The 72,089-nt window shown below is 33.1% G+C and overlaps 2 protein-coding genes across 2 annotated transcripts; both read left to right on the top strand.

Moving 5' to 3' along the window:
- Nucleotides 1-38,283: 38,283 nt before the first annotated feature.
- On the top strand, nucleotides 38,284-67,019 carry LOC149576239 (F-box/kelch-repeat protein At1g80440-like). Its single transcript, XM_089794097.1, has 2 exons — nucleotides 38,284-39,063; nucleotides 66,648-67,019. The coding sequence occupies exons 1-2, from the start codon at nucleotides 38,284-38,286 to the stop codon at nucleotides 67,017-67,019; spliced, it is 1,152 nt and encodes a 383-aa protein (XP_089650223.1).
- A 3,145-nt stretch (nucleotides 67,020-70,164) lies between these two features.
- On the top strand, nucleotides 70,165-71,097 carry LOC149576238 (putative F-box/kelch-repeat protein At1g27420). The gene is made up of 2 exons (XM_089794094.1): nucleotides 70,165-70,774; nucleotides 70,871-71,097. Exons 1-2 carry the CDS (start codon nucleotides 70,165-70,167, stop codon nucleotides 71,095-71,097), a joined length of 837 nt encoding a protein of 278 aa, XP_089650220.1.
- Nucleotides 71,098-72,089: the final 992 nt, after the last annotated feature.

Raw genomic sequence — 72,089 nt, 5'->3', positions numbered from 1 at the left:
GCAGAACTCCGACAACCTCCTAATTTCTCCTGCTGATATTCCCCACTGCTATCTCCATGCTAACACTGCGCCCTTGCTAACACTGCAAGACTGTTTGCTAACACTGCAAACATTTCTCCAAAAACTTCTTATCCAAATGACCCAATGACCCCTTTTTATACTACTCCTGTTGGTAAACCAATGACCGAGATTAAATCAAACCAACGGGTATGATTAAGAGAGGTCGACAGCCAATAATAGAATTGGTTGCAAGGTGTCCAAAAGGGAATCTCTAAAATTAGTAAATAATAACCATTTACTAATTCTTGGCAAGTGGACAAACAGCTATCCAAACCACCCATAAATACAACTGCTATTCATAGATAAGGATGAACAGCTATCCAAACTACCCATAAATACTACTGCTATTTCTGGGTCAGAAATAACAGTTGTCCAACTAACAATAATTAAAACTCCCTCTTAGCGAGGAAGCTATTCTGCATGAAACCCATCTTATCTCTGAAGAAGATAAATTTGGCCTTTCCCAAAGCCTTCATTAGAATGTCTGCTACCTGCTCATCTGTAGGTATGTATTATAGTTGAACATCTCCCCTTTATACACAATCTCTGATGAAGTGATATCTGATATCTATATGTTTAGACCTATCATGAAACACTGGATTCTCAGACAACTTGATGCAACTCTAATTGTCACAATGTATCACAGTAGTCTCAACCTTCTGACCAAACAAGGCTACTAACAACTTCCAAAGCCATATAGCTTCACATGTTGCCATGCTAGCTGCTATGTATTCAGCTTCTGCTAAACTTAGAGCCACAGACTTCTGCTTCCTGTTGAACCAAGATACAACTCCTGATCCCAAGCTGAAACAATACCCTGAAGTGCTCCTTTTGTCTGTTGTACTTCCTGCCCAATCTACATCAGTATAACCTATCAACCTGATACCTTCACCTCGAACATATCTGATCCCATACTCGAGTGTACCATGCAAGTAATGTAGCACATGCTTAGCCGCTATCCAATGCATTCTCTTTGGTTCAACCATGAACTGACTAAGAGAGTTAACTGCAAATGCTATATCTGGTCTAGTGTTGACCAAATACATAAGCGAACCAATCAATTGTCTATATAAAGTGGGATCTACATCTTTCTCCTTAGATGTATCTACCTTCCTCCAATTCATGATCATGGGTGTAGACATGGCTTTGCAATCCTCCATCCCAAATTTCTTCAAGATTTCAATGCAATATTTCCCTTGACCAAGGAAAATCTCCCCATCTATCTACCACACTTCCATGCCTAGAAAGTAGTGCATAAGTCCTAAATCCTTCATCTCGAACTCTTCTGCAAGGTTCCTCTTGCAATCCACTATGAGCCCTAGTGAACCTGTAAGAAATAGGTCATCCACATAAAGAACAAGAATGAGAATCTCACCCCTAACCATCAAGTAGTAGAGGTTAGCATCTGCTTCACTCTTCACAAAGCCCATTTTCTGCAAGTATGTATCAATGCACTCATACCACGCTCTAGGAGCCTACTTGAGTACGTATAATGCTTTCTTCAATCTGCACACGTGGGTCTCTTTGATGCGTGCTACAAAGCCTTCTAGTTGTTCTATGTATACCTCCTCCTTCAACTCACCATTGAGGAATGCTATCTTAACATTCATTTGATGGATTTTCCATCCCATATATGTGTTGCAAGTGAGATTACAGCTCGTATAGAAGTATACCTGGCAACTGGAGCAAATGTCTCCTCATAGTCTATTCCCTCCTTATGAGAGAACCCCTTTTCCACAAACCTAGCCTTGTATTTCTCGATGCTACCATCTACACCGTGCTTTATCTTATAGATCCAGCGTGATCCAACTACAGCCCTATCTGTTGGTCTAGGTACTACCTCCCACACATCATTCTACATTATTGAAGACTATTCCTCAACCATAGCATCTCGCCATACCTGATGTTCTGCAGCTTCTTGATAGCTAGAAGGCTCACTATCTACCAACTGACTAACTAATGCCACATAGTCATTGAACTTGGCTGGTTGTCTTCGTTGTCTAGTACTCTTCCTAAGAGCTCCCACAAACTTCTGAGTATCCCTTTGTGTATCTAGAACCACATGATTCCTGCTGCCAACTAATGAAATGTCAGCCTCTAAGTCTTCTAGATGCATTTCCTATTGCACCTATTGCTCCATACTCTGTGAATCTTCACTAACTAAGTCTACATTTGTACTGGTAACTGTACTTGAGCTTTGCTACCCTTGACTTGGTCTTGGAGCTTCTGTTGGCTGCTCACTCTGATCATTTGCTGGCAAATCTCTGGATCTCCTGAATGCCTTGTCCTCCATGAACTTGACATCCCATCTGACAATAATTCTTTTAGTCCCTGGAATGAAAATCCTATATGCCTTTGAGGTCTCATTGTACCCAAAAAAGTACCCCCTCTCTGTAGTCTGATCTAACTTTGTACGTGTATCTCCAGGAATATGACAATATGCCAAACTCCCGAATATCCTAAAGTGACTAACATTTGGCTTCTTCCCTGTGAAAGCCTCCTTTGGTGTCATCTTCCCTAGCACGTTGTGTGGAACTCTATTCTGAATGTAGACTGTTGTATTACATGCCTCTGCCCATAAGGAATGGGGCATGTCCTGGTCATGTAGCATAGCTCTTGCTGCCTCCGATATAGAACGGTTCTTCCTCTCAGCAACTCCATTCTGCTGTGGATTGTAAGGAACAATCCATTCTCTCTTGATTCATTATCTGGTGCAGAACTCCTAGAAGACATTTCCTTTGTACTCGCCTCCATTGTCTGACCGAAGAACCTTTATCTTCTTTCCTGTCGAGTTCTCCACAAGAGCCTTGAACTCTTGGAATCGACTGAAAACATCATCCTTAGTCTTCAAGAAGTATATCTAGGTCTTTCTAGAGAAATCATCAATAAATGTAACATAGTACTCATATCCTCTGAGAGATTTCATCGACATTGGTCCACAAACATCTAAATGTACTAGATCAAGAACACCCTTAGATCTGGTGTCACTCCTTGGAAAAGATGCTTTCACAAACTTCCCCAATACACATCCCTTACATACATCATCATGCTCTGTGCTCACCTTTGGAACACCTGTCACGGTCTCATGAAGCAATCTAAGTGCTCCATGATGAATATGGCCCATCCTCCTATGCCATAGCTCTCCAAGATCTCTAGGATTACTGTTGCTCATAAGTTCCTTAGGAGCATCAAACTGCAATCTATAAAGGTGACCACTCCTAACTCCAATAGTTATGGGTGATTTCCAATCCTTGTGCTTAATCAACACATGCATCCCTCTAAAGAGTACATTATACCCCGTATCCTGAAGAACAGATACAGAAATCAAATTCATACCTAAGCCTAGAAAATATAACACATCATGAAGTGGAATTATCTTTCCATTCTCCCTCTGAAACTGAATAGTCCCTTTCCCAACAGGGTTGAGTTTGGACAAGTTTCCCATAGAAATCTAGATGTTAGTGTCCTCCTCCTTGTAACTGGACAAGTACTCTCTAACTCCTGTCATATGAAATGACGCCCCATTATCTATATACCAAACACACTATGAGGTTGAGCTAACCATACAAGCTATGAGTGCAAACTCATCTTCCATTCTACTGGAGAGTTCTTCTGCACTTGCTGAAGCTACCACCTACTTCTTACCCTTCTTCCTCTCTGGGAAATTGCTGACACAGTGGCCAAACTCATGACATCCAAAGCACTTTACCTTATAAAGGTCCTTCTTCTTCTTTTCACTTTGTGAATTTGATCCTTTGCTACATCCCTTCTTTGCTTTCCCTTTACCCACTAGGGCAACGTTCTCTTGTTCCACCTCATTTTTCTGACTCTTGTTGGCCCAATTGACAAGACTTAGTCTAAACTCCTCCTGAGTGAAATCAGTCCATAGTTGATCTCAACTCGGTAAAGTATCTTGTCCACTGACAACTTGAACAAAGACACTCCATTGTTTAGTAAACCCATCTAGGGCTATTCTCACTAGCTCATCATCACTAGGGCTATCTCCAATAGCTACTAACTCATCCTTGACAAGTCTAAGCCTGGTGAGGTAACTTGTGACGTCTTCTCCCTGATTCATCCGGGTATTCTTTAGCTTCTCTCTGAGAATCAACTTCCTATTGGTGGTAGCATTCTGGTACAGATTTAGAATGGCATCCCACATCTTCTTTGTTGTATCTAGCTCTGAGATATATGGAACAATATGATCCTTGACACCATCAAGGATAATCCTCCTCGCTTTGGTATTGTCCTTCCTATATGCTGCAAGCTGTGTTACATCCATTGGTACAGGTACACCATTGGTAGCATAATCCTTGATACCATTCTCTTCCAACAATAAAGAAATTTTGGCCTTCCAGACACCAAAATTTGAGGCACCATCCAATCTATCCTGATCTCTCAAACCAGCTGAAGCCATCTCAAGGGTTTAAAGCAATAATAAATCTAAAGAGATCAAAATTTCTTTCCTAGGGAAAAACTCTTCTACCCTTAACAATGCTCTGATACCATGTGAAAAATCAAACTATCGTAGTCACTGATTATTAATCTCCTATCATAAATGATTATTAAACTGCAAAAAAAAAAATTCTAGCTAATATTGAAAAATAACACAACTGCAATTTCACTTATAATATGGAAAGAAATGAACAACACAATGAACACAATATTTTTGGACAAATTGTCCCTGGAAAAACCCCTAAGGGAAAACCAGTTCTACAAATGAGGAATTATATTAAACTTCAAAAAATCAAGAGATACAAAATTCCTTGCCTCTCACTGGTAGAACTCCGACAACCTCCTAATTTCTTCCACTAATATTCCCCACTGCTATCTCCTCGCTAACATTGCGCCCTTGCTAACACTGCAAGACTGTTTGCTAACACTGCAAATGTTTCTCCAAAAACTTCTTATCCAAATGACCCAATGACCCCTTTTTATACCACTCCCATTGGAAAACAAACGACCGAGATTAAATCAAACCAATGGTTGAGATTAAGAAAACTTGACAGCCAATAATAGAATTGGTTGCAAGGTGTCCAAAAGGGAATCTCTAAAATTAGTAAATAATAACCATTTACTAATTCTTGGCAAGTTGACAAACAGCTGTCCAAACCACCCATAAATACAACTACTATTCATAGATAAGGACGAACAGTTGTACAAGCTACCCATAAATACTACTGCTATTTTTGGGTCATAAATAGCAGTTGTCCAACTAACAATAATTAACGAGGAAGAGAATGTATTTGGTATAGTACGAGCCAAGCTGCAGTTTACAATGTGGAGAGAGATGAGTGGAGGCTTCTTCCCGACGTGCTTCAAGAGCAATCTTTATGCCAGGATCTTTTTATAAAAGGAATACTCTATGTTTTCAGCTTGTTTGCTCAGGAGTTTGGTCCACTCTACCCAACGTCTGGTTTATTGAAGATTGTGAGCATCCCATTGTGGCCACATCTGAGTGTCTATATTGCTTCTAGAGGGATGCTCTGACTGAATATGACTCTGCACAGAATTTGTGGGAGGAAGTTGATGGTCTTCCTCGGCCTCTTGATTGTGTTGATGCCACTGTGTTTGGGGATGATGGGATTTTCTTGAATAGGATTGAGCCAGATACCAAAGATAAAGTGTCGTACATGTATTACCCTCCATTGGAAACTGGGGTGAACACAGGGAGATGCATTTCTGTTGAGATGCCTCAATACTTGTCTCACAGCATTATCGAACCTGTGGCCACTACTACTATTTGATTGGTTTTCTTTTTCTTCTTCCTTCAAATTGACTATTATACTGGTTTTCTTTCTTCTTCCTTCTTGCTTTAATATATTAATTTGTGGGACATAAAATTATGATTGTCACAATCTCTGAATTAAATCATTTCAATAGATTATCTATATTTTATTTATTCTAATTATTATATTTAAGCTTATATTTTTCTAAATAATTTAATATAATATTCTATTTAAATTACTTGTATTAATAATATTTTAATTATTTTAGTATTAAATTTAAAAAGTATATTATTTTTTTTATGTTTTCTATTTAAATTATTTTGTATATTATTTAAATAAATCATACTAGAACTAATACAAATATTTGAAGAAAAAAAAGAAAATAGAAAAATTAAATTAAAATCAATAGTGAAATTTTAAATGAAAGATAATCATTCATACACTATTTATATTAATAAATAATAATCAAATTAATCAATCTTAATAAGTCATAGAGTGAATTTAAATGTGATGGACATAGCAAGAAAATATTTAAATGTGCAATTTACTTTGAACATAAATACCTCAAATTAATGTACTCTTTCAAAATTTAAACTAAAATCAATCAAATGAAATTGTAAAAAAGAAAATATTAGGTATGAACGAAAAAGTCTATTTTAATATAGAAAGTACCTATGAGTTAGAAAGTAAGAAATTTATTGAGTCATAGAATCTAAATGAAATTGCATGAAAAAAAAAATTCTATTTGATTTAAATTAAATTACAGCTATATCTATTTAAAAAGTATTGCTAGTTTCTTTATTGATTAATAAAGCTGAATTTCATAGTTTTAAATGAAAAAATATTAAACATTGAAAACCATAAATCAAGAAAATTATAAAAATTAAGATAATTATGTTTTCAATGAAATGATTACTATGACCTTTAGGATTAAAAATTGGCATAATTTTATTGTATTCAATGTTGAACTACATGCAAAAATCATAAGGGAGTATACACTAGGAACTGTAGAAAGATGAAAATTTAAAAATTGAATTTGTGAATTTTTAGTGTCTCAAATTGAAATATTGGCCAATCCTAATCTACATTGCCTAGCCGTATTCTCAGCTTTAAAAGAGCCTCATATATTTCTCAATATATATTTTGTCCAGAAGCTTATGTGTGGGGTGATGCAGAAGTTTTTTGTGGTGTGAGGTGGAAGATTGTTGGCAAAGCTTCGGTGAACCTTTCAAGCAATAGAGGAGCATTGTTGTTCAACCCTCCTCAAATGCTTTGTCAAAACTTCCATCCAATCGTTGAATTTAAAATCTTGTACCTATATATGAAAGGAATGACGACTATTGAAATAGATAATAAATGTAAATGAAATTAATGATGTCTATTCAAACTTTTTGGGGGGCTTATATTTAAAATAAGAAAATAATATAAACCCCAACAGTAATGCAATCTCTAATTTCAGAGAATTTTAAAAGATGCTAGGTAAAATATACAAAATGTGCATTTATCACTATGCTATAAAGTTGAGTGGAGTAAAACTCAATTTATCTAAAGTGATAGGAATGTTCATAAAACTTTAGAAGAAAAGTGATATTTACATCGATAAAGAAAAATAAAAATAGGTTTTGATTGTTAGTTTGTCAAATTGGACAATATCAAAAAACATTATTAATGATAAGAAATTCAAATCCCTAACTCTACCCTTGCATCAACACTTTTTCTTTGCACCAAGTAACAAGTCACATAGTTCAGGTTACTCTAGATCAATATTTTCTTGATGCATCAAAAGTGATGTCACATTGGTAAAGCATTGAAGAGATGAATATTACTTTTGTAATAACTTGAGATAGATGTTGGCTTTACTCTACTCAGAATTATGGCTTCAAAGGGGAAATAAGGACTCCTGGAAGTGGCCAATATGACTTTGATAAATTTAGGAAATCATTGAAATTCTATGTCATAAAAGAAAATGAATCGGGTGAAATGAATAGGCATTCTGCATGGGGTGTTTAGCCCTCCTAAGCTAATGATCTGGGAGCTTTTCCTCTTAATTTACCATTTGCATAACTATCTCATTCTCCATCGTAATAGCAAGTATTTTCCATATTTCTAAGACCTACTCCATGCACATTACCTAATTAAAACTCAATTAAAAAATAGAGATCAAGTCTAGATATAGAACTTAAAAGAAAACCATATATGAAAATTTTGCCCATGAAGAAAGAAAAGAATAGAAAGATATACACAAACCTTTACCACAACCATTCAATCAAAACAAAGAGACTATAAATCATGAAACTTACAATATTAGGGTTCCAATAATCAGAGACATCCCATTTCAAAATAAAGGACAATCTAAGGGTTCCACAAAAGTCATGCCCAAATGTCATTGTCATCATCTACAACCATGAAAGAAAAGAATGGAAGAGCAAAACATATTCAAAGAAATGCAAGGAAGAATTTTTTACCTCACTAAAATGTGAGTACGATGGACTAAGATGAAATCAGAAGAAGGGAAGCCCCAACATTAAATTGATCTCTAAAGTGCACAAAAGACACCATAAAAGATGAACACTTGTTAAATACATATGCTAAATTTTAATACAATCTATGACATGCAAGAAGTTGCGTTTCTGAGCATGTAGCTTCATGCAACAAGCCATGTTTCTGAGTAGTTATTTCTTATTTTTCTAATTTTTCAACTTAAAAAGAAAAATACTACCAGGAATAATGCTTTGAGCAAATCAAAAAAGGAAAGTAAAAATAATAAAATTTACTTTAATAGAAAAAAATCCTTCAAACCATAGAATAAATGAAACAAGCACAATCTACGAAAAAAAAACTAATTCAAAAGAGTGATTCAAAAACTATAGTCTCCAGCCTTACAGCTCGTATCGGGTACCTAAAACTTTCATGCCCAAACTACGGGGGCAAAACACACACACACACACACATTTTTTAAAGTTAATAATTAAACTTTATTAAGTAGATAAGTTTGCGATCACAGTCAAAGTAAAGGTTCTCTACATTTCATCTCAAATAAGGTTAAAATAATAAAAAGAAATTTTAATCAAGTTCAACTAGATCAAATTCAATTACAATTCTCTTAGACAATTATCAATTGACAATCTAATTGATATTGAAAAGTCACTTAAGAAAAATGATCAACTAGAAAACTTACTTGATTGGTTTGAGTCTTACTATGGAGTCTTAAAGGGTTGGTGTTCTAATGATTAATAATATTAACTAATCATCTATTATACAACATACTCAAAAAAACAACTATTGCAAGATCATCAAAATCTACTTAAACCTCTTATGAGTTCCTGGTTAATAATTGTCATGAACCCCAAATGCTATGCATTTCAATGATACCCACATTACAATGAACAATCATCTACATATTCATTTAACCATCTATTATAACTAATGGAGCACAAATTGAATAACATAGTGACTAAACTAATCTTAAGGCAACTGAGAAAACAAGGAGATTAGAATGATGATGTTCTATTCATTTGAAGGGAGTATCTAACACAGAAATTTCTTGCAAATTTACTTCCAACACAATCAATCATGAACTAAATCATATTAAACTCAAAGGAGATACCATACATTTTCAAATTGAAAACTTGCATAATTGAACATCCTCATTTCATCTTATCTTAAATATACATTCATATGACGAAATAAAATACAAAAACTCCAAGAGAAGCAAAAATTACTCGATAACTTATTTTATTAACTACCTGATTCAAGGGTTCAGCTGGGAAAGAATCAGGAAGAAAACCCGGCTTCGTTGCCAATCCAAAAAAGTTTGAAATACAAATTACATAGGATTTCAATCCTAAATTACAACAATTTTAATTGGATTTTCTTCATGACCCTCATCAAGGTATTCATAACAATTTTTGCATCATATTTCTAGTACCTTGGAGGGAACAGAATCTGATCGGGTGACAACCAAGCATACCCAAGAGAAAATCAAACATACATATTCATACATGGTTTACACAAAGGGATTCACAAAAACATCTTTGTGGATGATCTCCATCAAAAATAAAAATAGTGAGACCGATTAAAAATAATCAGAACATCAAAAGTATTCTATATTTAGAACTATTTTATAAAAAGTGAGCAAATATAGAAAAAAAAATTAGGTATCAAGGCACCATTTTCTTAGTAGATATAACATGGCAACCGTACCATGTGATGACAAACTATCAAATAATAGCAAGCATATATGCTTTTTCAGGTCTCAGCTAGAACATTACTATTATTAACCCCTGCAACCTCTATCATACTGACATCATTATTGGCCTAGGAAATATCTATTATAACTCTCATACCTTTTCTTGTATTATTCTCTGTTGTAGCTCTCCCTACATGCTGACGAGTAAGGGTGCCTATATACTCTACTATTCTTTTCAATTTCACAGCCAACCAGACAATTTGACCAGCGTCCAATGACTCCGCATTAGAAATAGTCCTAGGTTTCCCTTCTTCCATGACCACCACGACCAAATCTTTCGTCAGACCTATTCTCTCCAATGCTACTTCACCTCTTCGGCCATTTTCATCATTCATCTTTGGTTTCTTTAAAGTTTTTATCAAGTCAAGAGAACCCAATCAAATTATTTTCATCCATCGGGCCCTCAAAGTTAACAGACACTTCACGATTGGCACTTAAAACCTTTTGTAACTTCTCACAGGCAGTCAATAAATGCTGACTGGCATGTACATTACTAGGCACATCAATTTGATACTGACTTTTGAAAAAACATGCAAAATACCTAAAAAATACATAACCAAAATCTTTTTGAACTATGGCATCACCGAAATCCTCTCCAATTTCAATGCCCAAATTTCCAGCAATGAATTGGGGTTGTGGTTGAAACATACACATTTGGCCTTTTGTGGGATCAATGCCCAACATAGAAGGACCGTAGACTTTATTTGTGGAGTTTGGCAGGTGCACAAAGCTATTACGTGGCATCAATGTGCAGTGGCCGAGAAGACCAGTAAACATAGGACTGTTGGCAAGAGGTAAAGTCTACGATGTACCATCTCCAACCACCGTCAATGCTGAGGTTTGCATATCAAGCAAAGCATCATGCTCATTACCACTATGACTCATTTCATCATAGGAACCACACTTAACTCCATTCAGCTCCATTTTTCTGTCAAACTCACCATTTCCAATATCTAAAGATGAATCTAACTCACTGTTAGATCTCACACTTCATTCTCCTTGGCCTCCTCTATCTCTAAAATGGGCCTCACCATTTTCAGGATGAGAAACAACTTGGGCCTCTTGACAGTCTTCCATTGCAGTCAATGCATCCCACTCTACTTCTACTTCAACAATCTACAACAACAAATCATCAAGGACCCCATTCTCTGACATGCCAAGGGCTTCTAGATCATGTGCAGTCTTGAGCCCCTACATCTTTTTGGCCTACTTGAGCTCTATAATCTCTGCACTCCTTAGATCTTTAGTTGCCAGGCACCTAGAATCCTCTTGTGATTTCTTTCCACCAATAGGAAACATCTCTATCAATGAGACATACATTTTTGTGAGAAAAGAGTCCTTTGTCAAGATCACATCATTTTCCTCTTCTTGAAATAGAGACTGTTCAAAAAACTCCCACTCTTTGTCAAAGTTATCTTTCTCAACATTCAACATACAACACAAAACCTCCAATTTCTGGACCAAGCAAAATAGCTGGTCTGTGAGTAAGAAGTTCTCCTCCTTCAATCTCATAAAGGTTTCCTTTTCATAATCCTCCTCACTGTTGGCCTCAACTTCATCCTCACTCTCTTCAGCATCCTCCTCTTCAACCGAGTCCAGATTTTCAAGAAACTCATCAATAACAAAATCAATATCATCTTCTTCTTCCTCCATCTCTGCTCAAGCCAAAATTGGCTCTGATACCAATTGTAGACTCAAAACAAGCAGAGAAAACACAATGAAAGCAACTAAACTTTAAAAATATACAAAACAAGAAGAAGAATAAACAAAGACACAATAAATTATAGTGGTTCACCACAACTTGTGGCTACATCCACTCTCAACAAGGAAGCTACTTTATTATTCATTAAGCGATATTCAATACATGACTATGCAGATGTATATATACAACCACATTTAGCTAGAAGACAAAAAGAAGGGAATCTAAAGTGTCATGTAACTGTTAGGCTACACATTCCCAACATCTGTGTCCACTGTGATTGTGATTGTTTGATTGGAGTTTTTCCCAAATTGATTGTGGTTTTTCATTTGCTGTAAAAATTTGAACTTTTCATTGATTTTGAGAAGACTACCACATAGTTGTTTTGGTTCGCCTTGTTTGTTTTAAAACAAATTTCTTTGATCAGGTTTTTTTTTTTCAAATTGATTGTTATTTTATTGGGCTCTTCAAATTCATTGTTGTATTGTGGTTTTTCGTTGGCTATGAAGAGCTAATCTTTCCATTTATTTTGAGAAGAAAAAGCAGATTTATTTTGGTTTGCCTTCATTTTCTATAAAACATTTTTTCCTCATGGGCTTTCGTAGCACTTCTTTCCTTGCAAATTCTGCCATTTTCTTTCCTTGGTTTTTAATGTTTCAAGTTGAGGATTGTTTCATGATTAACCAGTTTTCTTGACTTTCACAGCCTTGATAAAAAGATTATAAATAAAAAAACATTGGCCAAATCCCAGCATTTAAATGTCGTTCCTTCACGCCAGCATGCATAAAAATGGAAAAACAAAAGCTATGGGGATTTATGCATGGAGCGTTGAACTCCGGTGAACGAGAGTTGAGTTGCAAGGGTCAAGAAACAATATGATTTAATGGAAGATATTCAATTTGAAAAAGAATAATGTTTAACTTTTTTTTTCTTGGTACATTTTGTCTAGAGATTAACTAGCCTCATTCTTCTTAGCCTATTCCAACCTTCTTTCAGTATTTTGGTTAAAAGTTTAAGAATCAACTTTATAAAATACCATTTTTTTTCAAATTGATTGTTTCATTGGGATGCTGGACTGAAATTTGAAATTGAACCAAAAATTACTTTTTCTTTGAACTTGTCTACTTCTTTAGACAAAACAAAAATTGGTGTATAGAAAGATCTCTGTTCCAGAATGGGAAATCCGTTATCAAAGGTGTGTCTAGATTGGTATCCTAGATGATCATTTAGGCATTGAATCTACTTCAACGCACATTATGTCATTCTTGTCAGTATGGAATTTAGTTTCATGTAACGCCTGAATGATCATTAAATCTGCTTAACTAAGGGAATGTAGCACTTGGTTGGGCGATTAATTTGTTGGTGATAAATAATTAAATATGAATTTTCTACCAAAACTTTTTTTCAAAAAAAAATTCCTGTGTCTGACCACCCTAACTAATAGAAAATTTTACCAAATTTAATTTGTTTTTCTTATACTAGGCGAAGTATAGAATGTGATCCAACTTTTAGATTTAAAAAATGTTATATCGTTTGAAAGTTATAGCTATTTTTCAATTAGTATGTCAATCAGCACTTTACAATAACTTTCATTGATAATTAACTAATAAATACTTATCAAACTCAAAATTTGATAGAAATTATATTGATGAAATCTAGAGGGCAATATTAAAAAATCTTTTTGTTTCATTCAATTTCGATCAAAATAACATTGTTAGATAGCTACCCAAAGTCTAAGTATCACTAAAACCCTCTTTAAACATGTCTTTTGGGTTGACCGGGTAGGCTTGGTAAATACCAAGCCTAATTGGATATCCGATCTCAAATCGGATATTCGATTTCAAATCGGATATCTGATATGCTTCGGTTGGGAAATTTCAAACCCCAACCCATTTTGGAGGGAAAATTAGGTTTAAACGTTATAACTTATGATTTATAATTTATTTCACTTATATTACTATGTAAAGATGTATTTTAATATATTATATATATAATAACGTAATGTAAAGATATAAGATATAATTTAGTAATATATATATATATATATATATATATATATATATATATATATATATATTATATATTATATATTATTATATTAATATGAATTTTATTAATATATATATAATAAAGTAATATTTTAATTAAATATAATAACGTAATACACACACACACACACACATATATATAATAATGTAATATTTTTAATAAATATAATAACTTAATATATATATAAGTTTCTAATTACAACATAAAATGACGACATATGTTCCTAGGGGTCCTAAGACCCCTAAGGACATATTACAATGGTTAATATGGGTCAAAGGGGGTCATAGGGTGACCTATGAGCCATTTTGACTCATATATATTAATAATATACATATATATTAATAACATTAATATTAATATATACATATATATATTAAGTTATTATATTTAATAAAAATATTACATTATTATATATATTAATAACATATATATATTTGTATTATGTTATTATATTTAATGAAAATATTACGCTATGAGTTTTGAAGCATCTTCTATCATTCTGTTTATCCAAGCTTTGATCATCATACTATATGACTTATGTTTGTTTACTATTTCAATAATAACATGATCAACAATACCATTAGGGCCTGCTAAAGCTAGTGAAATAACTATTACCTTCGCATTAGAGGAATCACTAATCAAATTGATGTAAGACACTAGCATTTTGGACTTGCTCATTGAGTTGCTCCTTTGATCTTTTCTCTTTCTTCATTCTTTGTATCATTTGGGCAGCAATCACTTCAAAATTCTAAAAGTCTCTTTTTGCAGTAGATGGACCAAGAACAACCTTATCTAGAATGAAATTTGACTCAGATGCTTCATCAAGATTCTTTTAAATTATGGGCTTGGCTATTTCTATGCACAGATTGCCTGAAGTTTTATCAACAACCAACTTGGAAATCACTTTAGTCTTTTTCACTTTAGGAGGCTTTTGAAGGAAACTAGAGATTACATCAAATGGAGGTAGGATTATCTGAACAACTTTCTTCTTCTTTTGGAGACTAGTTTGGAAACATGAATGTGTAGTATCTAGAAGTGAAACTTGCATGTCACCTATTATATTTTCAGCAATCATAGTTAAATCTTCTGAATTAGATAATTGTTTATCCAATTGTGTGATGTCTATTAATGATATCTTAGGAGGAGAGAGGCTCGAATGAGGAATTACTACATCATGAGAGGATGTAACTAGGATGTGTGGTTCAATAGTTTGAGGAGTTTTTTGATTCTTCTCATTAGGCTCATTTCCTTTCTGATTCACTCTAGTAGATTTACCTTTCATTTTTGTCCTTCTTCTTTTGACTATAAACTTAGCTGGCTAATTTAGGTCTTCATCTTGATCTAAAGTACTCATATGCACTTGTTGTATTTTCTCACTAGAAGTTACCTCTAATGCCATTCGATAAGATTCTCCTTGATTATCTCTTCTCTCTTTACTTTGAAATTCACTGGTCACTTTTTCTACTCTGATTTTACTAACCCAATCTCTTATTCTTTTAAGGACATAGGTGGTTCTTTCTTTTAAGCTTTTAAACTCTTAAATTGAACAATGAATAGGAGGAAGATCTAGTAATTCAATTTTCTCATAGTAGAAGGGCTCAACTGAGGAAACTTCATCATCATTTAAACCTATCACATTAATATCCACCTTAAAGTCTATCACATGCCTTATAGTAAGCCGCATCCAATCTTTCTTCCATACTTTGAAATCATTTTCACAATCCTCCCAAAAGTCATCTAGAGTCAAAAAGTGACCGAGGCTGGGGTTTAGCTTTAACTAATTAACTGCATAGCCTTTGCTATCATAAGGAAAACACAGAGTATAAGGATGCAAATTAATTGTGGCAATGGATCTCTCCATGTTCCTTGCATCTGATGTAGTCTCATAGCTATAATATCCAATGCCGATAGGGAAAGGTATTTCATCTATTTTCCTATTCTTGTAAAATTTATTGATTTGACTAATCTACTTTCACATTTCAATCAAGAGCAATTTATCATCAACAAACCTAGGTAACATTAGGGGATACCCATCATAGGTAGCTAATCTGATATAAGTGAACTTCGAGAACTATATGAAAACACTTCCATATTTTTGTACTTCCATTTTTGCTTCTGATATTGAAATTTTGAGTCCCATGTTTTCTTGAATTTCTCTTATAGTCAACATTGTGAATGCATCATTCACCCTTCAAAAATGATGTAGGCTATTGTTATACTATATCTAAGGGAGATGGTTGTAAATAATAGCCATATCATCATATATACCTTGCTGGTTAAGCCCTAGCCAACATTTGGTGCTTGCAATAGCATAGAAAAGGTAAAAAGTCATGTAGAAATAATCATTTTCTTGGAGTTCTATGGGCTCCCTATGTAGTGAGTCGCGAATAATTTTAGCTCAATCAATGCACTGCTTCCCTTCACAGACCATGTTAACAAATAGGAACATCCAACCTTCAAACACTTGTGAATCCCGAAGTCCTATTATTCTACTTAATAGAGTTACCATGTTCACTACATCTTCCTTTAACAATGATCTATGGATGGACTTGGATAGTTCAGATTTCCCTTTCCTTGGTTGCAAGAGCCATGACCTAGCAACAATGTTGAAACACTAAGTTTGATTCATCATTTAGTACTCCTTGGCATTTCTTAAATTAATTTTGGCATATTGCACTTTGGAAGGTAATCAAAAGGAAATGGAAATAGAAATAGGATCTAGATGGACAATCACTTTATTATTTGATGAAATGTCTTCCCTAGTATTTGTATGATAGGCCTTCGTGCATTCCAACACTAGATCAAGGAACTGCACTAAGATGGGGTTCTATCCTACTCGAATCATGCCACTTTCTAATATCTTTCTAGCTAAAGGGGTCATGTCCTTACTCTCAAGAGATGACCAAAAATATTGAAGGAAAACACTTCCTAAATGGTATCACCAATGTCAAGAAGTGTACTTTTTAAAATCGGAGCTAATCTAACCTTTGATATTTGTATTTCATGGTTTGGCTGGTGATCTTCCTATTGATTTATTTACATGTTTTCAATTTCCTCAATGTACTTCACAAATTAGAGACTTCAAAAAACTTATTTAGAGATGCTCAAATATCTACTCCATTTGGAAACTCATCCATCAATTCCCATATTCTACTTTGTAAAAGTGCTAGAGCTAGCTCCCAATATCTGGTTTTAGTACTTTTAATAACTATACATGTATTTAATTAATGCGTCAATTGAAGAAACATATATATAGAACTCTATCTTGATACTTATCTAATTGCCAAGTTAATTCACAAAACCACAATTTGAGGGAAGCCTGCCATTTGCTTGAATAGTTTGATCACATTCTAACTGCTCATTCCATCAAACCAATCAAATCTAGTCCAATGGATATGACGTCTGCTAGAGGTTTTTGTTAAATGAATCAATGTTCATTCTTGATGTATTCGCATTGAGTGTTGTGGATTGGGAGATGTAGGGAAAACTACAACCGAGAGTATCCATGTTTCTCCAAATAGCTCACGTGCTTTGACATGTATATACCTTCTAATCATGTGTGGTTACATATAGAGGGACACAAATAATTTTCTGCATCCATCTCTATTTTGAATACTTTGGCCTTGACCATGTGGGCTATCCAATCGGTATTGAAAGTTGTTACTAGCTTGTTCACCTCTTCATGTCAATCCAAGACTCAAGAAAAATGTGCTTGGATGATCATATATTTCATTCAAATCTGAAAACTTTTATCACATACAACTTGAACTATCTAGCTAAACCCTATTTGAAGGAAATGGCAGAGCTAAGACATTATGTAAAACAATTTAGAGGTTTTGCATTTGTTAATTACCAATGCTGCTATCTCCTGCATAGAAGTGGATGAAGGCAATTTTTGCAATCAATGTTTCTAGAGCATTTGATCAAACACTTGTGTTTTCGTCCATGAAGCTTTGCCTTTTCACTATGATCATGTACATGGGAACCTTGCAAGCTCTCAAACTAGAAGCACTCTATATTTAATCTTTATTTGATCACTAATATTGCTCTTTATTTTAAAAGCATAAATCCAATCAAAAATGTATCGAACTCCCTAACTTTCATCCTTCTAAGGAATGTTATTATTTATCACCTCTATTCGTGTGGAATGTCCAATCACGCTAGGGAGTGTATGACATGTTCTCTGAAACTTTAGATTTTCTATTCTAGGTGCTAAGACTATTATGTCAGATAAATTACACACTTAAATTACCAGTTATTACGTCTATATTTGAATGCCCTTCAATTCTTGGAAACCCAAACACAATTTTCATTGCTTCTACCTTTTATTTCCTTCACATTTATCATTTGAAAGGTTAATAACTATCTTAAAAACATATATTTTGGACTTGAATATTAACCTCTTTTTAAAAGGTTAATGGTTAATGGTTTGTTTGGGAATACATGTTTTGACCCCCAAACCTTGACCTTCTTAAAAGATTAATTTTACAAACTTGTCTTAACCTTTTGATAGAGAGGTTAATGGTTAAGATTTTGAAGTGAAATATGTATTTTGGCAATTGATCTTAACCTTTTTTTAGAGGTTAATGGTTAATGATGCAATTGAAAATATGTATTTGGTGTTCCTTCATTAACCTACAACAACTTTGGACTTAGAAGTTGGATTTTGAAAATTTGAAGTGCTATATAGAGCTAGGAACGAGCTAGAGATATTGAAGAGAAAAATTTCTCAAAAACTCGAAGAGGAAATGACTATTTTAATGCTTAAAATGAGGCATATTTTTAAAATAACCATAGCATCAAAAAGGTAGGAATTAAGGAAATTTTGATATCTAGGTAATAGCTGGCTCTATTTGGGGGCAAGGACTAACAATGATGAAACTCGAATCCAGAACAACTAGAACGATGCTTTAACCATTAGTTTGTAGAGTCACTTGAGGAACCACTTTGCAAAAGAGGGAACAAACACCAAAAATGGGACAACAAAAGGAGAAACCAAACGCAAGACAAACTAATAGGAGCACCGCAAAAACAAGACAACTTATATACAAAAAGGTGCCACACTACACCTTTTACTAATGATAATGCTTCAAGTGTTGACCATTGTAAGGTAAGGGCAACTAGGTACCACTTAGGTATGATAAAATAAAGGAATTTTTCCTTCATACCTGTTTGATTTGAGATGGACCTCTCCATAAGGAGTCAAATTTTACATGTAAACCCTTTGGCTCTCTACACTTATCCTAAAGTAGGATGAATCACCTTCCTGGAACACCCTCTGTTATCTTTTTTATCAAATAACTTCTTTATGTGGGATTGATGTTGTTGTATTCTATCTACAACCACATCTCTCTCCTCTTCCAGTTTGGCCAAATATAATATTCGCTTTTCAAGAGCATCTTTGAATTCATAGTTTTCAATAGCATCTTGTAAGTTCAAAATGGATAATTCCAAAGAAAGAGGGAAAACTAGTTCAGTACCATATAGGATTTCAAAGGGAGATAGTCTTGTTTCTCTCTTCTTTGTGGTATGATCTACCCATAGTGCATCATAAAAGTGTTTGTGCCAAGACCTCTGATTAACATCTATCAATTTTCACACAAGGGACATAATATTTTTATTGCTTGATTCTTCTTGACCATTTCCTTGTGTGAAATAATCTAAGGAGTGAGAGAGAATGATTCCATATTGATAGTAGAAGGTTGATATCTCCTAGGAGGAAAATTTTGTAGCATTATCAGTAACAATCTAGTTAGGAACCCCAAACCTAACCAAAATATTTTCCTTGATGAAACTGCACACCACTTCTAAAGTCATTTTCTTGACTGGAATGGCCTCTACACACTTGGTAAAATAACTTTTTGCCATTAAAATGTGAGTATGTTCGATAGTGAATGAAGGATGGATAGGACCAATTAACTCCAAACCCCATTGTCGAAAGGGTTTTTCGATCACTATTGGTTTCAAGGGTAGTGCTGCTAATTGGACTCTTCCTTTGAAATATTGACATGATTCAAACTTCTTGACCCATTCTTTTGCATCTTTGAACATCCTAGGCTAGTAAAAATAGTTTCTCAAAATTTTATAGGCTATGATCAATGTTGAGTAATGAACTCTACATGTTTCATTATGAAACAATTGAAGCAACTCCTTCCTTTGCTTAGAATCTACACATCTCAAGAACATACCATCTATTCCCTTCTTTTACAAAGTGTCACCTGAGATAATGTACTTCACAGATTTAAATTTTAGGGTCCTCTTCTCTTTGGGTGATAGATGAATTGGGCATTCCTCATATGCCAAAAAATAGGTGATATTGGGAAACAAATTATTGACATTTCTAATGAATAGAACTAATGGAATTTCTTCATCAGTCTCTTCCTCATTCTTGGGAGATCCTTCTGCGATAGCTTTAGAAAAACCTTTTCCTTTGACAAGCTTTGTAGGTTTCATATCGAGATCATATTCTTGTACTTTAGCTATCGAAGAAGCTCTTTTGTTCACACTGATCTCTTGCTATGTTAGAAGAGTCTTCACTGTCGAATTGGGAACAAATACCTTGGAGTGAGTTTTCAGGATGTAAAACCTAAATTTTTTCGCTACTATGACTAGAGCATATGTATTCTTCTCAATCAGAGAATACTTTAATTCATGCTTCTTAAGAGGGACACTCATGAATGGTACTGGGGCCTTAGCATTGTCTTTGCTAGGTTGAGTGAGTATAGCAAATAAGGTGTTCTTAGATGCATAGCAATACAAATGAAAAAATTTAGAAAAAATTGGATAAGAAAGGGTAGGGGCATTAGAAATCACAGCCTTGATTTGTTCAAAAGAAGCCCTACCTTCTTTTTTCCATTTAAAATTTATATTCGCATTCATCATATCCACAATCAACTTCGTAATTTCAAAGAAGTCTAGTACAAAACTCCTTATGAAGTTTATCTACCCAAAGAAAGACCTTACCCCTAGTTTACTCATGGGTAGTGATAATTTTTGTATAACTTTCACTCTCTTGGGTCTATCTGAATACCCTCTTTGGAAATAATGTGTCCAAGTAATTCTCCTTCTATCACTCCAAATATAGACTTCTTAGGATTTAGCAAGATGTCAAGGGTTTGACTTCAATGCAAGCTAGATTCCAAATGATGCACATGGTCTCTTCTATGTTTCAAAAATATTGTAAGATCATCAAGGTACATGACAATGATCTTATTCTTGAGATTTGCAAATGAATGATCCATTGCCCATTGAAAGGTGGGTCCAACATTTATCAAACCAAAAGGCATACGATTGTAGGAAAATGTACCCCATGGAGTGGCAAAAGTTGTTTTATGATCTTCAGGTGCAACAGTAATCTAATTATAACTAGAGAAACCATCTAACATTGACATGAGCTCAAAACCAGATACCATCTACAAAATATGATTAATGATAGGGAGCCCATAATTATAAATAAGTGATGCCTAATTCAAAATCAAAAAATTTGACACATATTCTTGCCTCACCATTCTTCTTCCTAACTAGGATGATATTGGCTACCCACGTTGAATGGTGAATAGGGTAGATAATCTTTTCTTTAAACATTTTATCAACTTCATTAAATATAGCATCAATGACCTTCGAATTGAATTGCCTTTTTGTTTGCCAAAAGGGAGTTGAACTAGGTTTCAAAGGAATCTAATGTTTAAATTTTATTTTCATGAATTCTTTGAAACCTTCATAACCCCAAGCAAAAACATCTTGGTACGATTTCAACAGATTTGTGAACTCTACTTTCTCTTCTGATGACAAATCTTTCCCTATAAGGACCATCTTTGGAATTTTTTTATAACCAAAGTTTACCTTCTTATAACCCAAAGAATTAGAAGATTTAGTATCTTCAACTTTCTCTTTCCTTTTATCTTCCTTATCTAAAAGAATTTCAAGGGTGACTAACCCTCTTGGAATAACATTACCTTGCAATTGAATGATCTCAGGATTATCTCCTCATGATCCTTCAAAATTCAAATCTGAAAATGGAGGATGTCCCTCAAGAAATGTAATAATTTTCCCATCATCATCGAAGACTTGCAGGTGTCGATCATTATTCAGCACACTAGGTCTATGAATCATCTTTACTATGTAGATATCTTTGTTGAACTCAAGATGAGGAATAGGAAGAGAGGAAGAGACTATGAGACACTCAACTTCAGAATTTTTTTCATGAGGGATAACAAATAAAGAAAAAGCATCAAAATGCTCAATCTCATCCCACACTCTATTTCTATATGCCTTCAGTCTTGCATCCTTTGTTTGATATTACTTTCACACCTAGTTAACAACTAATTCTACATCTCCCAATACCTTGAGTTGTTTGATCCCTTTTTCTCTTGCATACTCAAGGTCGAGTAGAAGAGCTTCATATTTTTTGATATTATTAGTGGTTTCAAAAACCAGTTTATAAGCTTTTGAGAACTTTTCTCCTTTTCATGATATCAAAACTATCCTAACACCTGAACTAGATGAAGAAGAACTTTCATCAAATTACATGGACCATAATTCATTGGTTACATTGGGCATAAGGGGCTCAGTTACATCCTCTTCAATAGATGTCATCATATATATTCCATGTTCGTTATCAACATACAATATTTTGGCCCTTGGATCATATAATTTCAAGATTGTATAGTTAGATTTAGGTTCAAGATTGAGTTTAACCCTTTTATCTCGAATCAGATAAGGGCATGAGACATGTCCATCTTGATTTCACCGCTGAGATCTTTGTAAAAAATTCTGCTTAATAGCATCCCATAACTAGTTGGGAAGATATTCAATTTTGACTTCTTTGTATGATGTGCTGCAAGGGCTACTTGAGCATCTTTTGACTAGCCAACTAGAGGGAATTGTTTCACCTCCATAGAAGAAACCTTTTTTTATGGTTTGTTTAAGAGAGTCCTAGGGCATGGGCCATGTTTGAAGGCATAACATTATCAGATGCACCAGAATCAGTGATACAATTACTTAAATTACATCCGGCTATATAGAGGGAAACATAGAATGGATTAGGTTTATTTGACAAAGAAGCTGAAATAAATTATTCTTTCTCAATCATGAGCCCTTCTAGATTATTTTCCTCTTCTATAGAAACTCCTAACTCATGGTTGATAGTAATCTTAGGTGAACCTTTTCCTTTACCAATGCATTGAATCAACCTTTCTAACTAATGTGGATTGGCTTTCGGGTAGTCTAACTGAGAAATTTGTACTTTAGTCTTCTTAAAATGATCAATAAAATCAAAAGAGTCTTCAAAAATGCAAGAAGATTTGACTTTATCTACTTCCTTTGCTTGCGAAGGCTCTTCTAGAGTATGCTTCTGAGATAGAATTTTCTTAGCAATCTCATCAAAGGCTTTATGCTTTGCTTCTTTTCCCCACTTCTCTTCTCTTCTAATCTTTCAGGGCCACATATTCTTCTATTTTCTCTATTATCAAATGTATTTGCATGAATCTGCCCATCTCAGGACAACTTGCACCATCATGATCTATCATTAGGTGAAAATCAAACATAGCAACTTGATTATTGGATGATGCGGGATACTCGATAGCTAATCTTGGTGTTGGCTGGGGTAGCCATTTAGATTGTTTACATTGTTGATATGGCATATAATTACTCCTTGAAATATCTTGATACAAAGGTGGAGGATTGTGGGGTAATAGGTTCTTGATTTGTAACACATCATTAGCCAATTTTTGATATAAAGGGTTAGTCATAGTGACAAGAGCTTGCTGACCCTTTCCATTTTGTCGATCATGACTCCATTTTCTTGAACTAAGCAAGTCATCCTCCACCTCGATAGCCAAATTTTGCACGACTTCTAGATTAGGAGCTTTTTCCCTTTGTATTTGAAAACTTACATCAAAAGGTTGAGCATTGATGAAGAAAGTCATTTGATTTTCTTCAATGGGTCTTTTGTTGATAGGAACTTGATTTACTATCTAATCAAAATGAGCAATGAATTCTCTCATTGGTTAATGAATTTCCTTCTTCATTTGAGTTAATTGGGAGAGAAGAAAATTTTAATCTTTGGTAGTTTTAAATCTCTTGAAAGCTTGAATCAAGGTTTCCCATGAAGTCACTGATTCAGTTGGCAGCTGACCAAACCATTCAGCCGCATCTTCTATGAGTATCTTAACAAAGAGACAAACATAAACATCTTAATGTTGAATTGAAAGAATCCCACTTGCTATAAAATAATGAGCTGATGTGTTGATCAGTGGTGACTTTTCCATTACCAGAAAACTTAGGAAGAATTTTTCAAGAGCCAATGGGCATGTCATGTAATTGATTCCCTAAACGTAAGGTATCAATAGCAGCTCCCCATGGGACTGTAGTTGTGGTTAAAAACTAACTGAGAAATACATAATTTTTGAGAGGTTAATTAACATCATTAAAATTAACCTATACAATGAAAACTTCCAAAAAAAAAACTTTAGCTAGAATTACTAAGAATGTATACATATCCAATCACTGGTCTTCTAGCTATGAACTTTATCAATTTAGACATGATTGACTTATCCTAGAAAGTTCTATAAGCATCAAGGATGATTATCATTGAATCATAATTGGGAATGAACATTTTCTCCATCTTGAGTTTGGTTGTAAAGTATTTCTCCCCGATCTCTTCTAACTCTTGTTGATGGGCTGAAATGTTGCAATCCTCTAGAGTGACTATGACCAGACTGAGCTTCATCATATTTTTGGCATCCGATACTCGAGTCTCTATTTCTAAATGAATTTGGATACTAAAAGAATCAATAAGAAATTGGCAATCAATATGTTGAATATCATGTACTGCCACCCCACCTATGATAGTAGAGACTAGTTCATCTGCAACCTTTGTTTTCAACTTTTCCCATGAAGCTGTTAACTTTTCAAACTCAGTGATCCCTTTGTTGATATTTATCACCTTCCAATTAATAGTTTTACTCCATATATGTGTCTAATTCTTACTAGCATCAAAAATAATTTTCTTTAGAACCAGGGTGTTTGTATCTAACTTGTCCATTTCTTGTAATTCATCAACTACCTTTTTCCAGGTGACTTTATGCTCTTTGCTTCTTTCTAGCTCTCTAGACATTTCTTGTACCTGTTTGATGGCTTTTCCATATATTTCTTTCACTCTAATTATGAGCTTGAATCATCTTCTATCATTTTGTTTATCCAAGCTTCAATCATCATACTATGTGACTTGTGTTTGTTTACTCTTTCAACAAGAACATGATCAAGAATACCGTCAGGGCCCGCTAAAACTGGTGATGTAACTACTGCCTTTGTATTAGAAGAATCACTAATTGAATTGATTTAAGACACAATCATTTAAACTTGCTCTTTGAGTTGCTCCTTGGATCTTTTATCTTTCTTTTCTCTTTGTAACATTTGGGCAATAGTCACTTTAAAATTCTGAAAGTCTTTTTCGGCAGTAGATGGACCAAGATCAACCTTATCCAGAATGAAATTTGACTTGGATACTTCATCAACATTCTTTTCAATTATGGGCTTGGCTATTTCTATGCATACATTTCCTAAAGTTTTATCAACGGCCAAGCTGGACATCACTTTAGTCATTTTGAATTTAGGAGGCTTCTGAAGGTAACTAGAGATTACATCAAATGGAGGTGGGATCATCTGAATCACTTTCTTCTTCTTTTGGAGACTAGTTTGGAACCATGAATGTGTAGTATCTGGAAGTGAAACTTGCATGTCACCTGTTATATTTTCAGCAATCATCATTAAATCTTCTGAATTAGATAATTGATTATGCAACTATGTGATGTCTATTAATGATATCTTAGGAGAAGTGAGGCTTGAATGAGGAATTACTATGTCATGAGAGGATGTAACTAGGATGTGTTGTTCAGAAATTTAAAGAGTTCTTTCATCCTTCTCATTAAGTTCATTTCCTTTCTGATTCACTCTAGTAGATTTATCTTTCATTTTTGTCCTTCTTCTTTTGACTGTAAACTTAGCTGGCTGATTTAGATCTTCATCTTGATCTAGAGCACTCCTATCCAATTGTTGTATTTTCTCACCAGAAGTTGCCTCTAATGCCATTCAAGATGATGCTCCTTGATTATCTCTTCTCTCTTTACTTTGAAACTCATATTATGGACATGAAACTATGAGATATACAAAATCCAAAAATCAATCGGCCCAAGGTCAGAGCTGACCTCTAGGAGAGGTGTTAATCTAGGATAGGGTCAATCTAGAGGGGTGGGGATGTAATTTATCCCTGACCTTTTATGTCATATCATGAGACCAATTTTGGATGTTTAAAGTTATACAAAAATTTATTTGAATCTACACCTCGTTTTGTCTTTTGAGGTCCATAACCTACAAGAAAAGGATTTTTTTTGTTGATTGGGGGGTTTCCCTTGATCAAACCCTAGTTTAGGAATTAACCTTGAAATTAAAATTAAAATAGAGAATGCTAACAAGTAGTAGAAGTAGATATGATATGAAGCAATGTAAAATTGATGAATATGCTCTTGAATTTTGAATGTAATCAAATATGTTGATGCAATAGCCTTGAGTACTCAACCTCAAAAACAACAGGAAATTAAATCAAAACAAATCAAAACCTTTGTGAATGAATGTACTTGATATTCTCCTTAAGAGTGAATATAGATCTCAGGAGGGATGAATGTAGAAGATGCAACAAATGATCTTTGAATGTATGACAATAGATCTTGAATGTTGAAAATGTTATAAAAAGTTCTTGATGGTTGAATCCTTGATCTTCAATGAAGGACTTTCTTGAACACCCAAAATAGTTGAAGAATACTTGAAGACTTGAATGCTTGGGAGCTTGTTGCACACATAGATGGAGAGTTCACAGGTGCATGTGAATGATGAATGCAAAATGGAGAAAATAAGGTTCTTACAAAAGGATTCAAAATAAAATTTATCCTATCCATCGATTGTGTAAGGGAAATAGTACCTCGAATCAACCCTAAATTAAGGGTCAAGAAGGGGACCTAAAATAGGTCCAGGTTTAGGGACACATTGTATCCCTTACTTAGATAGGGATGCACTACATCCATTTATGGGGTAGGGGAACATTGAATCCTTGACCTCAAGACCCAAAAAAATCCAAGATTTCCCAAGGTCACAAAATAGGCATTAGTCTCACGAAATTCCCTATGGGTTTAGTGAAAAGCTCCATTTTAGTGTAGAAAATAGATTTCGGTGATTGGGATATAAAAATAAATAACACCAAAAGAATAGGTCCTACCTCATTATTTGCATCATAGATTAGGAATACCAAGAGGATCCATTAGATCCCACTCTAATTCCATCTAAGAGGAATAAAAGGAAATAAGGAGGAAGGGAAGACTAAAAATTAAATGAAATTTATGATAAAATCATATTAAATGGGTGCTAAACTATCACTAAATTAATGGGTATGTGCAGAATCATGGTGTACCAAACTATGGCCTTATGTGGCAGTGAAAAATCAACAAAACAGGTTTATGTCAACTTGACACATAATTTTGAAGTGGTTATGAACTTTATATCAAAAAGTTGTAAGAAAATAATTTGTAAGAAATTTAATTTAGTTTCTAAACTACTAGGCCTTATCAGGAGAAAAAAATAATTAATTTGTCAAAAGTTTGAATTTTAATGCAGTACTAAGAAAATTTCAAGGTGAAAATAAAAAGTAGGTGTATGTCTGACCACCTTAATAATAAAAAAATCATAATATTTTTTTAATATAATTATAGATTTGAAAAGTAGACTCATGCTCGGATGTGACGCATATTTGTTGGTCTTTTTATTCCAAATAAATAATTAAATATGATTTTTCTACTAAAACATTTTCCAAAAAAAAAAGTCCCGTGTCTGACTGCCCTAACTAATAGAAAATTTTGCCAAATTTAATTTTTTTTTTCTTATACTAGGCGAAGTATAGAATGTGACGCAACTTTTAGATTTAAAAAATGTTATACCGTTTGAAAGTTATATCTATTTTTCAATCAGTATGTCAATCAACACTTTACAATAACTTTCATTGATAATTAACTAATAAATACTTATCGAACTTAGAATTTGATAGAAATTATATTGATGGAATATAGAGGGCAATATTAAAAAGCTCTTTTCGTTTCATTCAATTTCGATCAAAATAACATTGTCAGACGACTACCCGAAGTCTGAGTATCACTAAAACCCTCTTTAAACACGTCTTTTGGGTTGACTGGATAGGCTTGTTAAATACCAAGCCTAATCAGATATCCGATCTCAAATTGGATATCTGATATCTGATAGATGAATTGGGCAGTCTCCATATGCCAGAAAATAGGTGATATTGGAAAACCAATTATTGACATTACTAATGAATAGAACTAATGGAATTTCTTCTTCTATCTCTTCCTCATTCTTGGTAGATCCTTTTGCGATAGCTTTAGAAAAACCTTTTCCTTTGACAAGCTTTGTAGGTTTCATATCAAGATCATATTCTTGTACTTTAGCTATCCAAGAAATTCTTTTGTTCACACTGATCTCTTGCTATGTTAAAAGAGTCTTCACTATCAAATTGGGAACAAATACCTTGGAGTGAGAGTTCAGGATGTAAAACCTAAATTTTTTTGCTACTATGACTAGAGCATATGTATTCTTCTTAATCAGAGAATACTTTAATTCATGTTTCTTAAGAGGTACTCTCATGAATGCTATTGGGGCCTTAGCATTGTCTTTGTTAAGTTGAGTGAGTATAGCAAATAAGGTGTTGTTAGATGCATAGTAATACAAAGGAAATTTTTTATAAAAATTTGGATAAGAAAGGGTAGGGGCATTAGCAATCACAACCTTGATTTGTTCAAAAGAAGCCCTACCTTCTTTTGTCCATTTAAAATGTATATTCCCATTCATCATATCCACAATCAACTTTGTAATTTCGAAGAAGTCTAGTACAAACCTCCTTATGAAGTTTATCTACCAAAAGAAAGACCTGACCCCTAGTTTACTGATGGGAAGTAATAATTGTTGGATAACTTTCACTCTCTTGGGTCTATCTGAATACCCTCTTTGGAAATAATGTGTCCAAGTAATTTTCCTTCTATCACTCCAAATATAGACTTCTTAGGATTTAGCAAGATGTCAAGGGTTCGACTTCAATGCAAGCTAGATTCCAAATGATGCACATGGTCTTTTCTATATTTCAAAAATATTGTAAGAGCATCAAGGTACATGAAAATGTTTTATAATATTCAGGTGCAACAATAATCTAATTATAACCAAAGAAACCATCTAACATTGACATGAGCTCAGAACCAGATACCATCTACAAAATATGATGCATGATAGGGAGCCCATATCTATCCTTAAGTGATGCCTAATTCAAAATCCAAAATTCGACACATATTCTTATCTCACCATTCTTCTTCCTAACTAGGAAAATATTGGCTACCCATGTTGAATGGTGAATAGGGTAGATAATCTTTTCTTTAAGCATTTTATCAACTTCATTAAATATAGCATCAATGAGCTTTGGATTGAATTGCCTTTTTGTTTTCCGAAAGGGAGTTGAACCAGGTTTCAAAGGAATCTGATGTTTAATTCCATTCATGAATTCTTTCAAACCTTCATAACCCCAAGCAAAATCATCTTGGTAAGATTTCAACAGATTTGTGAACTCTTCTTTCTCTTCTGATGACAAATCTTTCCCTATAAGGACCATCTTTGGAATTTCTTTAGAACCAATGTTTACCTTCTTATAACCCAAAGACATAGAAGATTTAGTATCTTCAACTATCTCTTTCCTTTTATCTTCCTTATCAAAAAGAATTTCAAGGGTGACTAACCCTCTTGGAATAACATTACCTTGCAATTGAATGATCTAAGGATTATCTCCTCATGATCCTTCAAAATTCAAATCTAAAAATGGAGGATGTCCCTCAAGAAATGTAATAATTTACCCATCATCATCAAATACTCGCCAGTGTCGATCATTATTCAGCACACTAGGTCTATGAATCATCTTTACTATGTAGATATCTTTGTTGAACTCAAGATGAGGAATAGAGAGAGAGGCAGAGACTATGAGACAATCAACTTTAGAATTTTTTTCATGAGGGATAGTAGATAAAGAAAAAGCATTAAAATGCTCAATCTCATCCTACACTCTATTTCTATATGCCTTTAGTCTTGCATCCTTTGTTTGATATTACTTCCGCGCCTAGTTAACAACTAATTCTAAATCTCCCAATACCTTGAGTTGCTTGATCCCTTTTTCTCTTGCATACTCAAGGTCTAGTAGAAGAGCTTCATATTTTTTGATATTATTAGTGGTTTCAAAAACCAATTTATAAGCTTTCGAGAACTTTTCTCCTTTTCATGATATCAAAACTATCCTGACACCTGAACTAGATGAAGAAGAACTTTCATCAAATTACATGGACCATAATTCATTGGATACATTGGGCATAAGGGGATACCTTTTTGTTTGTCCACAGGGGTATATGGTTTGTTAGCTAGTTTATTGGTTATTATTTACTTTCCTTTGGGTGTGACCAAGATTCTATCTGTTTCTTCTTGGGATAACTACTATTCTTTCAATGACCAAAATTTTCTAACCAGTAGGAGCTCTTCATACGATTTCCCCAAATTATTCTTCTTCTTCTTCAAGAACTTGATTTAATTGATGATATTGCTAAGCACTTTGTCTACACCTCCAGGGTAGATTGTTCAAGTCTAAAATAATATCCTCCTGGGTGTCCTAGAAGCCAAGGTTTGGTTGGAGAATAGGAAAAATGTTCTCATGGGGTACCACCATTGTGCTTCATCATAGGTGTCTATCAACCTTTTTTCATTTAGTCTCCCTAGTAGAGTCACCAAAAATATGTTGGTAAATAGATTTGTCACTTATAAAATACGTGATTTAGCCCAATGGAGTTTGTGGCAAATCGATGTCTCCAATAGTTGGATATGCCCTTGATATCTGGCATTCCTCTGCATTTAGAGGGGCAACTCCCTTGTATGATGTAATTTTAGAGATTTTCAAATAAAGAATCTAGAATTTTAGAGATCAATAGAAAGCCATTCATGACAAATGCAACACACGACTTCACAACATTCTTGAGTCAACATAAAATGATAATAAAGCCAATCAAGAATTACACTTGAAAATGATCATTATTATCTTGCTAATTCATGATTTGTAAGAATTCACACAATACTATAAAAACATTCACCACAAAAAGAATCAATAGCTTATGCTGCAACAATCTACATTTTAGAACAAGAAATCAAATGCATGTCTCATTTTATTTTCTTGCACCAAGAACATAAATAGAGATTTTTTATTTCAAAGAGAAATTTTGTACACACTTTCCAAAATTTGTCTCCTAATCAAAATTTTAGCATAATGTTCCCTTATTCTAAAGTCCCCCAAAAAGTCCCTTACAAAGCCAAAAAGACTCCTTATCTAGACATAGAGGTTAAGAACTACCTCTTTGTGGTTAATAACTAACTTAGAAATACATAATTTTGGAGAGCTTAATTAACCTCATTAAAATTAACCTATACAAAGAAAACTTCCAAAAAAAAAACTTTAGATAGAATTACTAAGAATGTATACATATCCAATCACTGGTCTTCTAGCTATGAACTCTATCTATCTAGACATGATTGACTTATCCTGGAAAGTCCTATAAGCATCGAGGATGATTATCATTGAATCATAATTTGGAATGAACAGGTTCTCCATCTTTAGTTTGGCATCCGATACTCAAGTCTCTATTTCTAAATGAATTTGGATACTAAAAGAATCAAGAAGAAATTGGCAATCAATATGTTGAATATCATGTACTGCCACCTCACCTTTGATAGTAGAGACTAGTTCATCTGAAACTTTTATTTTCAACTATACCCATGAAGTTCTTAACGTTTCAAACTCAATGATCCCTTTGTTGATATTTATCACCTTCCAATTAATAGTTTTAGTCCATATACGTGTCTAATTCTTACTTGGATCAACAATGATTTTGTTGAGAACCAGGGTGTTTGTATCTAACTTGGCCATTTCTTGTAATTCATCAACTACATTTGTATATAACTTGGCCATTTCTTGTAATTCATCAACTACCTTTTTCAAGGTGACTTTATGCTCTTTGCTTCTTTCTAGCTCTTTAGACATTTCTTGTACCTGTTTGATGGCTTTTCCATATATTTCTTTCACTCTAACTATGAACTTGAAGCATCTTCTATCATTTTGTTTATCCAAGCTTCAATCATCATACGATGTGACTTCTGTTTGTTTATTCTTTCAACAACAACATGATCAAGAATACCATCAGGGCCCGCTAAAGCTGGTGAAGTAACTACTGCCTTTGTATTAGAAGAATCACTAATTGAATTGATGTAAGACACCATCATTTAAAATTTCTCTTTGAGTTGCTCCTTGGATCTTTTATCTTTCTTTGCTCTTTGTAACATTTGGGCAATACTCACTTCAAAATTCTGAAAGTCTCTTTCTGCAGTAGATGGACCAAGATCAACCTTATCCAGAATGAAATTTGACTTGGATACTTCATCAACATTCTTTTCAATTATGGGCTTGGCTATTTCTATGCATACATTTCCTAAAGTTTTATCAATGGCCAACCTGGACATCACTTTATTCATTTTCACCTTAGGAGGCTTCTGAAGGAAACTAGAGATTACATCAAATGGAGGTGGGATAATCTAAATCACTTTCTTCTTCTTTTGGAGACTGGTTTGGAACCATGAATGTGTAGTATCTGGAAGTGAAACTTGCATGTCACCTGTTATATTTTTTGCAATCATCGTTAAATCTTCTGAATTAGATAATTGATTATGCAACTATGTGATGTCTATTAATGATATCTCAGGAGGAGTGAGGCTTGAATGAGGAATTACTATGTCATGAGAGGATGTAACTAGGATGTTTTGTTCAAAAATTTAAGGAGTTCTTTCATTCTTCTCATTAAGTTCATTTCCTTTCTGATTCACTCTATTAGATTTATCTTACATTTTTTTCCTTCTTCTTTTGACTGTAAACTTAGCTAGCTAATTTAGATCTTCATCTTGATCTAGAGCACTCCTGTCCAATTGTTGTATTTTCTCACCAAAAATTGCCTCTAATGCCATTGCAATAGTGTAGAAAAGGTATGAAGTCAAAAAAATAATCATTTTCTTGGAGTTCTATGAGCTTCCTATTTAGTGAGTCACTGATAATTTCAGCCCAATCAGTGTGTTTCTTCCCTTCATAGACCATGTTAATAAGTTTAGGAACATTCAACCTTCAAACTCATGTGAATCACAAAGTTCTATAATTTTACTTAATAGAGTTACCATGTTTGCTACATCTTTCCTTGGTTGCAAGAGCCATGACCTAGCAACAGTTTTCAAACACTGAGTTTGATTTTCCGTATAATACTCGTTGACAGTTCTTAAACTAATGTTTGCATATTACACTCTGGTAGGTAATCGAAAGGAAATGGCAATAGAAACAGGATCCAGAGGGACAATCACTTTATTATTTGATGAAATGACTTCCCTACTATTTGGATGATAGGCCTTCATGCATTCCAACACTAGATCAGGACACTACACTAAGATGGGGTGCCCTCTTACTCGAGCTAGGTCAGTTTCCAATATCTTTTCGGCTAAAGGAGTCTTGTCCTTGCTCTTAAGAGATTATAAAAAATCTTGAAGAAAAAAACTTCCTAAAATTGTATCACCAATGTCGAGAAGTGTACTTTTTAAAATGGAAGCTTAATCTGACCTTTGATGAATTTGTATTTCATGGTTCAACTGTTGATCTTCCTGTTGATTACTTTAAATTTTTTCAATTTCCTCAATGGACTTTGGAAATTAGACACTTCACAAGACTTATTTAGAGACACTCAAACATCTACTTCATTTGAAAACTCATCCATCAATTCCCATATACTACTATGTAAAAGTGCCCGAGCTAGCTCCAATATTTGGTTCCAATACTTTTAATAACTCTACATGTATTTGATCAATGCATCATTTGAAGCAACATTTATATAGAACTCTATCTTGATACCTATCTAATTGTCAAGTTAATTCTCAAAACCACAAGTTGAGGGAAGCCTGTCATTTCATGGAATAGTTTGATCACATTCTAAATGCTCATTCCATCAAACCAATCAAATCTAGTCCAAGGGATATGGTGTGTATAGGAGCCTTTTGTTAAATAAATCAATGTTCATTCTTGATGCATCTACATTGAGTATTGTGGATTGGGAGATGTAGGGAAAAGTGCAGCCAAGAGTATAGATGTTTCTCCAAATAGCTCATGTGCTTTGACATGTATACACCTTCTAATCAAATGTGGTCACATATAAAGAGACACAGATGATTTTTTGCATCCACCTCTGTTCTAAATACTCTAGCCTTGACCACATGGGTTGTCACATTGGTGGTGAAAGTTGTTACTAGCTTCTTTACTTCTTCACATCAGTCTAAGACTCAGGAAGCATGTGCTTGGATGATCATTTGTTTTATTCAAAACTCAAAACTTTTGTCACATGCAGCTTGACCTATCTGCTAAAACTCGATTTGCAGGAAATGTCAGACCTAAGCCATTACATAAAAAAATTTAGAGGCTTTGCATTTGTTAATTACGAATGCTACTATCTCCCACACATAAGTGGATGAAGGCAATTCTGGTAGTCAATGTTTCTAGAGCATTTGTTGTTGTGTTTTAATCCATGATGCTTTACATTTTCACTGTGATCATGTACATGGGAAACTTGCAAGTTCTCAATCTAGAAGAACTCTATATCTAATCTTTATTTGATCACCAATATTGCTCTTTATTTTAAAAGATTAAATCCAATTAGAAAGGCATCGAACTCCCTAATTTTCATCCTTCTAAGGGATGTTATTATTTATCACCTTTGTTTGTGTGGAATGTCCAATCATGTTGGGGAGTGTACGGCATGTTCTTTGAAACTTCAAATTTTCTATTCCAGATGTTGAGACTATTATGTCAGATAAATTACATGCTTAAATTGCTAGTTATTAACTCTATGTTTGAATGCCCTTCAATTCTTTGAAACCCAAACACTATTTTCATTGCTTCTACCTTTCATTTCCTTCACCTTTATCATTTGAAAGGTTAATAATTGTCTTAACAACACATATTCTGGACTTGGATATTAACCTCTTTTTAAAAGGTTAATGGTTAATGCTCAATGGTTTGGTTGGGAATATGTGTTTTGACCTGCAAACCTTAACCTTCTGAAAAGGTTAATTTTTGCAAACTTATCTTAGCCTATTGATAGAGAGGTTAATGGTTAAGATTTTGAAGTGAAATACGTATTTGAGCAATTGATCTTAACTATTTTTTAGAGGTTAATGGTTAATGATGCAATTGAAAATACCTATTTTTTGTTCCTTCATTAACCTAAAAAAACTTTGAACTCGGAAGCTAGATTTTGAAAATTCAAAGTGTTGGATAAAGCTGAGAATGAGCCAAAGATATTAAAGGGAAAAACTTCTCAAAAAATTTGAGAGGAAATGACTATTTTAATGCTTAAAACAAGGCATATTTTGAAAATAACCATAGCATCAAAGAGGTAGGAATTGAGGCAATTTTGATATCCAAGTAACAAACATACATATATCATCATTAAAATAATGATGAACACATGTAATAACTAAGTAACTCAACACATATATCAACTGAGTATGAAATAACATCCAATCAAATTCGATAACTGAGTACTGCTAATCATTAAATATAATCAGAAAACTGCCCTAAAAGAATCTGACAATACAATCATAAAAGTCAACTAGGGGAAGACATTACATCCACTCCCCCTAGACTTAGGCTTACTCTTGGAAGCCTCCAAGAATCCAACACTACAATTTGAGAAGTGAACTAGGGGTAGGCATTACACTCCATATATTCCAAACCAAATATTTAATTAAAAATATGATAGAATTGAGCTAAAAGTATTTCAATTGTGTATCTATTCTAATGGTAGTGATGGAAGTTCTTGATTTTATACCCAATTGATCTAATATCTACAATTATTGACTTAATATCCTTAATTTTCAAAACATTGCACCAATTATTATATGATTTAAAAGTTTTTAGTAAAACAATGAATACCCATAATTGAATGAAATGTTCCCTTAGTTATAAAAAACAACTAGGAATGTGATACCACATCAATTGTTTAAATATGAGTATTCCTTTTGTAGGCATTGGCTAATCTCCAGACAAAATGCACCAAAGACAAAAAGAAAAAAAGTCAAACATGATTCTTTTTTAGATTCACGAAAACACAGTGAAATTTTCTCAAAAATTTTGTTTTTTTTTATATGAAGATCAAATGCTGAAAATTTCAAAAATTTCATTGTGTTTTCATTTTTTTGAAATTTAGTCAATGGTGCAATTTGTAGGGAGGATAGTTGCATCCCTTTTTGCATGACTATTGGTCTAACTTTTTAGTTGGATTGTTTTGACATCTTAGTAAAAAAATATGCTAATCTGACATGATAATGTGACATGATAATGTGGATATGGAATTTTCACATAGAATTGTGAGTCTTCCCTCTATGTTGAAAGAAGGGAGAAGAGTTTGCAATAATATGTGTATTAGATTTTTAGTACCGAAGTTCTATGCCATTGATCTAAGTGATAATTTTCTTGTAATCCATCTCCTTTGGTTGGAGAAGGCTAAGAAAAACTAGAGTTTGTTGGAGACATCAAGTAAGCCTCCACTCACAATATCCCGACCGAAACAACTACATTGACACATAGCTACACTTGCAAGATTTAGAATCTAGGTTGCCCAAACTCACCATTAGACTAGAAGTGATACAACCTATGTTGGTTTTCTTGGTTTTTCTTAACAGTTTATGTGGGAACATAACGAACACATCTGCAATAGCCAACTTCCCTGTTTGTCTCATCTATTCTCCAATTTGGTCAAATATATGAGGCCTACCTTCTTGTGAAAAATCAACAAAGAATTTATCATCATTGAAACGAGGAGCCCTCATGTCCTGCAATGTAGGTGCACAAGCATGTTCAAGGTGTGAATGGTGGGTTTTAAGTCACATTCTATGATCTCATCATAAAGTTTAGCAACTTCATCTGGTTTATATAGATCTTCCATAACACTGATTAGAGCATTGTACATTTGGCTATCACGAGGAATCCCAAATTTGTACTATTCCATCAAAAGAAAAATTTGCACCGCTTTTAGTTTCATCTCTCTACTAGTTGCACAATATTTGATGGAAAATTTATCTGTTTTGACAAAACATTATCCATGTTCTTTAATTTTTCCTCGCACATAGAAATTTCCTTTTGAAGAAGTCTTCTAGGAGTGAAAATTTTGCATATTGCATTTCCCATTTCACTTCCTACTCTTTTTAACTTAATGTTATTTTAGGTTAAGTTTGTATACATTTGTGTTTATGGAAATTATCTTTAAATTCTAAATTCAAAGTAGAAGAAATCTTCTCCATTATTATTATATTTATTTTGTGATGTTTGAAGTTCTATTTAAGAATTAATTTTAAATTATGTTAACAAGATATTATTAAAATTGAAGATATATTATTATGTTTTGAACTTGTCTAATCCTATAATAGTTTCTTCCACTTAATCAAACAAAGTTTAGATTAAAAGCTAATATTAACTTTAATGTGTATATATATATATGTATGTATATGTATATGTATATGTATATATATGTATATGTATATATATATATGTATATATGTATATATGTATATGTATATGTACATATGTATATCTATATGTATATATGTATATGTATATGTATATACATATACATATATACATATACATATACATATACATATATACATATAGATATACATATATACATATATATATGTATATGTATATATGTATATCTATATGTATATATGTATATGTATATGTATATGTATATGTGTATATGTATATGTATATATGTATATATGTATATATATATAATTTGATTTGATTCTTTTATTGTATTTCACTAAATATTTTTATCAATATATTATTTTTTTAAATTAAAGAATCTACTTGTTGATATATTCTTTAAACATAATTTTATAATATCTATTTTTTAAAATAATTTATAACTTATTGATCCTTATTATGCTTAGTATAAAAACAATCTTAATATAATAAAAGTAGTAAAAAATATAATATAATTTTTCAATGCAACTGATATTTTAAAAATAGTGAGATCGATTAAAAATAATAAGAACATCAGCCATATTCTATATTTAAAACTGTTTTAGAAAAAGTGAGTAAATATAGAAAAAATCAGTATATATGAAGGCACTTTCCGCTGGGTATAGATAGCACGACATATGTTTGAGACGTTACAGCTATCGACTTTGTTTCGAATTCATGTGAGCACTGGTAAGATTTGGCAAGCATCAAGATTATTTGAGAATTGTTTTAGCAGTGTACAAATATATTGGTGGTGATGGACTATTTTAGTGCAGTTCCAGAAGAGTTGGCAAGGGAAATCTTAATGAGAGTGCCTTTTGCATCTCATGGAAAAGCGAAGGATGTATGTAAGAGTTGGAAGAGAATATTGGAAAACTCAGAGTTTTACGAAGATAGGAGGAGTCGTGGGAGGTCTGAAGAGTTGATATGTTTGATTGAGAATGTTTGCATAACTACATTTGACCCCGTTAACCAAGTATGGGGAAGACTGCCTCTCGTTCCTACCCAATTTGAATTCTACACATTCTCCAAGTGTGTTTGTGTGAAGCATAAACTGGTTTTACTTGGGTCAATATATGAGTGCTGCAGAGTGGGTACTAAGAGGAGGAAGACATCATCAAGCATGACTGTTTTAGTCTTTGATTTTGTGTTTTTCCAATGGAGAAAAGATGCAGATCCGCCCACCACAAAGATCGTGTTTGACTTTGCATACTGTGCATCTCTCGAGGGAGATGAGATTTATATTGCAGGAGGAAGAGAATGTATTTGGTATAGTACGAGCCAAACTGCAGTTTACAATGTGGAGAGAGATGAGTGGAGGCTTCTTCCCGACATGCTTCAAGAGCAATCTTTATGCCAGGCTCTTTTTATAAAAGGAATACTCTATGTTTTCAGCTTGTTTGCTCAGGAGTTTGGTCCACTCTGCCCAACGTCTGGTTTATTGAAGAGGGATGCTCTGACTGAATATGACTCTGCACAGAATTTGTGGGAGGAAGTTGATGGTCTTCCTCGGCCTCTTGATTGTGTTGATTCCACTGTGTTTGGGGATGATGGCATTTTCTTGAATGGGATTACCCTCCATTGGAAACTGGGGTGAACACAGGGAGATGCATTTCTGTTGAGATGCCTCAATACTTGTCTCACAGCATTATCGAAACTGTGGCCACTATTACTATTTGATTGGTTTTCTTTTTATTATACTGGTTTTCTTTCTTCTTCCTTCTTGCTTTAATATATTAATTTGTGGGACATAAAAGTATGATTGTCGCAATCTCTGAATTAAATCATTTCAAAAGATTATCTATATTTTATTTATTCTAATTATTATATTTAAGTTTATATTTTTCTAAATAATTTAATATAATATTCTATTTAAATTACTTGTAGTAATAATATTTTAATTATTTTAATATTAAATTTAAAAAGTATATCATTTTTTTATGTTTTCTATTTAAATTATTTTGTATATTATTTAAATAAATCATACTAGAACTAATACAAATATTTTAGAAAAAAAAAAGAAAGTAGAAAAATTAAATTAAAATCAATAGTTAAATTTTAAATTAAAGATAATCATTCATACAATATTTATATTAATAAATAATAATCAAATTAATCAATCTTAATAAGTCATAGAGTGAATTTAAATGTGATGGACATAGCAAGAAAATATTTAAACGTGCAATTTACTTTGAACTTAAATACCTAAAATTAATGTACTCTATCAAAATTTAAACTAATATCAATCAAATAAAATTGTAAAAAAGGAAATATTAGGTATGAACAAAAAAGTCTATTTTAATATAGAAAGTGTTGGGTGATGCGACGCGTTCCCCTGCCCACAGGTGGTTAATTATGTGGTGTTCCATGTTCACTAACAGTCGTGGCTTTTGGTGCAATGGCAAATGGGCCCTACAATTGGTATCAGAGCCTGGTTTTGGCCTGGTCATGGGTTCAAATCTCTCCGGTGCCTTCCTGACCCGTGTAAGCACCTGGTATGCGCGTCGAGGGGGAGATTGTTGGGTGATGTGACGCGCTCCCTTGCCCACAGGTGGTTAATTATGTGGTGTTCCATGTTCACTAACAATCATGGCTCTTGGTGCAACGACAAATGGGCCCTACAGAAAGTACCTATGAGTTAGAAAGTAAGAAATTTATTGAGTCATAAAAATTAAATGAAATTGCATGAAAAAAATATTCTATTTGATTTAAATTAAATTACAGCTATATCTATTTAAAAAGTATTGCTAGTTTTTTTATTGATTAATAAAGCTGAATTTCATAGTTTTAAATGAAAAAATATTAAACGTTGAAAACCATCAATCAAGAAAATTATAAAAATTAAGATAATTATGTTTTCAATGAAATAATTACTATGACCTTTAGGATTAAAAATTGGCATAAGTTTATTGTATTCAATGTTGAACTACATGTAAAAATCATAAGGGAGTGTAAACAAGGAATTGCAGAAAGATGAAAATTTAAGAATTGAATTTGTGAATTTTGGTGTCTCAAATTGAAATATTGGCCAATCCTAATCTACATTGCCTAGCCGTATTCTTAGCTTTAAAAGAGCCTCATATATTTCTCAATATATATTTTGTCCAGAAGCTTATGTGTGGTGTGAGGTGGAAGTTTTTTGTGCTATGAGGTGGAAGATTGTTGGCAAAACTTTGGTGAACCTTTCAAGCAATAGAGGAGTATTGTTGTCCAACCCTCCTCAAATGCTTTGTCAAAACTTCCAGCCAATCGCTGAATTCAAAATCTTGTACCTATATATGAAAGGAATGAGGACTGTTGAAATAGATAATAAATGTAAACAAAATTAATGATGTCTATTCAAACTATTTGGGGGGCTTATTTTTAAAATAAGAAAATAATATAAACCTCAACAGTAATGCAATCTCTAATTTCAGAGAATTTTAAAAGATGCTAGGTAAAATATACAAAATGTGCATTTATCACTATGCTATAAAGTTGAGTGGAGTAAAGCTCATTTAATCTAAAGTGATAGGAATGTTCATAAAACTTTAGAAGAAAAGTGATCTTTACACCAATAAAGAGAAATAAAAATAGGTTTTGATTGTTAGTTTGTCAAATCGGACAATATCAACAAACATTATTAGTCATAAGATATTCAAATCCATAACTCTACCCTTGCATCAACACTTTTTCTTTGTACCAAGTAACAAGTCACATAGTTTAGGTTACTCTAGATCAATATCTTCTTGATGCATCAAAAGTGATGTCACATTGGTAAAGCATTGAAGAGATGAATATTACTTTTTGTAATAACTTGAGATAGATGTTGGCTTTACTCTACTCAGAATCATGGCTTCAAAGGGGAAATAAGGACTCCTAGAAGTGGCCAATACGACTTTGATAAATGTAGGAAATCAAGGAAATTCTATGTCATAAAAGAAAATGAATCAGGTGAAATGAATAGGCATTCTGCATGGGGTGTTTAGCCCTCACAAGCTAATGATCTGGGAGCTTTTCCTCTTAGTTTACAATTTGCATAACTATCTCATTCTCCATCATAACAGCAAGTATTTTCCATATTTCTGAGACCTACTCCATGCACATTACCTAATTAAAACTCAGTTAAAAAATAGAGATCAAGTCTAGATATAGAACTTAAAAGAAAACCATATATGAAAATTTTTCCCATGAAGAATGAAAAGAATAGAAAGATATACACAAACCTTTACCACAACCATTCAATCAAAACAAAGAGACTATAAATCATGAAACTTACAATATTAGGGTTCCAATAATTAGAGACATCCCATTTCAAAATAAAGGACAATCTAAGGGTTCCACAAAAGTCATGCCCAAATGTCATTGTCATCATCTGCAACCATGAAAGAAAAGAATGGAAGAGAAAAACATATTCAAAGAAATGCAAGGAAGAATTTTTTACCTCACTAAAATGTGAGTACGATGGACTAAGATGAAATCAGAAGAAGGGAAGCTCCAACATTAAATTGATCTCTAAAGTGCACAAAAGACACCATAAAAGATGAACACTTGTTAAATACATATGCTAAATGTGCATTATGTCATTCCTGTATGGAATGTAGTTTCTTATAACGCTTGAATGATCATTAAATATGCTTCACTAAGGGAATGTAGCGCTTGGTTGGGCGATTAATTTGATCTGAACATCCTTCGCCTTTCTTCTCTCTTTTTCAAGTTTCCCCTACTTAATTGAAAATGTCTTTTTCATTTTCTATTAACGTTATTTAATATAAAAACTAAGTGCTTTCTCTAAAATTTCATGGACTCTTAAAGATGATATATTACAATACAATAAGTAATAATATATATTTTAAATATTAGAATAAATAGATTGTAATGACTAGTGTGGATACATTAAACATATTTAGGTGAAATCATATGTTGAGAAATATCAATTTAGATCTATTTTATTTATGTAAGAAGGTGTGAGGATCATGGTAATTGAAAAAAAAAATATTAATTAATATATTAGAGAATACAATTTTATGTGTATAAAGATACATATAGAAAGGTTAAACTTTTAAATTTGAATAATTATTTGTGTCGGAGACACTAAATGATATAGAAGGTGAAGAGGGGTGAAAGTGAGAGTGAGAGTGACACTGAAAGTTCAAAATGATGACATGGAGGAATGAGCTAAGGATTATGCTTTTGCACACCATATTGTGTTTTGGAAATGGCTAAATAGAAAAATGTTTGCACCTCAGGTGACATAAATGTTAAAAGATGTCATGTCACGTGCAAACATACATTCTGCTATTTATCACCTTTTATTTGTACATGATGGTCAATGATGAGTAGTACTGGGTTTGTAGTTCAATTATGTATTTTGATTGTGCAATTTTAGGTTACCCATCTAACTAATATAGAACAAATGTTACCAATTCACTATGTAAGGATAAAATAGTTTTTAAATTTTTATTTAAAATAACGGATTTATTTGTTATTTTTCTCAATTTTAATGAAGTGTGGCTTCTTGCTTTCCATTCTTATTCTTCGATGTATCTCTTGTCTGTCTTTCTTATTACACTTTATGCAATCGAAACTTGAGATGGTTGATAGATCTCATTTTGGTTCAATATTATTCTCTGGCCTCCTGCCTAATTTTGTTCTTCTTATTTTCTGCATATGGCAGTTTACTTGTACATTCTTTACTCTAGCTTGAAATGTAATTTGGTTTACTAATTACTTATCAATTTCAATCTGCAATTAAGAGTTAAGAAAATAAAATCTTTAACTTTTTATAGTCAAATTAGACATGCATTGTAATGGGCCCTTCATTTTGAATGGCTCGCAAAGAGTCCACTAGGATTCAAGTCTTGCTGAGTGCAAGGTTCCGACATCATAAGGGATGAGGCTCCTCACCAAAATAGTTTTTATTAAAAGGGTTTTAAAACAAAATAATAGAATTGTTAAAAATGTAATATTCATAAACTTACATTTTGCTACATTTTATAAATTATCCTTAGCTACATTTTTGTGTTTTACTTGTCTTAGGCTTGAATGTCAAGAAATAAATGATAAGTATAAATTAAATTAATATTCTCTATTAAAAATTGAATTATGAAATTGGATAAAAAACCTTAAATATATTATAGATCAAGATATGGATCTACCCATTCAAAACATAGTGGAGACAAGGATATCGATTGTAAATTTATGCTTAAAATAGAAATTGTAATATTTATTACTACTTTTTAATGCATCTTCTATTTTAAGACTTTTAGAGTAAATACATGAGAATTATATAGGTATTTATATAAGTTTTTTTAAAAATAGACAAAATTTCATAGAGTATATTCAATTTTAAATATATATCAATTAAACAACCATTGAATGATGATAATAGTATATTGGATGAAACAAATATTGACAATTAGGTAGTTAGCATAAATGTTGAAATATGAAGTAAAAAAGCGAGTAAATTATCATTTTCATGAACTACTATTCCTAATTTTAATCAAAATATTAAATTATACATCAAAACTATTGACTTTACATTATGGAACATTTGAATAGAAGATTTATGTTTATTATGGCATATTATAAATATTATTGCTATTTTTTTATGTACATACTCTAATATAATATTTATTATGTATATCTTACTATTGACTAACTATTGCACCTCCTTGTGGTGCATGTGCTAAGTTTAAATAGGTAGCATTAGGACATCATGTATGTTTTCAATGTCTCATTTGCAATTATAGCTAGGGTCCAGGTTGTACATATAGAAAATAGCCTTAACCAAAACATAGATAACCTTCATGTTCCTAAATTAAACTATGAAGAGCCAACTCTCATAAAATTACAAACACAACATGAGCTCTTTGCTAAAAACATGGGTGATGAACTGATGGAGGAGTTACTAGTAGAACAAAATTCACAAAAAGTTATAGAAAATGAAATAAATGTTACTTACAATAAACTAAGGTTAGCTACCACCATAGAGGCTTTGGACAAGTCTCTTGTCCCAAAAGTGAATAAAAAAGGAGGAAGGAAGTCTAAAGTTGATCTTAGGAAATTAGATGGTAAAGTGGAAAATTAGGGAGGGGAATGAATCTACTACCTATGCAAAGATGAAGGGTAAACACCAAGATCCACCTCCTAATATAGGCCCAATTAACACAAGATAAAGTGTCAATTCGTAACCTATGCAAAAGGGTGAATTGCTTGGACTTTCTCCTTGACCTCCATAAAGAGAGGATTTTGTATAAGTAGATATGCAATGTAAAATATGAATACAAATCAATGAAACTATGTATTCAATTAGAAAATAGGAGAAGGCTCACCTTGAAGGATACAAACCTAAAAATGCTATGTCAAATGGTCTCCAAAAATGTTGAAACTCATATTATGGACATGAAACTATGAGATATACAAAATCAAAAAATCAATCGTCTATAGCTCAGAGCTGACCTCTAGGAGAGGTGTAATCTAGGATAGGGTCAATCTAGAGGGGTGGGGATGTAATGCGTCCTTGACCTTTTATGTCATATCATGAGACCAATTTTGGATGTTTAAAGTTATACAAAAAGTTATTTGAGTCTACACTTCGTTTTGTCTTTTGAGGTCCATAACCTACAAGAAATGGATTTTTTTTGTTGATTGTGGGGTTTCCCTTGATCAAACCCTAGTTTAGGAATTAACCTTGAAATTAAAATTAAAATAGAGAATGCTAACAAGTAGTAGAAGTAGATATGATATGAAGCAATGTAAAATCGATGAATATGCTCTTGAATTTTGAATGTAATCAAATACTTTGATGCAATAGCCTTGAGTACTCAACTTCAAAAACAATAGGAAATTAAATCAAAACAAATCAAAACCTTTGTGAATGAATGTACTTGATATTCTCCTTAAGAGTGAATATAGATCTTAGAAGGGATGAATGTAGAAGATGTAACAAACAATCTTTGAATGTATGACGATAGATCTTGAATGTTGAAAATGTTATAAAAAGTTCTTGATGGTTGAATCCTTGATCTTCAATGAAGGACTTGCTTGAACACCCAAAATAGTTGAAGAATACTTGAAGACTTGAATGCTTGGGAGCTTGTTGCACACATAGATGGAGAGATCACAGGTGCATGTGAATGATGAGTGCAAAATGCAGAAAATAAGGTTCTTACAAAATGATTCAAAATAAAATTTATCCTATCCATCGATTGTGTAAGGGAAATAGTACCTCGAATCAACCTTGACTTAAGGGTCAAGAAGGGGACCTAAAATAGGTCTATGTTTAGGGACACATTCAATCCCATACTTAGATAGGGATGCACTACATCGATTTATGGGGTAGGGGAACATTGAATCCTTGACCTCAAGACCCAAAAAAATCCAGGATTTCCCAAGGTCCCAAAATAGGCATTAGTCTCACGAAATTCCCTATAGGTTTAGTGAAAAGCTCCATTTTAGTGTAGAAAATAGATTTTGGTGATTGGAATATGAAAATAAATGACACCAAAAGAATAGGTCCTACCTCATTATTTGCATTATAGATTAGGAATACCAAGAGGATCCATTAGATCCCACCCTAATTCCATCTAGGAGGAATAAAAAGAAATAAGGAGGAAGGGAAGAGTAATAATTAAATGTAATTTATAATAAAATCATATTAAATGGGTGCTAAACTATCACTAAATTAAATGGGTGCTAAACTATCACTAAAAATCAACAAATCAGGTTTATGTCAACTTGACACATAGTTTTGAAGTGGTTATGGACTTTATATCAAAAAGTTGTAAGAAATTGAATGTAGTTTCTAAACTACTTGGCCTTATCAACAGAAAAAAATAATTAATTGATCAAAAGTTTGAATATTAATGCAGTACTAAGAAAATTTCAAGGCGAAAATAAAAAGTAGGTGTATGTCTGACCACCTTAATCAAAATCAAATCATAATTTTTTTTAATATAATTATAGATATGAAAATTAGACACATACCCAGATGTGACGCATATTTTTCGGTCTTATTATTGCAAATAAATAATTAAATATGAATTTTCTACCAAAACTTTTTCCAAAAAAAAAAGAGTCCCGTCTCTGACCACCCTAACTAATAGAAAATTTTACCAAATTTTAAATTTATTTTTCTTATACTAGGCGAAGTATAGAATGTGACGCAACTTTTAGGTTTAAAAAATGTTATACCGTTTGAAAGTTATAGCTATTTTTCGATCAGTATGTCAATCAGCACTTTACAATAACTTTGATTGATAATTAACTAATAAATACTTATCAAACTGAGAATTTGACAAAAATTATATTGATGGAATCTAGAGGGTGATATTAAAAAACTCTTTTCGTTTCATTCAATTTCGATCAAAATAACATTGTTAGATGGCTACCCAAAGTCTGAGTATCACTAAAACCCTTTTTAAACACGTCTTTTGGGTTGACCAGGTAGGCTTGGTAAATACCAAGCCTAATTGGATATCTAATCTCGAATCGGATATCCGATCTCAAATTGGATATCTGATATGCTCCGGTTGGGAAATTTTAAACCCCAACCCATTTTGGAGGGAAAATTAAGTTTAAACATTATAACTTATGATTTATAAATTATTTCACTTATATTACTATGTAAAGATGTATTTTAACATATTATATATTTAATAACGTAATGTAAAGATATAAGATATAATCTAGTAATATATAATTATATATTATGTTAATCTTATTACAATCTATAAATATAGTTTATATTACTATTATTTTTACCATTGACCCCCTTTGATGCATTAAATGACGACATATGTCCCCAGGGATCCTAGGACCCCTAGGGACATATTACAATGGTTAATATGGGTCAAACCCTTTGACTCATATATATTAATAATATACATATATATTAATAAAATTAATATTAATATATACACATATATATATATTAAGTTATTATATTTAATAAAAATATTACATTATTATATATATTAATAACATATATATATGTATTACGTTATTATATTTATATATATATATATATATATATTTATAACATACATATTAATATAATAATATATATTATATATATTATATTTCTTTCACTCTAGTTATGAGTTTTGAAGCATCTTCTATCATTCTATTTATCCAAGCTTCGATCATCATATTATATGACTTATGTTTGTTTACTATTTCAATAATAACATGATTAGGAATACCATTAGGGCCTGCCAAAGCTAGTGAAATAACTATTACCTTCGCATTAGACGAATCACTATTCAACTTGATGTAAGACACTAGCATTTTGGACTTGCTCAAATGGAGGTAGGATCATTTGAACAACTTTCTTCTTCTTTTGGAGACTAGTTTGGAAACATTAATGTGTAGTATCTAGAGGTGAAACTTGCATGTCACCTATTATATTTTCAGCAATCATCATTAAATCTGTTGAATTAGACAATTGTTTATCCAATTGTATGATGTATATTAATGATATCTTGGGAGGAGAGAGGCTCGAATGAGGAATTACTACATCTTGAGAGGTTGTAACTGGGTTGTGTTGTTCAATAGTTTGAGGGTTTCTTTGATTCTTCTCATTAGGCTCATTTCCTTTCTGATTCACTCTAGTAGATTTACCTTTCATTTTTGTCCTTCTTCTTTTGACTATAAACTTAGCTGACTGATTTAGATCTTCATCTTCATCTAGGGTACTCATATCCACTTGTTGTATTTTCTCACCAGAAGTTACCTCTAATGCCATTCGATAAGATTTTCCTTGATTATCTCTTCTCTCTTTACTTTGAAATTCACTAGTCACTTTTTCTACTCTGATTTTACTAACCCAATCTCTTATTCTTTTAAGGACGTAGGTGGTTCTTTCCTTTAAGCTTTTAAACTCTTAAATTGAACAATCAATAGGAGGAAGATCTAGTAATTCAATTTTCTCATAGTAGAAGGGATCAACCAAGATAACTTCATCATCATTTAAACCTGTCACATTAATATCCACCTTGAAGTCTATCACATGCGTTATAGTAAGCTGTGTCCAATCTTTCTTCCATACTTTGAAATCATTTTCACAGTCATCCCAAAAGTCATCTAGAGTCAGAAAGTGATTGAGGCTGGGGTTTAGCTTTAACTAGTTAACTGCATAGCCTTTACTATCATAAGGGAAACACATAGTATAAGGATGCAAATTTATTGTGGCAATGGATCTCTCCATGTTCCTTGTATCTGATGTAGTCTCATAGCTATAATATCCAATGCCAATAGGGAAAGGTATTTCATCTATTTTCTTATTCTTGCAAAATTTATTGATTTGACTAATATACTTGCACATTTCAATCAAGAGAAATTTATCATCAACAAACCTAGGTAGCATTAGGGGATACCCATCATAGGTAGCTAATCTGATATAAGTGAACTTTGAGAACTGTATATAAACACTTGCATATTTTTTTACTTCCATTGTTGCTTTCAATATTGAAATTTTGAGTCCCATGTTTTCTTGAATTTCTCTTATAGTCAACATTGTGAATGCATCATTCACCCTTCAAAAATGATGTAGGCTATTGTTATACTGTATCTAAGGGAGATGGTTGTAAATAATAGCCATATCATCATATATACCTTGCTAGTTAAGCTCTGGCCAAATTTTGGTGCTTGCAATAGCATAGAAAAGGTACAAAGTCATGTAGAAATAATCATTTTCTTGGAGTTCTATGGGCTCCCTATGTAGTGAGTCACCGATAATTTTAGCTCAATCAATGCACTACTTCCCTTCGAAGACCATGTTAACAAATAGGAACATCCAACCTTCAAACAGTTATGAATCCCGAAGTCCTATTATTCTACTTAATAGAGTTACCAAGTTCACTACATCTTCCTTTAACAATGATCTATGGATGGACATGGATAGTTTAGATTTCCCTTTCCTTGGTTGCAAGAGCCATGACCTAGCAACAATGTTGAAACACTAAGTTTGATTCATCATTTAGTACTCCTTGGCAGTTCTTAAATTAATGTTGGCATATTGCACTTTGGAAGGTAATCAGAAGGAAATGGAAATAGAAACAGGATCTATATGGACAAACAACTTATTATTTGATGAAATGTCTTCCCTAGTATTTGGATGACAGGCCTTCATGCATTCCAACACTAATGCTGCTATCTCCTGCGTAGAAGTGGATGAAGGCAATTTTTGCAATCAATTTTTCTAGAGCATTTGATCAAACACTTGTGTTTTTGTCCATGAAGCTTTGCATTTTCACTATGATCATGTACATGGGAACCTTGCAAGCTCTCAAACTAGAAGCAGTATATATTTAATCTTTATTTGATCACTAATATTGCTCTTTATTTTAAAAGAATAAATCCAATCAAAAAGGTATCAAACTCCCTAACTTTCATCCTTCTAAGGGATGTTATTATTTATCACCTCTCTTCATGTGGAATGTCCAATCAGGCTAGGGAGTGTATGACATGTTCTCTGAGACTTTAGATTTTCTATTCTAGGTGTTGAGACTATTATGTCAGATAAATTACACACTTAAATTGCCAGTTATTACGTCTATATTTGAATGCCCTTCAATTCTTGGAAACCCAAACACAATTTTCATTGCTTCTACGTTTTATTTCCTTCACATTTATCATTTGAAAGGTTAACAACTGTCTTAAAAACACATATTTTGGACTTGAATATTAACCTCTTTTTAAAAGGTTAATGGTTAATGGTTTGGTTGGGAATACGTGTTTTGACCCCCAAACCTTGACCTTCTTAAAAGGTTAATTTTGCAAACTTATCTTAACCTTTTGATAGAGAGGTTAATGGTTAAGATTTTGAAGTGAAATATGTATTTTTTGCAATTGATCTTAACCTTTTTTTAGAGGTTAATGGTTAATGATGCAATTGAAAATATGTATTTTTGGTTCCTTCATTAACCTGCAACAACTTTGGACTTAGAAGTTGGATTTTGAAAATTTGAAGTGTTGTATGGAGCTAGGATCAAGCTAGAGATATTTAGGGAAAATTTTCTCAAAAACTCTAAGAGGAAATTATTATTTTAATGCTTAAAATGAGGCATATTTTGAAAATAACCATAGCATCAAAAAGGTAGGAATTAAGGAAATTTTCATATCTAGGTAATAGTTGGCTCTATTTGGGAACAAGGACTAACAATGATGAAAATCAAATCCAGAATAACTAGAGCAGTGCTTTATCCATTAGGTTGTAGAGTCACTTGAGGAACCACTTTGCAAAAGAGGGAACAAACGCCATAAATTCGACAACAAAAAGAAAAACCAAAAGCAAGAAAAACTAATAGGAGCACACCAAAAACGGGACAACTTAGATAAAAAAAGGTGCCACACTACACCTGTTACTAATGATAATGCTTCAACTGTTGCCCATTGTAAGGTAAGGGCAACTAGGTACCACTTAGGTATGATAAAATAAAGGAATTATTCTTGCATACCTATTTGATTTGAAATGGACCTCTCCATAAGGAGTCAAATTTTACATATAAATCCTTTGGCTCTCTACACTTATCCTAAAGTAGGATGAATCACCTTCCTGGAACACCCTCTGTTTAGCTTTTTTATCAAATAACTTCTTTATGTGGGATTGATGTTCTTGTATTCTATCTACAACCACATCTCTCTTCTCTTCCAATTTGGTCAAATATAATATTCACTTTTCAAGTGCTTCTTTGAATTCATAGTTTTCAATAGCATCTTGTAAGTTCAAAATAGATAGTTCCAAAGAAAGAGGGAAAACTAGTTCAGTATCATATAGGATTTCAAAGGGAGATAGTCTTGTTGCTCTCTTCTTTGTGGTATGATCTACCCATAGTGCATCATACAAGTGTTTGTGCCAACACCTCTGATTAACATCTATGAATTTTCACACAAGGTACATAATATTTTTATTGCTCGATTCTTCTTGACCATTTCCTTGTGTGAAATAATCTAAGGAGTGAGAGAGAATGATTCCATATTGATAGTAGAAGGCTGATATCTCCTAGGAGGAAAATTTTGTAGCATTATCAGTAACAATCTTGTTAGGAACCCCAAACCTAACCAAAATATTTTTCTTGATGAAACTGCACACCACTTCTAAAGTCATTTGCTTGACTGGAATGGCCTCTACCCACTTGGTAAAATAATTAGTTGCCATTAAAATGTGAATATGTTCAATAGTGGATGAAGGATGGTTAGGACCAATTAAGTCCAAACCTCATTGTCGAAAGGGTTCTTCGATCACTATTGGTTTCAAGGGTACCGCTGCTAATTGGACTCTTCCTTTGAAATATTGACATGATCCACACTTCTTGACCCATTCTTTTGCATCTTTGAATGTCCTAGGCTAGTAAAAGAAGTTTCTCAAAATTTTCTAGGCTATGATCAATGTTAAGTAATGACCTCCACATGTTTAATTATGAAACAATTGAAGCAACTCCTTCCTTTGTTCAAAATCTACACATCTCAAGAACATACCATCTATTCCCTTCTTGTACAAAGTGTCACCCGAGATAATGTACTTCACAGATTTCAATTTTAGGGTCCTCTTCTCTTTGGGTGATAGATGAACTGGGCATTGTCCATATGTCAAAAAATAGGTGATATTAGAAAACCAATTATTGACATTACTAATGAATACAACTAATGGAATTTCTTCTTCTGTCTCTTCCTCATTCTTGGGAGACCCTTCTACGATAGCTTTAGACAAACCTTTTCCTTTGACAAGCTTTGTAGGTTTTATATTGAGATCATATTCTTGTACTTTAGCTATCTCAGAAGCTCTTTTGTTCACACTGATCTCTTGCTATGTTAGAAGAGTCTTCATTGTCGAATTGGGAGCAAATACCTTGGATTGAGAGTTTAGGATGTAAAACCTAAATTTTTTTGCTACTATGACTAGAGCATATGTATTCTTCTCAATCAGAGAATACTTTAATTCATGTTTCTTAAGAGGGACACTCATGAATGCTACTAGGGCCTCAGCATTGTAATTGTTAGGTTGAGTGAGTATAGAAAATTAGGTTTTCCTATATGCATTACGATACGAATGAAAATTTTTAGAAAAAATTGGATAAGAAAGGTTAGGGGCATTAGCAATCATAGCCTTGATTTGTTCAAAAGAAGCCCTACCTTCTTTTGTCCATTTAAAATTTATATTCCCATTCATCATATCCATAATCAACTTCATAATTTCAAAGAAGTCCAGTACAAACCTCCTTATGAAGTTTATCTACCCAAGGAAAGACCTGACCCCTAGTTTACTCATGGGAAGTGATAATTGTTGGATAACTTTCACTCTCTTGGGTCTATTTGGATACCCTCTTTGGAAATAATGTGTCCAAGTAATTTTCCTTCTATCACTCCAAATATAGAGTTCTTAGGATTTAGCAAGATGTCAAGGGTTCGAATTCAATGCAAGCTAGATTCCAAATCATGCACATGGTCTCTTCTATGTTTCAAAAATATTGTAAGATCATCAAGGTACATGGAAATGATATTATTCTTGAGATTTTCAAATGAATGATCCATTGGCCATTGAAAGGTTTGTCCAACATTTATCAAACCAAAAGGCATACGATTGTAGGAAAATGTACCCCATGGAGTGGTAAAAGTTGTTTTATGATCTTCAGGTGCAACACTAATGTAATTATAACCAAAGAAACTATCTAACATTGACATGAGCTCAAAACTAGATACCATCTACAAAATATGAATCATGATAGGGAGCTGATAATTATCCTTAAGTGATGTCTAATTCAAAATCCAAAAGTCGACACATATTATTATCTCACCATTCTCCTTCCTAACTAGGATGATATTGGCTACCCACGTTGAATGGTGAATAGGGTAGATAATCTTTTCTTTAAGCATTTTATCAATTTCATTAAATATAGCATCAATGACCTTCGGATTGAATTGCCTTTTTGTTTTCCGAAAGGGAGTTGAACCAGGTTTCAAAGGAATCTTATGTTTAAATTTTCCATTCATGAATTCTTTCAAACCTTCATAACCCCAAGAAAAAACATCTTGGTAAAATTTCAATAGATTTGTGAACTCTACTTTCTCTTCTGATGACAAATCTTTCCCTATAAGGACCATCTTTGGAATTTCTTTAGAACCAATATTTATCTTCTTATAACCCAAAGAATTAGAAGATTTAGTATCTTCAACTTTCTCTTTCCTTTTATCTTCCTTATCAAAAAGAATTTCAAGGGTGACTAACCCTCTTGGAATAACATTACCTTGCAATTGAATGATCTCAGGATTATCTCCTCATGATCCTTCAAAATTCAAATCTGAAAATGGAGGATGTCCCTCAAGAAATGTAATAATTTTCCCATCATCGTCAGAGACTTGCCAATGTCGATCATTATTTAACACACTAGTTCTATGAATTATCTTTACTATGTAGATATCTTTGTTGAACTCAAGATGAGGAATAAGGAGAGAGGCAGAGAATATGAGACAATCAACTTTAGAATTTTTTTCATGAGGGATAGAAGATAAAGAAAAAGCATCAAAATGCTCAATCTCATCCCACACTCTATTTCTATATGCCTTCAGTCTTGCATCTTTTGTTTGATATTACTTCTGCACCTAGTTAACAACTAATTCTACATCTCCCAATAACTTGAGTTGTTTGATCCCTTTTTGTCTTGCATACTCAAGTTCGAGTAGAAGAGCTTCATATTTTGTGATATTATTAGTGGTTTCAAAAACCAATTTATAAGCTTTCAAGAACTTTTCTCCTTTTCATGATATCAAAACTATCCTAACACTTGAACTAGATGAAGAACTTTCATCAAATTACATGGACCATAATTCATTGGTAACATTGGGCATAAGGGGCTCAGTTACATCCTCTTCAATAGATGTCATCATATATATTCCATGTTTTGTATCAACATACAATATTTTGGCCCTTGGATCATATAATTTTGACACTGTATATTTAGCTTTAGGTTCAAGATTGAGTTTAACCCTTTTATCTCGAATCAAATAAGGGCATGAGACATGTCCATCTTGATTTCAAAAAATCAAGATCTTTGCAAAAAATTCCTTGCAAAAAATTCTGCTTAATAGCATCCCAGAACTAGTTGGGAAGATATTCAATTTTGACTTCTTTTTGTGATGTGCTGCAAGGGCTACTTGAGAATCTTTTGACTAGCCAACCAGAGGGAATTGTTTCACCTCCATAGAAGAAACCTTTTTTGATGGTTTGTTTAAGACAGTCCTAGGGCATGGGCCACGTTTGAAGGTATAACGTTATTAGATGCACTAGAATCAGTGATACAATTACTTAAATTACATCTGACTATATAGAGGGAAACGTAGAATGGATCAGGTTTATCTGACAGAGAAGCTGAAGCAAATGATTCTTTCTCAATCATGAGCCCTTCTAGATTATTTTCCTCTTCTATAGAAACTCATGACTCATGGTTGATAGTAATCTTAAGTGAACTTTTTCCTTTACCAATGTATTGAATGTACCTTTCTAACTGATGTGGGTTGGCTTTCGGGTAGTCTAACTGAGAAATTTGTACTTTAGTCTTCTTACAATGATCAATAAAATTAACAGAGTCTTCAAAAATGCAAGAAGATTTGACTTTATCTACTTCCTTTGCTTGTGAAGGCTCTTCTAGAGTATGCTTCCGAGATAGAATTTGCTTAGCAGTCTCATCAAAGGCTTTATCCTTTGCTTCTTTTCCCCACTTCTCTTCTAATATTTGTCTCCAATTTGGTGTAGCCACATTGCAAGAATGATTGTTAATATCTTCAACTTTCTCATCATCAAATTCATATTCTAGAAAGTTAATGAAAGAGGTCCCAATAGTAGGTTCTATTACAACTTTTGAGGCCACATATTCTTCTATTTTCTCTACTATCAAATGTATTTTCATGAATTGCCCATCTCACGACAACTTGCACCATCATGATCTATCATTAGGTGAAAACCACACGTAGCAGCTTGATTACTGGATGATGCAAGATGCTTGATAGCTAATCTTGGTGTTGGCTGGGGTAGCCATTTAGATTGTTTATTTTGTTGATAGGGCATATAATTCCTCCTTGAAATATCTTGATACAAAGGTGGAGGATTGTGGGGTAATTTCTTCTTGATTTGTAATACATCATTAGCCAATTTTTGATATAAAGGGTCAGTCATAGTGACAAGAGCTTGCTGACCCTTTCCATTTTGTCGATCATGACTCCATTTTCTTGAACTAAGCAAGTCATCCTCCACCTCGATAGCCAAATTTTGCACGACTTCTAGATTAGGAGCTTTTTCCCTTTGTATTTGAAAACTTACATCAAAAGGTTGAGCATTGATGAAGAAAGTCATTTGATTTTCTTCAATGGGTCTTTTGTTGATAGGAACTTGATTTACTATCTAATCAAAATGAGCAATGAATTCTCTCATTGGTTAATGAATTTCCTTCTTCATTTGAGTTAATTGGGAGAGAAGAAAATTTTAATCTTTGGTAGTTTTAAATCTCTTGGAAGCTTGAATCAAGGTTTCCCATGAAGTCACTGATTCAGTTGGCAACTGACCAAACCATTCAGTCGTGGCTTCTATGAGTATCTTAACAAAGAGACAAACATAAACATCTTCGTGTTGAATTGAAAGAACCCCACTTGCTATAAAAAATGCACTGATGTGTTGATCAGTGGTGACTTTTCCATTACTAGAAAACTTAGGAAGAATTTTTCAAGACCTAATGGGCATGTCATGTAATTGATTCCCTAAACTTGAGGTATCAATAGCAGCTCCCCATGGGACTATGGTTGTGGTGCTTTTTGTGCCATAGTTGGGAGAATGATGTTCAAAGGATGCCAGTTTATGGCTAAAGGTACAAGGGTACTTGGTAGGATTAGAGCTTGAAGGGCCGCAAGATAAACAATAGCCTTGGGTGGTCAAGATGGCCTACTAAGAGACTTAACCTTCTTCCTCTTCTTAGGAGTAATCAGCTTGAGATCTAACTTCCAAAGGGCTTCAAAATCTTCATCTAGTAGACCTTTTTGTTTGTCCACTCGGGTATATGGTTTCTTACCTAGTTTATTGGTTATTATTTACTTTCCCTCGAATGCGACCAAGATTCTATCTGTTTCTTCTTGGGATAACTACTATTCTTTCAATGACCAAGATTTTCTAACCAGTAGGAGCTCTTCACAAGATTTCCCCAAATTCTTCTTCTTCTTCTTCAAGAACTTGATTTACTTGATTATATTGCTAAGCACTTTGTCTACACCTCCAGGGTAGATTGTTCAAGTCTAAAATAATATCCTCCTAGGTGTCCTCGAAGCCAAGGTTTGGTTGGAGAATAGGAAAAATGTTCTCATGGGGTACCACCATTGTGCTTCATCATAGGTGTCTGTCAACCTTTTTTCATTTAGTCTCCCTAGTAGAGTCACCAAAACTCTGTTGCTAAATAGATTAGTCACTTAGAAAATATGCGATTTAGCCCAATGGAGTTTGTGGCAAATCGATGTCTCCAATAGTTGGATATGCCCTTGATATATGGCATTCCTCTGCGTTTAGAGGGGTGGCTCCCTTGTATGATGTAATTTTAAAGATTTTCAAGTAAAGAATCTAAAATTTTAGAGATCAATAGAAAGCCATTCATGACAAATGCAACACATGACTTCACAACTTTCTTGAGACAACATAAAATGATAATAAAGGAAATCAAGAATTACACTTGAAATGATCATTATTACCTTGCTAATTCATGATTTGTAAGCATTCACACAATGCTATAAAAACATTCACCACAAAAAGAATCAATAGCTTATGCTGCAACAATCTATATTTTAGAACAAGAAATCAAATGCATGTCTCATTTTATTTTCTTGCACCAAGAACATAAATAGAGATTTTTTATTTCAAAGAGAAATGTTGTACACACTTTCCAAAATTTGTCTCCTAATCAAAATTTTAGCATAATGTTCCCTTATTCTAAAGTCCCCCAAAAAGTCCCTTACAAAGCCAAAAAGACTCCTTATCTAGACATAGAGGTTAAGAACTACCTCTTTGTGGTTAATAACTAACTCAGAAATACATAATTTTGGAGAGGTTAATTAACCTCATTAAAATTAACCTATACAAAGAAAACTTCAAAAAACAAAACTTTAGCTAGAATTACTAAGAATGTATACATATCCAATCACTGGTCTTCTAGCTATGAACTCTATCTATCTATACATGATTGACTTATCCTGGAAAGTCCTATAAGCATCGAGGATGATTATCATTGAATCATAATTCAGATTTAATAGGTTCTCCCTCTTGAGTTTAGTTGTAAAGTATTTCTTCCAGATCTCTTCTGACTCTTGTTGATAGGCTGAAATGTTGCAATCTTCTAGAGTGACTATTCATCATAGTTTTGGCATTCGATACTCGAGTCTCTATTTCTAAATGAATTTGATTACTAAAAGAATCAAGAAGAAATTGGGAATCAATATGTTGAATATCATGTACTGCCACCCCACCTATGATAGTAGAGACTAGTTCATCTGCAACTTTTGTTTTCAACTATTCCCATGAAGCTGTTAACTTTTCAAACTCAATGATCCCTTTGTTGATATTTATCACCTTCCAATTAATAGTTTTACTCCATATACGTGTCTAATTCTTAGTTGGATCAACAATAATTTTCTTGAGAACCAAGGTGTTTGTATCTAACTTGGCTATTTCATGTAATTCATCAACTACATTTGTATCTAACTTGGCCATTTCTTGTAATTCATCAACTACCTTTTTCCAGGTGACTTTAAGCGCTTTGGTTCTTTCTAGCTCTTTAGACATTTCTTGTACCTGTTTGATGGCTTTTCCATATATTTCTTTCACTCTAATTATGATCTTGAAGCATCTTCTATCATTTTTTTTTATCCAAGCTTCAATCATCATACTATGTGACTTCTGTTTGTTTACTCTTTCAATAACAACATGATCAAGAATACCATCAGGGCCCGCTAAAGCTAGTGAAGTAACTACTTCCTTTGTATTAGAAGAATCACTAATTGAATTAATGTAAGACACCATCATTTAAACTTGCTCTTTGAGTTGCTCCTTGGATCTTTTATCTTTCTTTTCTCTTTTTAACATTTGGGCAATAGTCACTTCAAAATTCTGAAAGTCTCTTTCTGTAGTAGATGGACCAAGATCAACCTTATCTAGAATGAAATTTGACTTGGATACTTCATCAACATTCTTTTCAATTATGGTCTTGGCTATTTCTATCCATACATTTCCTAAAGTTTTATCAACGGCCAACCTGGACATCACTTTATTCATTTTCACTTTAGGAGGCTTCTGAAGGAAACTAGAGATTACATCAAATGGAGGTGGAATCATCTAGAATCACTTTCTTCTTCTTTTGGAGATTGGTTTGTAACCATGAATGTGTAGTATCTGGAAGTAAAACTTGCATGTCACCTGTTATTTTCAAAGGATGCAAGTTTATGGCTAGAGGTACAAGGGTACTTGGTAGGATTAGAGCTTGAAAGGCTGCAAGATAAACAATAGCCTTGGGTGGTGAAGATGGCCTACTAATAGACTTAACCTTCTTCCTCTTCTGAGGATTAATCCACTTGAGATCTAACTTCCAAAGGGCTTCAAAATCTTCATCTAGTAGACCATTTTGTTTGTCCACTGGGGTATATGGTTTGTTAGCTAGTTTATTGGTTATTATTTACTTTCCTTTGGGTGTGACCAAGATTCTATCTGTTTCTTCTTGGGATAACTACTATTCTTTCAATGACCAAGATTTTCTAACCAGTAGGAGCTCTTCATAAGATTTCCCCAAATTCTTCTTCTTCTTCTTCAAGAACTTGATTTACTTGATGATATTGCTAAGCACTTTGTCTACACCTCCAGGGTAGATTGTTCAAGTCTAAAATAATATCCTCCTGGGTCTCCTAGAAGCCAAGGTTTGGTCGGAGAATAGGAAAAATGTTCTCATGGGGTACCACCATTGTGCTTCATCATAGGTGTATGTCGACCTTTTTGCATTTAGTCTCCCTAGTAGAGTCACCAAAAATCTATTGGTAAATAGATTTCTCACTTAGAAAATACATGATTTAGCCCAATGCAGTTTGTGGCAAATCGATGTCTCCAATAGTTGGATATGCCCTTGATATCTGGCATTCCTCTACATTTAGAGGGGCAGCTCGCTTGTATGATGTAATTTTAAAGATTTTCAAATAAAGAATCTAAAATTTTAGAGATCAATAGAAAGCCATTCATGACAAATGCAACACACGACTTCACAACATTCTTGAGTGAACATAAAATGATAATAAAGGCAATCAAGAATTACACTTGAAAATGATCATTATTACCTTTCTAATTCATGATTTGTAAGCATTCACACAATACTATAAAAACATTCACCACAAAAAGAATCAATAGCTTATGTTGCAACAATCTATATTTTAGAACAAGAAATGAAATGCATGTCTCATTTTATTTTCTTGCACCAAGAACATAAATAGAGATTTTTTATTTGAAAGAGAAATGTTGTACACACTTTCCAAAATTTTTCTCCTAATCAAAATTTTAGCATAATGTTCCCTTATTCTAAAGTCCCCCAAAAAGTCCCTTACAAAGCCAAAAAGACTCCTTATCTAGACACAGAGGTTAAGCACTACCTCTTTGTGGTTAATAACTAACTCATAAATACATAATTTTGGAGAGCTTAATTAACCTCATTAAAATTAACCTATACAAAGAAAACTTCAAAAAACAAAACTTTAGATAGAATTACTAAGAATGTATACATATCCAATCACTGGTCTTCTAGCTATGAACTCTATCTATCTAGACATGATTGACTTATCCTGGAAAGTCCTATAAGCATCGAGGAGTATTATCATTGAATCATAATTGGGAATGAACAGGTTCTCCATCTTGAGTTTGGTTCTAAAGTATTTCTCCCAGATCTCTTTTGACTCTTGTTGATAGGCTGAAATGTTGCAATCTTCTAGAGTGACTATGACCAGAATGAGCTTCACCATAGTCTTGGCATCCGATACTCAAGTCTCTATTTATAAATGAATTTGGATACTAAAAGGATCAAGAAGAAATTGGCAATCAATATGTTGAATATCATGTACTGCCACCTCACCTGTGATAGTAGAGACTAGTTCATCTGCAACTTTTGTTTTCAACTATTTGGATGAAGTTGTTAACGTTTCAAACTCAATGATCCCTTTGTTGATATTTATCACCTTCCAATTAATAGTTTTACTCCATATACGTGTCTAATTCTTACTTGGATCAACAATAATTTTTTTGAGAACCAAGGTGTTTGTATCTAACTTGGCCATTTCTTGTAATTCACCAACTACATTTGTATCTAACTTGGCCATTTCTTGTAATTCATCAACTACCTTTTTCAAGGTGACTTTATGCTCTTTTCTTCTTTCTAGCTTTTTAGACATTTCTTGTACCTGTTTGATGGCTTTTCCATATATTTCTTTCACTCTAATTATGAGCTTGAAGCATCTTCTATCATTTTGTTTATCCAAGCTTCAATCATCATACTATGTGACTTCTGTTTGTTTACTCTTTCAACAACAAATCGATCAAGAATACCATCAGGGCCCGCTAAAGCTAGTGAAGTAGCTAATGCCTTTGTATTAGAAGAATCACTAATTGAATTTATGTACGACACCATCATTTAAACTTGCTCTTTGAGTTGCTCCTTGGATCTTTTATCTTTCTCTGCTCTTTGTAACATTTGGGCAATAGTCACTTCAAAATTTTGAAAGTCTCTTTTTGCAGAAGATGGACCAAGATCAACCTTATCCAGAATGAAATTTGACGTGGATACTTCATCAACAATCTTTTCAATTATGGGCTTGGCTATTTCTATGCATACATTTCCTAAAGTTTTATCAACAGCCATCTTGGACAACACTTTAGTCAATTTCACTTTAGGAGGCTTCTGAAGGAAACAAGAGATTACATCAAATGGAAGTGGGATCATCTGAATCACTTTCTTCTTCTTTTGGAGACTGGTTTGGAATCATGAATGTGTAGTATCTGGAAGTGAAACTTGCATGTCACCTTTTATATTTTCAGCAATCATCATTAAATCTTCTGAATTAGATAATTGATTATGCAACTATGTGATGTCTATTAATGATATCTCAAGAGGAGTGAGGCTTGAATGAGGAATTACTATGTCATGAGAGGATGTAACTAGGATGTGTTGTTCAAAAATTTAAGGAGTTCGTTCATCCTTCTCATTAATTCAATTTCCTTTCTGATTCACTCTAGTAGATTTATCTTTCATTTTTGTCGTTCTTATTTTGACTGTAAACTTAGCTAGCTGATTTAGATCTTCATCTTGATCTAGAGCACTCCTATCCAATTGTTGTATTTTCTCAACAGAAGTTTCCTTTAATGCCATTCAAGATGATGCTCCTTGATTATCTCTTCTCTCTTTACTTTGAAATTCACCAGTCACTTTTTCTGCTATAATTTTACTGACCCAATCTCTTGTTCTTTTAGGGACATAGCCAGTTCTTTCTTTTAGGCTTTTTAACTCCTAAACTGACCAATCAATATGAGGAAGATCTAGTAATTCAATTTTCTCATAGTAGAAGACATCAACCAAGGAAACTTCAGAATCATTTATACCTGTCACACCAATATCCACCTTGAAGTCTATCATTTGCCTTTCAGTAAGTCATATTCTATCTCTCTTCCTAACTTTGAAATCATTTTTGTAATCCTCCCAAAAATCTTGTAGAGCCAGAAAGTGATTGAGGCTAGGGTTTAGCTATAACTCATTAACTACATAGCCTTTACTATCATAAGGGAAATGCATAGTATACTTGGATGAAAACTAATTGTGGAAATGAATATCTATATGTTTCTTGTATGTGATGTAGTCTCATAGCTATAATATCTAATGTTGATAGGGAGAGGTATTTCATCTATTCTTCTGTTCTTGCTAAGTTTATTGATTTGACTAATCTACCTGCATATCTCAATCAAGAGCAATTTATCATCAAAAAACCTAGGTAGCATTAGGGGATACTTATCATAGGTAGCTAATTTGATATAAGTGAACTTCGAGAATTGTACGAAAACATTTCAATACTTTTATACTTCCATTGCTACTTTTGATGAAATATTGAGTCCCATGTTTCCCTGAATTTCTCTTACAATCAACATTGTCAACACATCCTTCACCTTTTGAAAATGATGCAGGCTATTGTCATACTATATCTAACGGAGATGGTTGTAAATAATAGCCGTATCATCATATATACCTTTTGGGTGAAGCCTTGGCCAACTTTTGGTGCTTGTAATAGTGTAGAAAAGGTACGAAGTCACAAAAATAATCATTTTATTGGAGTTCTATGAGCTACCTATTTAGTGAGTCACTGATAATTTCAGCCCAATCAATGTGTTGCTTCCCTTCATAGACCATGTTAATAAGTTCAAGAACATCCAACCTTAAAACTCATGTGAATCATGAAGTCCTATTATTTGACTTAATAGAGTTACCATGTTTGCTACATCTTTCTTTAACAATGATCTATGGATGGACTTGGCTAGTTGAGATTTCTCTTTCCTTGGTTGCAAGAGCCATGACCTAGCAACAATGTTCAAACACTGAGTTTTATTTTCCATATAATACTCCTTGATGGTTCTTAAACTAATGTTGGCATATTGCACTCTAGTAGGTAATTGGAAGGAAATGGCAATAGAAACAAGATCCAGAGGGACAATCACTTTATTATTTGATGAAATGACTTCCCTAATATTTGGAAGATAGGCCTTCATGCATTCCAACACTAGATCAGGACACTACGCTAAGATGGGGTGACCTCTTACTCGAGCCAGGTCACTTTCCAATATCTTTTCAGCTAAAGGAGTCTTGTCCTTGCTCTCAAGAGATTATCAAAAATCTTGAACGAAAAAACTTCCTAAAATTGTATCACCAATGTCGAGAAGTGCACTTTTTAAAATGGGAGCATAATCCGCCCTTTCATATTTGTATTTCATGGTTCAACTGTTGATCTTCCTGTTGATTACTTTAAATGTTTTCAATTTCCTCAATGTACTTTGTAAATTAGAGACTTCACAAAACTTATTTAGTGACACTCAAACATCTACTCCATTTGAAAACTCATCCACCAATTCCCATATACTACTATGTAAAAGTGCCCGAGCTAGGTCCAATATTGGGTTCCAATACTTTTAATAACTCTACATGTATTTGATCAATGCATCATTTGAAGCAACATATATATAGAACTCTATCTTGATACTATCTAATTGTCAAGTCAATTCACAAAACCACAAGTTGAGGGAAGCCTGCCATTTCGTCAAATAGTTTGATCACATTCTAAATGCTCATTCCATCAAACCAATCAAATCCAGTCCAAGGGATATGGTGTCTATAGGAGCCTTTTATTAAATGAATCAATGTTCATTCTTGATGCATCTACATTGAGTATTGTGGATTGGGAGATGTAGGGAAAATCACAGCCAAGAGTATAGATGTTTCTCCAAATAGCTCATGTGCTTTGACATGTATACACCTTCTAATCAAATGTGGTAACATACAAAGAGACACAAATGATTTGCTGCATCGACCTCTATTCTAAATACTCTAGCCTTGACCACATGGGTTGTCACATTGGTTGTGAAAGCTGTTACTAGCTTCTTTACATCTTCAAGTCAATCTAAGACTCAGGAAGCATGTGCTTGAATGATCATATATTTTATTCAAAACTCAAAAATTTTGTCACATGCGGCTTGAACTATCTGCTAAAACTCGATTTGTAGGAAATGTCAAAGCTAAGCCATTACATAAAACAATTTAGAGGCTTTGCATTTGTTAATTACGAATGCTACTATCTCCCACACAGAAGTGGATGAAGGCAATTGTGGTAGTCAATGTTTCCAAAGCATTTGATCAAACACTTGTTTTGTTTTCATCGATGAAGCTTTACATTTTCACTGTGATCATGTACGTGGGAAACTTGCAAGCTCTCAATCTAGAAGCACTCTGTATCTAATCTGTATTTGATCACCAATATTGCTCTTTAATTTAAAAGAATAAATCCAATTAGAAAGGCATCGAACTCCCTAATTTTCATCCTACTAAGGGATGTTATTATTTATCACCTTTGTTTGTGTGGAATGTTCAATCATGCTAGGGAGTGTACGATATGTTCTTTGAAACTTCAAATTTTCTATTCTAGATGTTGAGACTATTATATCAGATAAATTACATGCTTAAATTGCTAGTTATTAACTCTATGTTTGAATGCCCTTCAACTCTTGAAAACCCGAACACAATTTTCGTTGCTTCTACCTTTCATTTCCTTCACCTTTATCATTTGAAAGGTTAATAATTCTCTTAAAAACACATATTTTGGACTTTAATATTAACCTCTTTTTAAAAGATTAATGGTTAATGCTCAATGGTTTGGTTGGGAATATGTGTTTTGACCCGCAAACCTTAACCTTCTTAAAAGGTTAATTTTTGCAAACTTATCTTAGCCTATTGATAGAGGGGTTAATGGTTAAGATTTTGAAGTGAAATACGTATTTGAGCAATTGATCTTAACTATTTTTTAGAGGTTACTGGTTAATGATGCAAATGAAAATACCTAATTTTTGTTCCTTCATTAACCTACAACAACTTTGGACTCGGAAGCTAGATTTTGAAAATTCAAAGTGTTGGATGAAGCTGAGAATGAGCCAAAGATATTGAAGGGAAAAATTTCTCAAAAAAATTGAGAGGAAATGACTATTTTAATGCTTAAAACAAGGCATATTTTGAAAATAACCATAGCATCAAAGAGGTAGGAATTGAGGCAATTTTGATATCCGAGTAAAAAAACATACATATATCATCATTGAAATAATGATGAACACATGTAATAACTAAGTAACTCAACACATATATCAATTGAGTATGAAATAACATCCAATCAAATTCGGTAACTGAGTACCACTAATCATAAAATATAATCAGAAAACTGCCCTAAAAAGAATTTGACAATACAATCATAAAAGTCAACTAGGGGAAGACATTGCATCCAATCCCCATAGACTTAGGCTTACTCTTGGAAACCTACAAGAATCCGACACTACAATTTGAGAAGTGAACTAGGGGTAGGCATTACACTCCATGTATTCCAAATCAAATGTTTAACTAAAAATATAATAGAATTGAGCTAAAAGTATTTCAATTGTGTATCTATTCTAATGGTAGTCATGGAAATTCTTGATTTGATATCCAATTGATCTAATATCTACAATTATTGACTTAATATCCTTAATTTTCAAAACATTGCACCAATTATTATATGATTTAAAAGCTTTTAGTAAAACAATGAATACCCATAACTGAATGAAATGTTCCCTTAGTTTTAAAAAACAACTAGGAATGTTATACCACATCATTTGTTTAGATATGAGTATTCTTTTTGTAGGCATTGGCTAATCTACAGACAAAATGCACCGAAGACAAAAAGAAAAAAAGTCAAACATGATTCTTTTTTAGATTCACGAAAACACAACGAAATTTTCTCAAAAATTTTGTTTTTTTTTATATGAAGATCAAATGGTGAAATTTTCAAAAAATTCATTGTGTTTTCATTTTTTTTAAATTTAGTCAATGGTGCAATTTGTAGGGAGGATAGTTGCATCCCTTTTTGCATGACTATTGGTCTAACTTTTTATTTGGATTGTTTTGACATCTTAGTAAAAAAATATGCTAATGTGACATGATAATGTGACATGATAATGTGGATATGGAATTTTCACATAGAATTGTGAGTCTTCCCTCTATGTTGAAAGAAGGGAGAAGAGTTTGCAATAATATGTGTATTAGATTTTTAGTACCAAAGTTCTATGTCATTGATCTAAGTGATAATTTTCTTGTAACCCATCTCCTTTGGTTGGAGAAGGCTAAGAAAAACTAGAGCTTGTTGGAGACATCAAATAAGCCTCCACTCACAATATCCCAATCGAAACAACTACATTGACACATAGCTACACTTGCTAGATTTAGAATCTAGGTTGCCCAAACTCACCATTAGACTAGAAGTGACACAACCTATGTTGGCTCTTTTTATAAAAGGAATACTCTATGTTTTCAGCTTGTTTGCTCAAGAGTTTGGTCCACTTTGCCCAACGTCTGGTTTATTGAAGATTGTGAGCATCCCATTGTGGCCGCATCTGGGTGTCTGTATTGCTTCCAAAGGGATGCTTTGATTGAATATGACTCTGCAAAAAATTTGTGGGAGGAAGTTGATGGTGTTCCTTGGCCTCTTGATTGTGTTGATGCTGCTGTGTTTGGGGATGATGGGATTTTCTTGAATGGGATTGAGCCAGATACCAACGATAAAGTGTCGTACATGTATTACCCTCCATTGGAAACTGGGGTGAACACAAGGAGATGCATTTATGTTGAGATGCCTCAATACTTGTCTCACAGCATTATCGAACCTCTGGCCACTATTACTATTTGATTGGTTTTCTTTTTCTTCTTCCTTCAAATTGACTATTATACTGGTTTTCTTTCTTCTTCCTTCTTGCTTTAATATATTAATTTGTGGGACATAAAAGTATGATTGTCACAATCTCTGAATTAAATCATTTCAATAGATTATCTATATTTTATTTATTCTAATTATTATATTTAAGTTTATATTTTTCTACATAATTTAATATAATATTCTATTTAAATTACTTGTATTAATAATATTTTAATTATTTTAATATTAAATTTAAAAAGTATATTATTTTTTTATGTTTTCTATTTAAATTATTTTGTATATTATTTAAATAAATCATACTAGAACTAATACAAATATTTGAGAAAAAAAAAAAGAAAGTAGAAAAATTAAATTAAAATCAATAGTTAAATTTTAAATTAAAGATAATCATTCATACAATATTTATATTAATAAATAATAATCAAATTAATCAATCTTAATAAGTCATAGAGTGAATTTAAACGTGATGGACATAGAAAGAAAATATTTAAATGTGCAATTTACTTTGAACTTAAATACCTAAAATTAATGTACTCTATCAAAATTTAAACTAAAATCAATCAAATGAAATTGTAAAAAAGGAAATATTAGGTATGAACAAAAAAGTCTATTTTAATATAGAAAGTGCCTATGAGTTAGAAATTAAGAAATTTATTGAGTCATAGAAATTAAATGAAATTGCATGAACAAAAATATTCAATTTGATTTAAATTAAATTACAGCTATATCTATTTAAAAAGTATTGCTAGTTTCTTTATTGACTAATAAAGCTCAATTTCATAGTTTTAAATGAAAAAATATTAAACATTGAAAACCATCAATCAAGAAAATTATAAAAATTAAGATAATTATGTTTTCAATGAAATAATTACTATGACCTTTAGGATTAAAAATTGGCATAAGTTTATTGTATTCAATGTTGAACTACACGCAAAAATCATAAGGGAGTGTACACCAAGAACTGCAACAAGATGAAAATTTAAGGACTGAATTTGTGAATTTTGGTGTCTCAAATTGAAATATTGGCCAATCCTAATCTACATTTTGTAGCCGTATTCTCAACTTTAAAAGAGCCTCATATATTTCTCAATATATATTTTGTCTAGAAGCTTATGTGTGGTGTGAGGTGGAAGTTTTTTGTGTTGTGAAGTGGAAGATTGTTGGCAAAGCTTCGGTGAACCTTTCAAGCAACAGAGGAGCATTGTTTTTCAACCCTCCTCAAATGCTTTGTCAAAACTTCCAGCCAATCGCTGAATTTAAAATCTTGTACCTATATATGAAAGGAATGAGGACTATTGAAATAGATAATAAATGTAAATGAAATTAATGATGTCTATTCAAACTTTTTGGGGGGCTTATTTTTAAAATAAGAAAATAATATAAACCTCAACAGTAATGCAATCTCTAATTTCAGAGAATTTTAAAAGATGCTAGGTAAAATATACAAAATGTGCATTTATCACTATGCTATAAAGTTGGGTGGAGTAAAGCTCAATTTATCTAAAGTGATAGGAATCTTTGCACCAAGTAACAAGTAACATAGTTCAAGTTACTCTAGATCAATATTTTCTTGATGCATCAAAAGTGATGTCACATTGGTAAAGCATTGAAGAGATGAATATTACTTTTGTAATAACTTGAGATAGATTTTTGCTTTACTCTACTCAGAATCATGGCTTCAAAGGGGAAATAACGACTCCTGGGAGTGGCCAATATGACTTTGATAAATGTAGGAAATCAAGGAAATTCTATGTCATAAAAAAAATGAATCGGGTGAAATGAATAGGCATTCTGCATGGGGTGTTTAGCCCTCCCAAGCTAATGATCTGGGAACTTTTCCTCTTAATTTACCATTTGCATAACTATCTCATTCTCCATCGTAATAGCAAGTATTTTCTATATTTCTGAGATGTACTCCATGCACATTACCTAATTAAAACTCAGTTAAAAAATAGAGATCAAGTGTAGATATAAAACTTAAAAGAAAACCATATATGAAAATTTTGCTCATGAATAAAGAAAAGAATAGAGAGATATACACAAACCTTTACCACAACCATTCAACGAAAACAAAGAGGCCATAAATCATGAAACTTACAATATTAGGGTTCCAATAATCAGAGACATCCCATTTCAAAATAAAGGACAATCTAAGGGTTCCACAAAAGTCATGCCCAAGTGTCATTGTCATCATCTACAACCATGAAAGAAAAGAATGGAAGAGAAAAACATATTCAAAGAAATGCAAGGAAGAATTTTTTACCTCACTAAAATGTGAGTACGATGGACTAAGATGAAATCAGAAGAAGGGAAGCTCCAACATTAAATTGATCTATAAAGTGCACAAAAGACACCATAAACGATGAACACTTGTTAAATACATCTGCTAAATTTTAATACAATCTATGACATGCAAGACGCTGTGTTTCTGAGCATGTAGCTTCATGCAACAAGCCATGTTTCTGAGTACTTTTTTCTTATTTTTCTACTTTTTTCAACTTAAAAAGAAAAATACTACTAGGAATAATGCTTTCAGCCAATCAAAAAAGGAAAGTAAAAATAATAAAATTTACTTTAATAGAAAAAAATCCTTCAAACCATAGAATAAATGAAACAAGCACAATCGACAAAAAACAAACTAATTCAAAAGAGTGATTCAAAAACTATAGTCTCCTACCTTACAGCTCGTATTGGGTACATAAAATGTCTTTGTGGATGACCTCCATCAAAAATAAAAATAGTGAGACTGATTAAAAATAATCAGAACATCAGACGTATTCTATATTTAGAACTATTTTATAAAAAGTGAGCAAATATAGAAAAAAACATTAGGTATCAAGGCACCTTTTGCTTAGTATATATAACATGGCATATGCTCGAAAATCTATATATTTGAGACGTTACAGCTATCAAGTTTGTTTCGGATTCATGTGAGCACTGGTAAGATTCGATAAGCATCAAGATTATTTGAGAATCGTTCTAGCAGTGTATAATATATTATTTGGTGGTGATGGATTATTTTAGTCTGATTCTAGAAGAATTGGTAAGGGAAATCTTAATGAGAGTGCCTTTTGCATCTCACGAGAGAGTGAAGGATGTATGTAAGAGTTGAAAGAGAATGTTGGAAAACTCAAAGTTTTACGATGACAGGAGGAGTCGTGGGAGGTCCGAAGAGTTGATATGTTTGATTGAGAATGTTCACATAACTACATTTGACCCAGTTAACCAGTTGTGGGGAAGACTGCCTCCTATCCCTGCCAAATTTAAACTCTACTCATTATCGAAGTGTGTTTGTGTGAAGCATAAACTGGTGTTACTAGGGCTAAGATATGAGAGCTACAGGGTAGGTTCAAAGAGGAAGAGAATATCAAACATGACTGTTTTGGTCTTTGATTTTGTGTCTTTCCAGTGGAGCAAAGGTGCAGATCCGCCCACCACAGAGATCATGTTTGACTTTGCATGTTGTGCATCTCCTGAGGGAGATGAGATTTATATCACAAGAGGAAGAGAATGTGATTGGAAGAGTGCGAGCCAGGCCTCAGTTTACAATGTGGACAGAGATGAGTGGAAGCTTCATCCCAACATGCTTCAAGCAGAGTGGTTCTGTTCCTCACTTTTTATAGAAGGAATGCTCTATTTTGTCAGCTTTTTTGAGGAGGAGCTTCCGCGGTTCGATCCAAAAAGAGGAGTTTGGTCCACTTTGCCCAACGTCTGGTTTGTTGAAGATTGTGAGCATCCCATTGTGGCCACATTTGGGTGTCTGTATTGCTTCCACTTGGATGCTGTGGCACAATTTGACTCTACATAGAATTTGTGGGCGGAAGTTGATGGGCTTCCTCAGCCGCTTGACAGGGTTGATGCTGCGGTGTTTGGGGATGATGGGATTTTCTTGAGTGGGATTGAATCGAACACCTACGATAAAGTTTTCTACATGTATTACCCTCCATTGGAAATAGGGGTTAACAGAGGGAGATGTGTTTCTGTTGAGATGTCTCAATACTTGTCCCACAGCAAGATCAAATCTTTGGCCACTATCATGCTTCGATTGTGATGCTTAGAGGGGAAACTATTATTTAGTAATTGAAAGTCTTTTCAATATATGTAGTACTTGTACTTGAATAATTAAAAAAAAAAATACTCAAAACATGCGTCATCTACAGCGTTACATTTCAAAATTAAGAATCAATGTCTATATTTAAAAGCATGCCTATATTTAGAGTCAATCATATTCTACTTCAATATATATAACTTATGAAAAATAATTTAATACGAGTTGCAATTTATTTGAGCAGAGTTAACAACAGAATTGGTTGGTAATGGAGTATTTTGAGGTAATTCCAGAAGACTTGGTGAGAAAGATCTTAATGAAAATGTCTTGTGAATCTCCCACCATTCTGAATACAGTTTGTAAAAATTGGAAGTCCGTGCTGGAAAATCCCAAGTTTTATGAGGAAAGATTGAGCGAGCGTGGGTCTAAGGAGTTGATATGTTTGCTTGGAAATGTAGGTCCTCTGGTAACTATATACGACCCCATTAACAAATCATGGAAAACACTCCCTCCCGTCCCTACCCAATTTCAATTTTACTCATTTTCCAAATGTATCTGCGTTAAACAGAAACTGGTTTTATTAGGTTCATATGAGTACTACAAGTACACTGCAAGTTTGAAGCGCAAAAGACTGGGGAGAAATTACAGGGCCATTTTGATCTTTGATTTTGTGTCTTGTAAATGGCGGATAGGTGCAGATATATTGCAAGAGGAAGATTTTGCGTGTTCTGCATCTTCTCATGAAGGACTGATTTACGTTGCAGGAGGAAGAGTGAATGGTGAAATCACAAGCCAAGCTACAGTTTACAATGTGGAGAGAGATGAGTGGAGGCTTCTTCCCAATATGCTTCAAAAGGATTGGTTGTGTTACTCTGTTTTTATGGAAAACATGATGTATGTCATGAGAACGTATCATCAGGAACTTCAGCGATTTGATCCAGAAAGAGGAGTTTGGTCCACTTAGCCCAACATCTGGTTTGTCGAAGATTGTGTTG

This window comes from Cupressus sempervirens, chromosome 1 (genome assembly GCF_028749045.1).
Source record: "Cupressus sempervirens isolate cs-2001-9-10 chromosome 1, ASM2874904v1, whole genome shotgun sequence".
Lineage (NCBI taxonomy): Eukaryota > Viridiplantae > Streptophyta > Pinopsida > Cupressales > Cupressaceae > Cupressus > Cupressus sempervirens.
This window is presented reverse-complemented; position numbering and strand designations above follow the sequence as displayed.

Bases quoted from the DNA above. Each gene is read 5' to 3' on its own strand.
- LOC149576238 (XM_089794094.1), top strand. From the start codon at position 70,165: ATGTTGGAAAACTCAAAGTTTTACGATGACAGGAGGAGTCGTGGGAGG. The intron at 70,775-70,870 runs GTGAGCATCCCA...TGTGGGCGGAAG, and splicing joins CGTCTGGTTTGTTGAAGATT to TTGATGGGCTTCCTCAGCCG.
- LOC149576239 (XM_089794097.1), top strand. From the start codon at position 38,284: ATGGACTATTTTAGTGCAGTTCCAGAAGAGTTGGCAAGGGAAATCTTA. The intron at 39,064-66,647 runs GTGTTTGGGGAT...CTATGTTTTCAG, and splicing joins TTGATTGTGTTGATTCCACT to CTTGTTTGCTCAAGAGTTTG.